Below are 72,089 nucleotides of genomic sequence, written 5' to 3' on the forward strand. Positions count from 1 at the left end.
TGGTTCAGTTTTGCAAAGTCGTACTTTTCTAAGAATTTGTCCATTTCTCCCAAGTTGTCCATTTTATTGGCATATAATTGCTGATAGTAGTCTCTTATGATCCTTTGTATTTCTGTGTTGTCTGTTGTGATCTCTTTGTTTTCATTTCTAATTTTATTGATTTGATTTTTCTCCCTTTGTTTCTTGATGAGTCTGGCCAATGGTTTGTCAATTTTATTTATCCTCTCAAAGAACCAGCTTTTGGCTTTGTTGATTTTTGCTATGGTCTCTTTTGTTTCTTTTGCATTTATTTCTGCCCTAATTTTTAAGATTTCTTTCCTTCTACTAACACTGGGGTTCTTCGTTTCTTCCTTTTCTAGTTGCTTTAGGTGTAGAGTTAGGTTATTTATTTGACTTTTTCTTGTTTCTTGAGGTATGCCTGTATTGCTGTGAACCTTCCCCTTAGCACTGCTTTTACAGTGTCCCACAGGTTTGGGGTTGTTATGTTTTCATTTTCATTCGTTTCTATGCATATTTTGATTTCTTTTTCGATTTCTTCTGTGATTTGTTTGTTATTCAGCAGTGTGTTGTTCAGCCTCCATATGTTGAAATTTTTAATAGTTTTTCTCCTGTGAAGTGAAGTGAATTGAAGTCGCTCAGTCGTGTCCGACTCTTTGTGACCCTATGGACTGTAACCTACAAGGCTCCTCTGTCCATGGGATTTTCCAGGCAATAGTACTGGAGTGGATTGCCATTTCCTTCTCCAGGGCATCTTCCCAACCCAGGGATCAAACCCGCATCTTCTGCATTGTAGACAGAGGCTTTACCATCTGAGCCACCAGGGGAGTCCATCTAATCTTACTGTTTTGTGGTCAGAAAAGATGCTTGGAATGATTTCAATTTTTTGAATTAACCAAGGCTAGATTTATGGCCCAGGATGTGATCTATCCTGGAGAAGGTTCCATGTGCGCTTGAGAAAATGGTGAAATTCATCGTTTTGGGGTGAAATGTCCTATAGATATCAATTAGGTCTAACTGGTCTATTGTATCATTTAAAGTTTGTGTTTCCTTGTTAGTTTTCTGTTTAGTTGATCTGTCCATAGGTGTGAGTGGTGTATTAAAGTCTCCCACTAGTATCGTGTTATTGTTAATTTCCCCTTTCATACTTGTTAGCATTTGTCTTACATATTGTGGTGCTCCTATGTTGGGTGCATATATATTTATAATTGTTATATCTTCTTCTTGGATTGATCCTTTGATCATTATGAAGTGTCTTTGTCTCTTTTCACAGCATTTGTTTTAAAGTCTATTTTATCTGATATGAGTATTGCTACTCCTGCTTTCTTTTGGTCTGTATTTGAATGGAATATCTTTTGCCAGCCCTTCACTTTCAGTCTGCATGTGTCCCTCGTTTTGAGGTGGGTCTCTTGTAGACAACATATATAGGAGTCTTGTTTTTGTATCCATTCAGCCAAACTTTGTCTTTTGGTTGGGGCATTCAACCCATTTACATTTAAGGTAATTATTGATAAGTATGATCTTGTTGCCATTTACTTTATTGTTTTGGGTTTGAGTTTATACACCCTTTCTGTGTTTCCTGTCTAGAGAAGATCCTTTAGCATTTGTGGAGAGCTGATTTGGTGGTGCTGAATTCTCTCAGCTTTTGCTTGTCTGTAAAGCTTTTGATTTCTCCTTCACATTTGAATGAGATCTTTACTGGGTACAGTAATCTGGGCTGTAGGTTATTTTCTTTCATCACTTTAAGTATGTCCTGCCATTCCCTCCTGGCCTGAAGAGTCCCTATTGAAAGATCAGCTGTTATCCTTATGAGAATCCCCTTGTGCGTTATTTGTTGTTTTTCCCTTGCTGTTTTTAATACTTGTTCTTTGTGTTTGATTTTTGTTAATTTGATTAATATGTGTCTTGGGGTGTTTCACCTTGGGTTTATCCTGTTTGGGACTCTCTGGGTTTCTTGGACTTGGGTGATTATTTCCTTCCCCATTTTAGGGAAGTTTTCGACTATTATCTCCTCAAGGATTTTCTCATGATCTTTCTTTTTGTCTTCTTCTTCTGGGACTCCTATGATTCAAATGTTGGAGCATTTCACATTGTCCCAGAGGTCTCTGAGATTGTCCTCATTTCTTTTAATTCTTTTTTCTTTTTTCCTCTCTGTTTCATTTATTTCTACCATTCTATCTTCTACCTCACTTATCCTATCTTCTGCCTCAGTTATTCTACTGCTGTTTCCCTCCAGAGTGTTTTTGATCTCATTTACTGCATTATTCATTATATATTAACTCTCTTTTATTTCTTCTAGGTCCTTGTTAAACCTTTCTTGCATCTTCTCAGTCCTTGTCTCCAGGCTATTTATCTGTGACTCCATTTTAATTTCAAGATTTTGGATCATTTTCACTATGATTATTTGGTATTCTTTCTCAGGTAGATTCCCTATCTCTTCCTCTTTTGTTTGGTTTGGTGGGCATTTATCCTGTTGCTTTACCTGGTGGGTATTCCTTTGCCTCTTCATCTTGTTTATATTGCTGTGTTTGGGGTGGCCTCTCCGTATTCTTGCAGTTTGTGGAGTTCTCTTTATTGTGGAGTTTCCTCACTGTGGGTGGGGTTGGATGGGTGGCTTGTCAAGGTTTCCTGGTTAGGGAAGCTTGTGTCGGTGTTCTGGTGGGTGGAGCTGGATTCTTCTCTCTGGAGTGCAATGAAGTGTCCAGTAATGAGTTATGACATGTCAGTGGGTTTGGAGTGACTTTGGGCAACCTGTATATTGAAGCTAAGGGCTATGTTCCTGTGTTGCTGGAGAATTTGCGTGGTATGTCTTGCTCTGGAACTTGTTGGCCCTTGGGTGGTGCTTGGTTTCAGTGTAGGTATGGAGGCATTTGATGAGCTCTTGTCGATTAATGTTCCCTGGAGTCAGGAGTTCACTGATGTTCTCAGGATTTGGACTTAAGCCTCCTGCCTCTGGTTTTCAGTCTTATTTTTACAGTAACTTCAAGACTTCTCCATCTATACAGCACCATTGATAAAACATATAGGTTAAAGATGAAAAGTTTATCCACAGTGAGGGACATCCAGAGAGGTTCACAGAGTTACATGGAGAAGAGAAGAGGGAGGAGGGAGTTAGAGGTGACCCGACTGAGGTGAGGTGGAATCAAAAGAGGAGAGAGCAAGCTAGCCAGTAATCACTTCCTTATGTGCGCTCCACAGTCTAGACTGTTCAGAGATGTTCATGGAGTTATACAGAGAAGAGAAGAGGGAGGAAGGAGACAGAGGTGGCCAGGAGGATAAAAGAGGGGAATGAAAAGGAAAGAGACAGACCCAGCCAGTAATCAGTTCCCTGAGTGTTCTCCACCGTCTGGAACACACAGAGATTCATAGAGTTGGGTAGAGAAGAGAAGGGGAAGGGAGGAGACAGAGGCAACCTGGTGGAGAAAAAGGAGAGTCCAAAGGGGGAGAGAGCAGTCAAGCCAACAATCTCGTTCCCAAGTAAAAATGGGTACTGAAGATTGGGTTCTTAAAGGTACAGGATTGATAACAAATACCAAAAAGCAAAGATTAAAAATCTAGAGTAGAGGTTGGATTTTCAAAAATACAATATTTTTTTAAAAGTCTCAAAAATTATAAAATATATATATGAAGTTTGCTTTTAAAAATTGGGTCTTTTTTTTTTGTAAAGTAATAGTAGGTTATAAAAATGAAAATTGAAGGAGTAATAGAGGACTTAAAACTAAAAAATTTTTTTTAATTTAAAAAGTGATAATAGTAAAAATATATTTAGGACTTTCTCTGGTGTTGTGGACAGTGTGGGGTCAGTTCATTTTCAGATAGTTCCTTGATCTGGCTTATTCTTCTCAAGATCTATAGGCCGCTTCCTATGTAGTCGGTGCTAAATACAGGGTTTTAATCCATTGCACATGTCGCTTCCAAGGCGGTTCCCTCTGTTTTAGCTGTTTCTGTTTGCCGGTCTCTTCAGTGTCTAATTTCTGCCCTGTTCCATCGCACTGTGGGGGAGAGGGACGCTGCAAACAAATAACACTGGCGTGTGCTCGCAGTGTCTCAGCCACACTGGGCCTGCCCCTGTTCACAGCACGTGTGCCCTCCCTGCCCACACTGCTCAGGCTCTAGGTTGCTCTGGTGGGAACTGTCTGAGGCCAGCCCTGGGTTGTACGCACTTCCCAAGTCTAAGCCGCCCAGGTTCAGGTACTCGGGTAGTCCTCAGAGGCGCAGACTCAGTTGGGCCTGCGTTTTGTGCCCTTCCCAGGTCCAAGCAACTCAGGTGACCAGGTGTTTGGTGAGCATGGTCCCTGCGACTTATCACCTCCCCTGTCCCTGCTGCTCAGTTTTCTGGGTGTGCAACCCGCGCACCTTCTCAGGCAGATGTTGACCATCCAGAATCCCAACAAGGCTTGATTAGCAATGAAGCCTGCTTGCAGTTTGGTAGATAATGCCTCTCTGGGGCTGCAGTTGCCCCCTTCCAGCTCTGGCTGTCCTCGCCTGTCTCTGGAGGGGGATGGGCTGGTCCACAGCCGGTTAGCTCTGCTCAGTCCTTTGTTCTGTGAGCAGGCCTGGTGGTGTCTTAGATTAGGGCTTTCTGTGTAGTTCTAGTCAGTCCTTTAGGACGGGGGAGCCTGGTGGGCTGCCATCTATGGGGTCGCACAGAGTCGGACACAACTGAAGCAACTTAGCAGTAGCAGTCAATCCTTTGTTCTGTGAGTGGGCCTGGTGGTGTCTTAGGTTAGAGCTTTTTGCAGGGTAGCTATCCCACAGTCTGGTTTGCTATCTCAAGTTAGTTCCCTCAGGTTGCCCTCGGGGCATTCAGGCCAGGTCCTTACTCTAAGCAATGCAACCCGCACCTCCCTGCCCAGCCCCCGCTTGCTTGTGGCAGCTGCAGGCGTCTGTGCTGCTTCTCTGCTGGGAGTTACCATTGGGCACGTAATCTGTGGGTTTTAATTATTTATTTATTTTTCCTCCCCGTTATGTTGCCCTCTGTGGTTCCAAGGCTCACCACAGACTCGCCAGTGAGAGTGTTTCCTGGAGTTTGGAAACCTCTCTTTTTTAAGACTCCCTTCCCGGGACAGATCTCCGTCTCTACCTCTTTTGTCTCTCTCTTCATCTTTTATATTTTTTCCTACCTCCTTTCGAAGACAATGGGCTGCTTTTCTGGGTGCCTGATGTCCTCTGCTGGCATTCAAAAGTTGTTTTGTGGAATTTACTCAGCGTTCAAATGTTCTTTTGATGAATTTGTGGGGGAGAAAGTGGTCTCCCTGTCCTATTGCTCTGCCTTTTTATGACTGCCTACAGGCAGATTCTTTATCAACTGAGCTATCACTGAAATTTTTTAAATATGTACATTTTCCTCAGCATCAGTTCGATTCAGTCACTCAGTTGTGTCTAACTCTTTGAGATCCCATGCACTACAGCACACCAGGCTTCCCTGCCCATCAACAATTCCCAGAGCTTGTTCAAACTCATGTTCATAGAGTCGGTGATGCCATCCAACCATTTCATCCATTGTCGTCCCTTCTCCTCCTGCCTTCAATCTTTCCCAGCATCAAGGTCTTTCCCAATGAGTCAGTCCTTCACGTCAGGTGACCAAAGTATTGGAGTTTCAGTTTTAGCATCAGTCCTTCCAATGAATATTCAGAACTGATCTCCTTCAGAATGGACTGGTTGGATCTCCTTGCAGTCCAAGGGACTCTCAAGAGTCTTCTCCAACACCACAGTTCAAAAGCATCAATTCTTCGGCACTCAGCCTTCTTCACAGTCCAACTCTCACATCCATACATGACCACAGGAAAAACCATAGCCTTGACTAGATGGACCTTTGTTGGCAAAGTAATGTCTCTGCTTTTTAATATGCTGTCTAAGTTAGTCATAACTTTTTTCCCAAGGAGCAAGCGTCTTTTAAATTCATGGCTGCAGTCACCATCTGCAGTGTTTTGGAGCCCAAGAAAATAAAGTCTGTCATTGATTCCATTGTTTCTCCATCTGTATGCCATGAAGTGATAGGACCAGGTTCCATGATCTTAGTTTTTTGAATGCTGAGTTTTCTCAGCATACAAATACTTAATATTGAATCAACTTAGTGTTTATATTTTGGGAGAAATTTAGTAATACAGCATGAAATAATCCTGAATTAAGTATATCATCAATAATAACACTTGTATGTGGAATCTAAAGAAAAATGGTACAAATAAACTTATTTATGAAACAGAAATAGAGTTACAGATATAGAAAGCAATCTTATAGTTACCAGGGGCAAGGGGTAGAGGGAAGTATAAATTGGAAGATTGGAATTGACATATACACACTGCTATATATAAAAGAGATCACTAATAAGGACCTACTGTATAGCACAAGGAACTCTGCTCAATACTCTGTAATGACCTATATGGGGAAAGAATCTAAAAAAGAGTGGATATCTGTTTATGTGTGTCTTTCCCAGTGGCTCAGCAGTAAAGAATCCATCGGCAATGCAGTAGGTGCAGATTTGGTCCCTGGGTCTGGAATATGCCCTGGAGGAGGAAATGGCAACCCCCCTCCAGTGTTCTTGCCTGGAAAATCCCATGGACAGAGGAGCCTGGTGGACTACAGTTCATAGGGTTGTGAAGAGTCGAATACCACTGAGTGACTGAACACACACACACACACGTGTATGTATAAATGGTTCACTTTACTGTACGCTGGAAACTAAAACAACATTATCAATCAACCATACTCCAATAAAATTTTTTTAATAAAAATTTAACCAATTTAAAAAGTAGAATAATATCAATGAAATGAGCACAAACCAAAATTCTTTCATATATTTTTAGCAGTAGAACTTTTCTAACCTATTCAGGCAAACAAGAGCAGCAGGTTATCAAAGGTGACATTCCTAACAAAAACTTATCCACTTGGAGAAAGCAATTTGGGTCAGTATGTAGAAAACAAACAGAAGACCAGGCACTGGAGAGTTGTAACAGGCATTATTAAGACTTCATATTGTTGTTGCTGTTGTTGTTCAGTCGCTCAGTCGTGTCTGACTCTTTGTGACTCTGTGGACTGCAGGACACCAGGCCTCCCTGCGCCTCATTATCTCCCGGAGTTTGCCCAAGTTCTGGTCCATCGAATTCACATCTAGCCCTTTAAATAATTAGGAACTATTTAGGAATCCCTCTATCTAGTTCCCCTCCCAAATTGGTATAGGATTTATCCTTCTGTGTATTCACTCATTTGCTCATTCAGGAAGTATTTCCCAATGTTCCAGTTGAGGAGCAGGCTCTGAGAGGGAGAGGAGTGTCCAGGAGGCTTACAGGGAAGTGATCTTGAAAGGACTGGGCAGAGGGAGAAGATGGACTGCTATGCAGTCTCAACAAAGACTTCCGCTTTCCCCACAGGTAGCTCTGAAGCTAGCATGGCCCATTAGTGCTGTCTCTTGTTGAAGAAAGGTGGCAGGGGAGAAATTTTATCCTCTGTGTCCATCCAGTCATTGGACATGGGCTACCCTTTAGAAGAGGTGACCTTGGGTGAAGCAACTCTCTTTTAGCTGAAGCAGCACTTAAGAGGGCTGACAGCTGAGGCTCACCTGCTGACAATACTCCCAGCAATAAGTCCTTCATTCTCAAGATGATCTGCTTGGCCCATCTCAACACCCTCTGAATTACCATGCTGATACACAGAACGGATTGGCCTTCTGACCTTAAACAAAACTGTTAGTTGCTCAGTCCTGTCTGACTCTTTGTGACCCCATGGACTGTAGCCCACCAGGCTCCTCTGTTCATGGAATTCTCCAGGCAAAAATACTGGAGTGGGTAGCCATTTCCTTCTCTGGGGAATCTTTCTGATCCAGGAATCAAACCTGAGTCTCCCGCATTGTAGGCAGATTCTTTACTATCTGAGCCACCAGGGAAGCCCTGATCACCCAAATAAATACTCAGGACTATGAAGGAAGAAGGAACTTTAAGAGAATAATGGGCACAGGTGGAGTAAGGAGAGGAAGGTTATTTTTGGCTCTCTGCCAATTTCTGCATCAGAGTAGAAGAGCAGGAAGGATATAGCGAACTATTACACTTGGACTGGGAAGTGTTCCTTTGGGCAGTTTGAGTCACTGTAAGTCTTTTTAGTTTTATTTTTGGCTGTGCTCTGTCTTCTTTGTTGTGCAGGTGTTCTCTAGTTGCTGCAAGTGGGGATACTCTCTAGGTGCGGTGTGTGGGCTCCTCATATTGATGGCTTCACTTGTTGCAAAGCACAAGCTCCAGGATGCATGGGCTCAGGATGTGTGCAGCCCATGGGCTCAGCAGTTGTGGCAAATGGGCTTAGTTGCCCCTCAGCATGTGGACTCTTCCCTGACTGGAGATAAAACCTGTGTCCCCTGCATTGGCAGGTGGATTCTTAACCACTGGGCCACCAGGGAAGTCCATGGAGTCACTGTAAGTTTTTACAAAGAGAACTGCAAGTGCTAATTAGACAAACAAGTACAATAGATTGACTTGGAAGAACTTTGGGCATTTCCAAGTCAACACAAGGCTTAACTATTTTCTTTTAAAGGTCACCCCCAATTTGATCCTAGATTTCTGGTCTCGTTTCTCACCATTTCCTTCTAGATTCTCTAGGTCATGTACACAGTGGGCCTCTTCTATTCTTTAAATATGTTAATCCTATTTCTCTCATGTTATCCTTTGACATCTAATAAGTTTCCATAGTCTTTAAGGCCCAGGACTAATTGCACCTTCACCTGAAAAGCTTTTCCTACTTCAAGATCTTTAAGGACATCTCTCCACCCTTAGTCTTAGAATAAAAATAGGAATTCCTTAATGTAACTAACAAGACCGTGTATGATTTAGTTCTCTTTATTTACCACTCCAGACTCATCTTTCATCTCATTCCACTGTATCTATCAATCAGCCTAGGTGGTGAACTGGTGTCTTATTTATCTTTTTATCTTCAGGAACTATAGCAATATTTTTAATAGGCTAAATGCTCCATTGTTGAATTGAAGAAAAGTAAATAGTCCTAATGGATTAAGTTACTTTGCTGATAGTTGCTCTCCCTCAAAGAACCGCAGAATCTAATGAAGAGTATTTCTTTTCCAAGTTCATTTTTGTAAAAAGAAACTTAAAAGACTTCTGCACTGCAATTCTGTGTCCAGTCATTCAAGAGCCATAAATACCTACCATCAGTTCAGTTCAGTCGCTCAGTCATGTCCGACTCTTTGCGACCCCATGAATCGCAGCACGCCAGGCCTCCCTGTCCATCACCAACCCTCTGGAGTTCACTCAGATTCACGTCCATCAAGTCAGTGATGCCATCCAGCCATCTCATCCTCTGTCATCCCCTTCTCCTCCTGCCCCTAATCCCTCCCAGCCTCAAAGTCTTTTCCAATGAGTCAACTCTTTGCATGAGGTGACCAAAGTACTTTGGCATATATTTCTTCCATGTAAAACATTTCTTCTCAGTAAAACATCAGTATATTTGCAATTTGAAAAAGCAAGAGAGTTCAGTAAAAACATCTACTTCTGCTTTATTGACTATGCCAAAGCCTTTGACTGTGTGGATCACAATAAACTGTGGAAAATTCTGACAGAGTTGGGAATACCAGACCACCTGACCTGCCTCTTGAGAAACCTGTATGCAGGTCAGGAAGCAACAGTCAGAACTGGACCTGGAACATCAGACTGATTCCAAAGAGGAAAAGGAGTATGTCAAGGCTGTATATTGTCACCTGGTTCATTGAGCTTATATGCAGAGTACATCATGAGAAACGTATGGCTGGATTAAGCACAAGCTGGAATCAAGATTGCCGGGAGAAATATCAATAACCTCAGATATGCAGATGACACCACCCTTATGGCAGAAAGTGAAGAAGGACTAAAGGGCCTCTTGATGAAAGTGAAAGTGGAAAGTGAAAAAGTTGGCTTAAAGCTCAACATTCATAAAACTAAGATCATCTGGTCCCATAACTTCATGGCAAATAGATGGGGAAACAGTGGAAACAGTGGCTGACTTTATTTTCCTGGGCTCCAAAATCACCGCAGATGGTGACTGCAGCCATGAAATTAAAAGACACTTACTCCTTGGAAGAAAAGTTATGACCAACCTAGACAGCATATCAAAGAGCAGAGACATTAATTTTCCAACAAAGGTCCATCTAGTCAAGACTATGATTTTTCCAGTAGTCATGTATGGATGTGAGAGTTGGACAATAAAGAAAGCTGAGTGCAGAAGAATTGATGCTTTTGAATTGTGTTGTTGGAGAAGACTCTTGAGAGTCCCTTGGACTGCAAAGAGATCCAACCAGTCCATTCTGAAGGAGATCAGCCCTTGGATTTCTTTGGAAGGAATGATGCTAAAGCTGAAACTCCAGTACTTTGGCCACCTCATGCGAAGAGCTGACTTATCTGAAAAGACCCTGATTCTGGGAAAGATTGAGGGCAGGAGGAGAAGGGGGCAACAGAGGATGAGATGGTTGGATGGCATCACTGATTCAATGGACATGAGTTTGGGTGGACTCCGGGAGTTGGTGATGGACAGGGAGGCCTGGCTCGTTGCAGTTCATAGGATTGCAGAGTCAGACACAACTGAACTGAACTGAACATTTGCAATTATAGAATGAGAAGGGATCGTAGAGGTAGTCTATTAAATAAGCCTCTCAATTCATAGTCAAACTAACTTGAGAGTGTCAATGATTTTAAAAATGCCACCTAGCTAGTTAGTAACAAAGTTGAATCTAGAATCCAGAAGTCACAATTGCTAAATCATTTCATCACTCACCATATCATCATTATTACCATCAATGTTTAGGGGCCCTACATGAACCAGGTACTTCTGTAAAGATGCTACTAATATACTATCTCATTTAATCTTCACAATGTTATGAGGTGATACTATTCTAATGTGGAAGGTAGGGCACATAGAAATTGACTAAATTGGATAAAATGATCATTTGGGTTTTTCCTAACTTTTTGACCAACCCAATAATTATAATAAAAGCCCTTAAACATATCTCTTTTTCCAGCTTCTTTAATTCCCCAAACCTGAACATATCAGCATAGATAGTGGGCTAAAAATAAAACTTCTTCCATTAGGAAACAGACTCCCTCCTCCTGACTTCTTGATCTGGACTGGGTAGTCAGCAACTTGCCTCATTTTCTCCTGTAGAACTGGGACTGAAGTGATATTGGATGACTTCTAAGGGAGCCCTTGAGAGGTGCTGTGGCTTTCAATTTCACCTTGCTTCTCTGGGATTGCCATGTTAAAAAGCCTAGGTTATTCTCTTTGAAGCTGAAAGATTACAGAAAGAGAAAGACCTAGGCAACAGCCATCATGTGAGTAAAACTAGCTTGGATCATTCAGTCATTCTAGCCACCAGGTGGCTGCAACCATGAGAGTGAGCCCAGGAGAGACAGAAGCACAATCATGCTGCGTTCTGTGTTAGCTGCTGACCCAAAGAACTGTGAGAAATTAAATGGTGGCTGTTTTAAGCAAATACAGTTTGAAGTAGTTCATAATACAGCAATAGACAAGTGGTACAGTATATGATATTATCATTCGATTAGTGTTAGCATGGTGTTTCTTTTCCATCTCATTACTTTCGGTTTTTCTGAGTCATTATATTTTAAGTGGGGGCTTCCCTTGTATCTCAGTTGGTAAAGAATCTGCCTACCGTGCAGGAGTCTGCCTACAATGCAGGAGACCTGGATACAATTCCTGGGTTGGGAAGATCCCCTGGAGAAATGGCAACCCACTCCAGTATTCTTGCCTGGGAAATCCCATGGACAGAGGAGCTTGGAGGGCTATAGTCTATGGGGTCACAAGCGTTGGACGTGGCTTAGCCGCTAAAAACCACATATTTAAACTATGTTTTTGGTAGACCGCATGAAGTTAGGTCTAGTTTTCTTTAATCCAGTCTGAAAGTCTCTGTCTTTTAACTAGCACGTGCGCAGGCATGCTCGATCATGGCTGACTCTTTGCAACCCCATGGACTGTAACCCACCAGGCCTCTTTGTCCATGGGATTCCCAGGCAAGAATACTGAAGTGGGTTGCCATTTTCTCCTCCAGAACTAGTGCGTAGACCACTCATATTTAAAGTGATTATTGCTATAGTTGGATTAAAATATATCATCTTTGTAACTGTTTTCTCTTCATTAGGTTTGTTCATTGTTATCCCACCTATCTTTTTCTGATTTTCATGAGTTTGAGAATTTTGATTGATTCTATTTTATTTCCTCTTGATCTTAATATTTAAAAAGCACATTTTCAGTTGTTGCCCTAGGAGTTATAATGTATATTTTAAAATAAGCTAAGTCCACCTTCAAATAATAGTATACTGCTTCACTTTATAAGAGTATATTCTCAAGTCAGCCTTCCTATCCCTTGTGATAATGCTATCAGTCATTTAATTTATTCATATGTCATAATCACCCCAGAGAGATTAACCAGACAGAAAATCAATAAGGAAAGAGCAGACCTGAATAACACTGTAGACCAAATGGACCTAACACAATACAGAATATTCCACCCAAGACCACCAAAATACACATTCCTCTCAAGCACACATGGAACATTCTCTAGCAAAGATCATATGTTGGGTCACAAAGCAAGCCTTCACAAATTTAAGAATATTGAAATCATGTCAATAATTTGTTCTGTCCACAGTGGTATAAAACTAGAAGTTAATAGCAGGAGGAAAATGGGAAAATTCACACAAATGTGGAAATTAACATCCCCCCGGACATAAAAAATATGTCAAGACAAATGAAAATGGAAACACAACTTACTGAAACTTATGGAACATAGCAAAAGCAGTTCTAAGAGGGAATTTTATAGTGATAAACATATATATTAAGAGAAAGATCTCAAACAACTTAACTTTAAAGAATTAGAAAAAGAACAAACTAAGCCCCAAGTTAACAGAAAGAACGAAATAATAAAGATTAAAACAGAAATAAATGAAACAGAGACTAGAAAGACAGCAGGAAAAATATCAGTGAAACTAAGAGTTGATTTTTTAAAAAAATAAGCTAAACTGGAAAACTTTTGACTAACCAAGAAAAAAAGAGAGGACTCAAATAAAATTATGAATGAAAGAGGAGGCATTACAACTGACACCACAAAAATATGAAGGACTGTAAGAAGCTGCTATGAAAAGTTATAGTCCAATGAATAGAATAGCCTGGAAGTGGATAAATTCCTAGAAACATATATCTTACCAAGACTGGACTCTAAAGCAGCAGCTGGTAAAGAAAGTAGTTTAGCTGCTTCCAGGGAGAAACTGTGAGAAGGGTGTTTTGCCAGCTTCCTCTGCACTGAGTCCTGAGGGAATACAGTTGGCAAGTGCTCACCTGCCCATTAACAATTTCTTCCCTGTTTGCTACAGTCTGGGTCTGAGGTATGCAAGCCTGATTGGCTCTCAGAGTTGGGTGTTTTGGGGGCCCATTTCTTGGGCGGGACTCTTAAAACAGGGGGTGCTAAATGTGAAGTCCAAACCTTTCACTCTTCAGGAAGAAGCTGGTATTTGGGAGTTTCCTCTTGGTTGTTTGGTACTGTGATGGAGGCGGAGTTTATAGGGAGAGTGTGTCTCAGCCTTTCCTACCAGTTTCGGCATGGGTCTTTTCCCACGTGTCTGATGTTCAGGAATCACTCAGCTAGCTTTTGAATTTCTTTTAAAGAAAATTGCTGTGTACCTGCTGTGTCTGTGTGGAATTCAGCAGTATCTTGTGTTACCATATTGGTTGATTCCATACCTTATGTGATGGGCTTCCCTGGTGGCTCAGTGGTAAAGAATCCACCTACGATGCAGGAGACATTGGAGATGCAGGTTTGATTACTGTGTTGGGAAGATCCCCTGGAGGAGGAAGTGACAACCCACTCCACTATTCTTCCTTGGAAAATCCCATAGACAGAAGAACCTGGTGAGGTACAGTCCACGGGGCTGCAAAGAGTTGGACAGGACTAAGCATGCACACGCATATCTATGTAATCCACTTTATAAATGTTAACTTGACAAATTCATAACTCATGTCAACAACCTGTCTGTCAATGATGAATGAAGAAAATGTTGAATACATATGTGTGTGTGTTTGTGTCACTAAGTTGTATCTGATTCTTTTTCTACCCTATGGGCTGTCCATGGGATTTTCCAGGCAAGAATACTGGAGTGGGTTTTAATTCCTTCTCCAAGGGATCTTCCTGACCCAGGAATCAAACCCATGGCTCCTACTGTGTCTCTTACAATGCAGGCAGGTTCTTTACCACTGAGCCCCTGGGGAAGTCTTACATAGATACATACAGTGGAATATTATTCAGCCATAAGTAGGAAGAAGTCCTGCCATTTGCAACCACATGAATGAAACTTAAGGGCATTATGCTAAGTGAAATACACTCAAGAGAAAAAGACAAATACCACATGATTTCACTTCCATGTAGAATCTTAAAATAAAATAAAACCAACAAAAAAGGATTAATAGAGAGTGTATTGATGGTTGCCAGGGGCTAGGGAGTAAGGCAAATAGATGATGTTGGTCAAAGGGTCCAAAATTTCAGTTATAATATGCGTAAGTTTCTGGGAAGTAGTGTATAACATGGTGACTGTAGTTAGCAATACTGTATTGTGTTGAAATTATATTGAAACTTGAAAGTTGCTAAAAGAGTAAGTCTTAAATGTTCTTACCACACACACATTCACACACACACACACACATGGGATGGTAACTGTATAAGGTAATGGATGTGTTGATTAACATTATTGTGATAATCATGCAATATATAAGTATTTCAAATCATCATGTTGAATACCTTAAACATACACAATGTTATATGTCAAGTACAGCTCAGGTCAAAACTATGGTTTTTCTGGTAGTCATGTTCAGATGTGAGAGCTGGAGCATAAAGAAGGCTGAGCACTGAAAAACTGATGCTTTTGAACTGTGGTGTTGGAGAAGACTCTTGAGAGTCCCTTGGACTGCAAGGAGAGCAAACCAGTCTATCCTAAAGGAAATCAGTCCTGAGTATCCATTGGAAGAACTGATGCTGTAACTGAAGCTCCAATAATTTGGTCACCTGATGTGAAGAGCCGACTCATTGGAAAATACCCTGATGCTGGGAAAGATTGAGGCAGGAGGAGAAGGGGATAACAGAGGATGAGATGGTTGGATGGCATCACTGACTCAATGGGCATGAGTTTGAGCAAGCTCTGGGAGATGGTGGACAGGGAAGCCTAGCATGCTGTAGTCCATGGGGTTACAAAGAGTGGGACAGAACTGAGTGACTGAACATCAACAAGGAAATCTCAATAAAGCTCGAAAATCATAAAACATAATAAAATAAACATGTAATTCAGGTGTATAGAGAAAAATAAAATTGGCTTATATTAGAGAGTTCACCCATTCTTTCCTGAACTGTTTCAAGCATACTCACCCACTCTCAAAGACATTCTTCATTTCTGTTACTGTGTCTGATTGCTAGCATTTCTTTCTGATTCCCTTATCGTTTCCGTTTTTCTACTGACATTACCTAGCTAGTCTTTCATGTTGTGTACTTTGCCCATTGTAGCCTTTCATATTAATCATAGCTATTTAAATTGCATGTGTGATAATACTAACATCTGTGTCATATCTGAGTCTGTATCTGATGATTGCTTTGTCTCTTCAGATTCTGCTTTTTCTCATCTTTTGGTACACCTTGTAAAGCTAGATATGTTATTGAGTAATAGGTGCTGATACATACAGGTTTTTAATGTGGAGATTCACATTAATCTTGCTAGGAGTTGGGCTGTTTCTTGTAGCAAGATGTACGAGAGACCTCAAATTTATCCAATGTCCTTGTTTTTAGTTTCGGGACTTCCTTTTGTATTGCTCCTCAGAGGACGTCTGTGTCTTGTACCTTTTAAAGGTATAATCCACTGTTATGCTAGGAATATGTTGGTGTGTGGCATAGGGTATGAAAGACAGAGAACATTCTAAAATCTTCAAAGTCTTAATCTTTTAGTTGGCTCTTGGGAATACTGGCTCTCTCTCTTGGTCTTCTCAAGTGTTTGTCTCTCCTACAAGGTATATAGCTTTCTTCCTCCTGCTTTTCTTTCTGCCTGCGGCATTCACTCTGTTTCCTTGATGTTATCTCCCCTGTTGACTAAGGGAGAGTTTACCCACCTTAGGTGAGACAGAAAAGTTGGAGTGGAGCAGAGTTCCCTTCTCCCTGCTGGGTTGTCATTTAGTATTGCCCTCTGGGGAAGAACCCCTTCCTACTGGAATGGCTCTTTCCTAGGGAGAAAGGGTTTCACAATGGCTATTCTCCTATCAGGGCCACATGGGGATTCTTCCTGAATCCTCAGACCCAGTCTGTGATTTCTGCAGGGAAGGTGTGCCCTACACTTCCACCCATCATGACTACAATCTCCATGACTACTATCTCACTTTGGTTCACACAACCTCCAACAGCTTTCAAATTAGTAGTTAACAGTTCATTTATGGCACCCAGCAGCTTTTGCTCTAGGCAAACCACTATCAGGTGTGTATCTCTTCAGATTCTGGATGTTTGTCCTATCTCAGTTCTCTTGCTACTGCTAAGTCACTTCAGTCGTGTCCAACTCTGTGCGACCCCATAGACGGCAGTTCTCTTGAGAGGCCAAAGAAAGGGCATTGATTTCGTTTGGCCTGTTTGTCTTATAAGGAAAGTCAGTGTTAGTGGATCAGTCGTGTCTGACTCTTTGAGTCCCCATGGGCTATAGCCCACCAGGCTCCTCTGTCCATGGAATTCTCCAGGCAAGAATACTGGAGTGGATAGCCATTTCCTTCTCCAGGGGATCTTCCTGACCCAAGGATTGAACCCAGGTCACCCGCACTGCAGGCAGATTCTTTACCGTCTGAGCCACCAGGGAAGCCCATCTTATAAGGAACGGGTTGGCAACTCCTAAGTTTTTTAACATGTCAGTGCTGAACATATATTTTCTTGACTAAGATTCCCTACTACCGGGCACACAGAAAGCAGGAGTCACAGTGAGGACTGAGGGTCTCCTGGTATTTGGCTTTGGGTAACGGAAGTGAAGGAAGGACTCCAGTGTAATCTACACTCACATATGGTATTTATGGGGGATATTTTGGCAGGAGTTTCTGTAGGAATGAGTAACTCATTTGGTGATTAGAAGGCAGGGTTTGGGAATAGGCTAATAGAGGCATTGCTGGAGAATTACACAGAATAGCTTGACTGGGGTGGAGGGACCCACAAGGATTAGTAGGAACCAAAGCTGGAAATATTACATGTCCAGAGCACATTTGGACCAGGACATGTGTGATCACAATCTGTGGTATCCATTTTGTAAAGGATAACAGCAAATATATAATCACACTAGCAATCGTATTAGATAAACTGAAAGGACATTGGGCTCTAGTGTCAAGCTCAAGATCTAGTGTCTGACTAGAAATGGAGAAACTGAGGAAGGCTGTGATGTCCCAATGATAAAATGAGACCTTTGGGAGATGAGGTACAAGTGTCTGGCCTATAAGAATTTGAAATGCAACCAGAACTCACAACGGACATTAGATTTTAGAGTCATTAGATTTTGGAGTCATCTGCATCGAGTCTATAGCTGAAATTTTGAACAGAGATGTCGTCTTTGGGAAGAACAAGAATAGGGGTGAGAACCTTTGGGAATGTGTAAATTTAAGGGGACTGGAGAAAAGAAGTTGCTGTGGGAAAGCAAGAAAGTTGGGAGTAAAGCCAGGACAAACTTTAAAGGAAATTAATGTAGAAGAGGATCCTTTTTTCTTCCACCTTATGTCTGGCCTATAGGGGCAGCCGTTGAACTGAAGATTCACTCAGGCCTGACAGAAAAACAACTTCCTATATAGCACAGCATGAGTGGCCTGCTTCTTGCTAGAGTTTTACATGAACTCTTTCTATAGTGGAAATAGATGAAAATGTTCCACAGGAATTGGTTAGTGTTTATTAGGTAAGGGTCCACATTTATGAGCTAATGCCCCATTCTTGGAATCTAAGCAGGTAGGAGAGTGATTTGTGGTGGTTGTAAAATTGTAATAATAGCCAAATATAGTATACAAAATCACCATGACCTCACAGGTAATTGCAAGTGACATATTACAAATCAGTATAGAACCTTCACAATACACAAATTTATTCAGATATCTCTATTTGTATTTATGTGCTATATGTATCCCTATATAAAGTATAACAGGATGCTCTACAGCTGGTATTTGGTGGCTTGTTTCTTATGCCGATTGCACTGTCAGTGTTTAAAGGAAATTGGGCAATGTTTGGTAAATCTCTTCTAAAACAACAAGGCAGTTTTCATCAAGTTTGTGAAATGTAATTTTATTAATAGAAGAGCATGTCTTATCAGACAAACTATCCCCAAATAAATAAAGTTTCAGCATCATTAAAAGCACACAAACGCACAACTTTACAGAGTACAATACAAAGTCAATTTTGATGATGTTCTTACTTGCATTGACTAAAAATCTGAGAAAGACTGTAATCAACCTCTAATTAATGATTCCGCATAAAGAGGAAAAGTAGAGCACGGTTATTTCATCGAAAGTTTCAGAGTGAGAGTTTGAGTGCTTTAAAAGATATCAGATAGATCACAAATTAAATCACACTGTTAACATTACAGTATGGAATTGTAGTTAATCAAAAATAAAAGTTAAAACGGTTGACGAAGGCTGCGTATGTTCTTTTCCAACATTAACACTACTTTCTATTTTTGGCATGAATTGATAACCTTTTCCATGAGTAGGAAAATGTGCTCTGCAAACTCTCGGAGGGCACCACGGCCTCCACTGCTTTTGCAAATATATCCAACAGCCTTCTGGGCAGCGGCACAGGCGTCAGCAGGAACGCCGCTGAGGCCCGCTTTCTTCAGGCACTCCTCATCAGACACTTCATTTCCTATCAAGTTGAAGAAACACTAGTTAAACATTTAAAGATGAGGAATATTCTTTCTAAATAATGCAAAGAGCAGTCAATAAACAGTTCTGGCAACTTCAGACACTGCATATAAGAATGCTACAGATTAGATGGAACAAAATGAGTTAAAGTATTTCTATGTATAGTAAATACTTGAGGTCTAGTGTTTTTTCTTAAGCAATTCAAATAAATGCTTATCAATTAGAGGAGAATGGAGTATCCTCTCTGTGTGCCATGCCTATTACAGGTACTAGAAATTCTACATATAAATTATAATTATTTAAACTTTTTTATGAAGGAAAATTTCTAATAAGGAAGAACCCCAAACTTATGTGGAATAATTATTAATGTTTTGCCTTATTTATCAATATTTTTATCCATTCCCTGCCAAGTTTTTTGAAGGAAAGGAAGAAGGAATTCCCAGACAACATACTTAAGCCGTAAACACTTCACCATTTCCCTATAATACATACATTTTTAAGAAAGTGACACAATATCATCCAACTAACAAAATCAACAGTAATTCCTTACTATCATCTAATAACCTGGTACATGCTCAAATATCCTCAGCTGTCTCAAAATTGTCTTTTTATAATTGATTTATTTGAGTCAGAAATCAAAAAAGGTCCACATATTGCATTTTGTTGATATACATCTTAAGTCTCCCTTTAACAGTTCTGATTTGTATGCTGCTTGATAAATAATTATCATCACACTGACCTAACTATACCCCTCTCCCTGCCTTGCTTTTACTCTCTCTCCCTCCCTCTCTTATCTTTCCTTTGATTGGATAAATTTCAGAAACTCCCAGGACCTAACATTCACCATTCTGAATACAACTATTACTATAATATAGACCAAATACTACTAATAAAATGTTGGTAAAGAGTGTTTATTTTAAATTTGTTCTACATGTATCTACTGAAAATTTTAATTATTAAATCTATGGAAATTTGAATTGTTTTCAGTGAAAGATAATAAATATTAAAGTATCTCTGCATAATTCTGGCTTTCCATTATTATGGCTGAAAGGAAGGATACCAACCAAGATACGCCACTTCTTTCCAGCACAGACCCATTTCTTTTCTCCACTCATCTACAACTGCAAGCTTATCCGGCACACTGACTTCCATCTTGCAGTCCAGTTTTAAGGAGGAGAGGGTCTGCTTTGAACAGGCCCTTTCTGAGATTAACCTCACCTAAAAAATAAAAGGGCAAAGTGAGAAAACAGATATCACTCACAATAAAATAATACCTTGTAAATAATACAAATCACAAGTGAGTAGTCCTTTGAAGGACTAATTTAGAAAAATAAACTAACTTATTTTAAAATGACGAAGCTTTAGCAGATTTTATTTCTAATAGTCCAATAAAGGTGAAAGACTATTTTCCACAGTGAAAAGTAATCTATCTACAGGTAAAAAAAGAAAACATACATTGTCTGTTAGCAATCTAAGATTCCCCTATAATTCATTTTATTCAGAGGAGAGTCTATAACTTGTCTTTCGACCTGCTCAGGAACACGTATTTAAGATCTCTAATGAATCATAATAAATCATCTTAAACTTCATTTTTGAAAATATAAATAAGTATTGTTACTTTGAATTAAAATATTCAATCGTAAGAATCAGTTCAGTTCAGTTCAGTCACTCAGTCATGTCTGACTCTTTACGACCCCATGGACTGCAGCACGCCAGGCCTCCCTGTCCATCACCAAATCCCTGAATTTACTCAAGCTCATGTGCACTGAGTCGGTGATGCCATCCAAACATCTCATCCTCTGTCATCCCCTTCTCCTATCAGGGTCTTTTCCAATGAGTCAGCTCTTTGCATCAGGTAGCCAAAGTATTGGAGTTTCAGCTTCAGCATCAGTCCTTCCAATGAACAGTCAGGACTGATTTCCTTTAGGATGGACTGGTTGGATCTCCTTGAAGTCCAAGGGATCGCAAGAATAAGCTACATTCAAAAAAAAATCCATCTGACATTTGCTTTCTTCCAAATGCTAACACCTATTTTCTATGAAATCTTTCTGATTGCAAGATCCTATAGGAAACATCAGGTAGCAACTATTTAAAATAATATATTCACATTCATTAAATAAACCAGAAATCTATTTGTTGATAGATTCCTAATTCTACTCACCTAAAAGTAAAAACAGCATAATTTTCTAGGCATGTCAAGGCTAAATTTGAGACACTTTAATTGATAATACTAAAAATGTAAATCTCTTATTTCAGTCACATGTACCTTGACCCTATATCACAATCTTGAAAAACACCACTATGTTCAGGGGGCACATACCTCAATACCACTTTTCTTTAATAAACTTATCCCAATAGCATCTTTTACATCATAAGATATTATTTCTTTTTGGTCTCCTGATACATAAATGTGGCCATTGGTGAGACATCCGTCAATATTGCAAACAAAAAGTTTTATCTCCTTCAGTTTCTCTTTGCCAAAATAACCGTATCTAAAAGAAACCAAAACAGACCTTTGAATCCAAGTGTGAAACTAATCACTCCTTCTCATCTGGCTAACGCCAATAAACTTGATAATCCATTCCCATCCAATTATTCAAACATTACCTTTTCAAGTTACTTCACACACACTTCAGCTTATAGTGCAAGAACTTTAAGTGTGGTCCAACCAAACTACGTGGTTCTGAAGTTACTGAATAAGCCATCTATAGGCATATTTTATGTATATGTCTTCCTTATGTAAGCAAAATATTACAAAAGATTCTAAGATGTTTGGAGGGTCAGAAATCTGTGTCTAAAAGTGAATTTAAATGGATCTACTAAAGATAATTTGTTATGATCTAGTGCAAAGGCTCTGAGGTCTTGTTTTCACCTTAATACTCTTTGTTCTGCAATAGGCCAATCAATGTCCACATCGATGTCCACACTGTGCTCGGCTCTCATCTCGTAGTATGCCATCTTCCCACCCTAAACATATGACGAGTACCATGAGGACTGTTGTCAACACGCATTCACGCTTATCAACAAATTTATTAAAACACAGAACAATGAATTCACTGCTACAGTACTAAGAAAAATGAACAACCCAGCAAATTCAGACATACAACAAGTAATTTCTTTTGGAGGGGAGAGCTTCATACATTTCAATCATGTAAAACAAGTAAATTAACCCTTTCAAATTCTACCTACACAGTGCAAGCTCCCATTTTTTCAGAATTCTATTTTAACACTGAACAAGAGTAGAAATAATTCATATCTTCCAGGGTTCTGACCACAAGGAATTTTCTGAGAATCCCTAGTTGTATTCCTCCCTTTGTTCTGGTAGTTTCTCCCTTCATCATCCAAAAGCAGTAGTGTAAGTATTTTTGGAACTTCTGTTCCTATTTGCAATAGGGGTCAGACTGGGGAGGAAAAGGAACTGTAATATCTATTGCACAGAACTGATCTCTGAGGTACAGACAGGAGTCAACAATAACTAAATGGATCACATGTGGGCAAAAGTAAGAACAAGGAGCATCATGATCCTGGGGTATGCACAGGGCAAGAGGGCTGAGGCACTTATGATTGTAATCATTGCAAGGTCAAGACAATTACTGGAAATTTACATTTTTCACAGTTGCCAGTCTCTTTACAAATCTTGTTACAATGAGGAACTTCTATTTTTCTCCACACTTAGGAAAGGGTCAAATTACAGTCCCCCTTAGCAAAGAGCATAGGGAAAGCTGTACCTATAGACGTCACATCTAATTTTCCTGAATACTCAAACTTAACTGAACAGCTAGCCTACAGTATGCCTACTGACCAGAAGACTGGAAAATTTCTTCCCCTTAGAGAATGAGTCATATGAGAATTCTTACTAAAAACAGTAGAGTTTTGGAGTTTTAAAATGCTATTTTTTGAGTAACATAAGGATCTGAATTAAAATCCTAACAATGCCATTTACAGCTTGTTTTTGCTTTGAGCCAATGACTTCATTTTTCAGAGCTACCATGTCCTCCTCTGAAACAAAACTAGGAACATCCACTTTATTTCATTATATGACATAACCTATGTAGTATTTCATAAATCAACAGTAGGCATTGAATCAACAATAACTATAACTAAAATGAACAGATAGTATATGATATAACCATGTAAGCTCTAAAGCTGAGAGAGACATCCAACCCACTTACTGTAAAAGGAGAGCACCAAGATGCAGAACAGATAAAATGATATATTCAAGGTTAAACAGTTACAGATAGAGATATTACTAGAATCTGGTTTTCCTGATGCTTAGCTTGGTTGCTCTTTTACCTCTACTATACTGCTGCATTTTTTTTTTTTTTGGTCTCTTTTAAAAGCAGTAAAGATTATTCAACTGTACAACCACAACTTGACAATAATACAACCATGGATTAGGGTTTTGAATGAAATAATATGAATACCACAACATATGTAGAATACTCAATAGTTGATTTCTTATCTTAATGTTAGAATTGTAGCAGAGTCCTCACATATTCACTGAATGTATCCCAAATCAGTTCGGGTTTAAGTGTGCCAGATAAATACACTGGATGATAAATCTTGTCAGTTAATCCTTTTCCTCTAGGGGTTGACACTTTCCTTTATGAACTGTGCCGTACTTTTTTCTTAGAACAAAGTACATAAACAAAAGGGTTTAAAAGACTTTTTGCAAAACAAGGGCACAAACCTGTAAGTAACCCATCTCTATCAAATGTCTTTTAGCAAAATAAAACGAGCCATTTTCATATAATTCTCCATCCCAGTCTTGTCTGCGAGGTCGTTTAGCTGGATTCAAATTCAGAGGCTCAGTCATTTCACGAACTAAAGGCAAAAAGCTACAATAAGTCCCAGGTGCTCTGAACACCAAAATAGTTCATTCAGTAATTTTTTTAAAAAAGCAAACAAAAATAAACTCAGAATATAGAATATTTCTTTTTTTAAATAAGCAATTTACAAGATTTTTTTAAAGGAACAAAACCTCTGATAACAACTCTCAGATGATGTATCTGATAATAATTCTGATAAATAATTTTGATGATTTATCTTTGCTCTTCAGTAATAATAATAAGAGGAAAATAAAGTATCTTATGGAGAAATTCTGAATAATTAAGGTTTTAAGGGATTCCTACAAATATAATGCTTTGGGAGGACATAAAAGCAACCTTAGCTGCCAAAGAACTGAACTTGTCATAAAATACTATATTCAATATTTGAGCCCTTTAAATCTACTGCACACTATGTGCTTCTATAGAAATACAATGTGTGTGTTATTTATCTAATGTGGTTGAGAAACTACGTTTATGGAATTACTGAAAAATGACTATTTCCTCATTAAATTATTCAACCTTACATATTGATGGGAAATGTTTATATAATGTATGATACATTCTTACCAGTAATTTTAAAAATACTAATATAAAATATACTTAGGAATAAATTATGTTTATTATCATTAGTAATAATGAAGGCCGAACAATAGCAACATTAATTACACCATGATATAATAAATGAAGCCTTTCTATTAAAGGTCCTATAGTATTTTTCTCCACTGAATCTTCACATGTGATTCAAAGGCTGTTCCTGAAGTCCCCAGATCACACGCTCCCATAGTATCCTTATACTTTTCTTTTTAGGCCTGAACTGTCCTAGTAAATATGTATCTCATACATGGTTTATAGTTATTATGTGTTTAATAACATTTCATTACTGATATTTAAAATCCTGACATCATTAGACCACACACTCTGGAAGAAATAAGTCCCAGCAGCCAGATTCAAGCATGCATAGAGGAAGACACTTGACAAATACATTAACACTTGCTTAATTCTAAAGTGAAAAACTTGTGATATCTGACTATGTCTGAGAGTATATATTACAGTACTATTCTCAATGGTTGTAAAATATTTGATTTTATGGATAATCTAGTTTTGCAAGGTATTTAAGTGGATTTTTTCTCTCCATTATTGGTATATTTCTCTATAATTTCTTTCCTATAAATGCAAACTGGTGGGGGTGGTGGGGTCAAACCTATGTACATTAATAGCATAGTATAGTACATACCAGAATTCCCTTGCCTTTGCACTAAACTTTTTGCAAATTTGTATTTGTCGATATGTATAGATATTTTCTTTCTAACTTTAATCATATAAAACTTTTATCATATAAAGCTCAACATTCAGTTTAACAATGGGTTTCCTTAACTTATTCAAAAGTGTGCTTTTCAAGCTTTAATTCTTCCTATATTTTATTTTTGATATTTAGTGGTGGTGGTTTAGTCGCTAAGTCGTGTCTGACTCTTGTGACCCCATGGACTGCAGCCTGCCAGGCTCCTCTGTCCATGGGATTCTCCAGGCAAGAATACTGGAGTGGGTTGCCATTTTCCTTCTCCAGGGGATCTTCCTAACGCAGGAATTGAACCTGGGTGTCCTGCATTGCAGGCAGATTCTTTACTGACTGAGCTACAAGGGAAGCCCCTTGATATTAGTGAATAAGTTCAAAATATTATATATATAAAACAAATTTGCAGAGAAGATACTCAATAATTGTTTATTGAATGAAATCAATAAACTAGTCATTGATACATTTTATGACATTCACATTTAGAGACTAAAAATCATTTTCTGCCTATAACTTTATCTTCTTATCTTAATCGCTCTTTTGTGGACCTTCTCCATTTTTACTGCATCTTCCTTACTATCTCCTCTAAAGCAAACATAGGTTAGAGACAATTGGCCCAGTTTTCCTACACTCAACAAATGTCAGGACTGAACAGAAATCATACTGCCTTTCTTCATGTATGTTTCATTTACCTATTTGTTGGTAATTCTATTCTTTGTGATATATTTTAGTAGTTTGTCTGGAGAGAAATAAGGCTCCAACTAAATGTTATGGTACTCTTTTGGTATAAGAAGTTGCAAACTTTGAGAAGCAATTCTACAGATTCATTCTTGAGTTTCTCCAGAACTTTTTGGTGGAAGACTTCTTTTCCCACCATTCTATATGACTCATAGGTAGAACAACGCAAAAAAGTATCTGCTCTGGAAAAATGGCATATTTGCCTCAAAATACAAATAGAGGGTTAAAACAATCCTTTGTAAAAAGAAAGATAAAGAATGAATTTAGTTTCCATTGTTTTATCTCAACAATCACAAGATTTAGAACTGATTATAAATGTTATTATCTACTATAGTGATATAAATCCCACATTCTATTTTACTGCTCCCTTTTTAACTCTCCCACTCCTAAAGAATATTTACATAAGAAAAATTCTCCATAAGATGAGCTAAAATAAAAATCAATACAACAGATTACCTCCTTTCTGAATTTCACCCCATCGAAACTGATGCCGTCTCACAACAGAGAAAACAGAATCGTATCCTTCTTCTCGAATCATTTCTGCAACTTTTTGAAGATCAGTAGGATGTAAACATGGAGAAGTAGCTTGAATATTTCCTACAATGTCAACCTCTTAAAAAGACAAGACAAATGAAAAGAACATCAAAATGAAGTTCTTTGCAAGCAAGTAATACTAAGATCTAAATTCAAATGTTAAACAAGTCTTGTGAAATGAGTAACAAGTTGGAAATTACATAACATTTTGAACAAACTATTAGTCAAATTCATACCATTGTGGTAATTAAGAAATTCTATGATGGCATCTAGTGAGGTAGAACTGTCTTTTGAAGCTTCAGAACTTCTTCGATGAACTTGTGCACCAAACTGTTTGGCCACATTCTCAATTTCATCATGGTCTGTTGAAACCCATACACTGTACAGATATTAAAAAAAAATTTTTTTAATAAAAAGGAGCTCTGCAACCCCCAAAATACAGCTTACATAATGTTAGAATAGTTTTTGTCCCATCAAAATAATGTTACAGATTCAAAGCAATATAAAACTTAAATAAAAATAAAGAATTTTCTATGGAAACCACATTTTAAAATGCTTGAATTATAAATGTGGTCCCAGATATAATATTTATATTATATATAACATTTATATACATATTGTTTACACAGCCCTAGATATCAGTTTATAAAATTAGAAAAAATTGATATTTTTAAGGTTAATGGTTTATTAAAAATACTAGCAAACCTGGAAGTTCAAATCTAAAGGAAATAAAGAAGATACTATTTCTTTTTTCCCATCAAAATCCAAAGCATTGTATAGTTACTACGCCTACTGAGAAACAAAATGGATGTGGCTTAGCCGAATCACAAGGCTGAGTTTCAAGCTTAGTAAAGACTTATATGCCCAAAACAGTCAGACAAGCCAACTCTTTTTTGGGTGGGATGGGGGCAACTAACAATGGGTACATAAATATCTGAACACAGAATCAACAGGGTGAAGCCACCAATAACAATCAAAGTCGTGGAGAACATGACTTGACTGGCTCAGGAGAGCTTAGTGTAACAGCTCTATTAACCACACCTTACAAAGCTGACCTTTTGCACTTTGTAAGATGATGACTCACAGTAAAATACAAAACATTATTTGGGGGAAGCATACTAGTCTCTACTGAAGTTTTCTTAACCTTTATAAATTTCCATTGCTAGAAACAGACTGTTTTACTCTAGCCACAATGCTTTTAGACTGACATTCCACAAAGACATCTGAATGACTTCTTTGGTATACGTGCATACAGTTGATCCTTAACCAACACAGGTCTGAACTGTGTTAATTTGTTTCAATAAATGTATGGGAAAAATTTAAGATCTGCAACAGTATGAACAAAACTGCAAACTGTGCGGCCTAGTACTATCAGAAAAAATAAAGTTAGGTATGCCATGAATACATAAAACATACGTAGATAGTGGGTTTCCCTGGTGGCTCAGATAGTAAAGAAATGTGCCCACAACGCAGGAGACCTGGGTTTGATCCCTGGGTCAGGAAGATCCCCTGAAGTAGGAAATGGCAACCCACTCTAGTATGCTTGACTGGACAATTCTGTGGACAGAGGAGCCTGGCAGGCTACAGTCCATGGGGTCACAAACAGTAGACATGACTGAGTCTTTCACTTTACTTTACTTTCATGTAGATAATACATGATAATACAACACTTTCACTTTACTTTCATGTAGATAATAATCTACCCTCATGTAGTATAAGATGAATGATAGTTAATATAAAGTTAATAATGTTGCACTTTTGGCTTTTAAAAAATAGAACGTTTCTGACACTGTATTATGAATATGACTGTAATACTATATACCATAAAATTTTTATGATTCATTCATTAGTGTGTGTGGGCCAGGCTACCATGAAGCAATCATACTGATTAAAATAGACCACCATTTTTGTTGTTTAGTTGCTTAGTCCTGTCCAACTCTTTGTGACCCCATGGACTGTCGCCTGCCAGACAATTCTGTCCATGGGATTTCCCAGGCAAGAATATTGGAGTGGGTTGCCATTTCCTTCTCCAAGGGATCTTTCAGACCCAGGGACCAAACCCTAGTCTCCAGCATTAGCAGCTGGGTTCTTTGCCACTGAGCCACCAGGGAAGCCCTAGACTACCACAAAACAATCATATAACTGCTTCTTTGTTATCAATGCCTGAATCATTATACTTGTAGATAAATATGAATTTTTTTACAATATCTTTTCATTTTTGATGTTCAGTGTTAGTAATATATATAATATCTAGTGTTTTGTATAAGACAATATTGATGTAGGTACTGATAGATGATCCATCTTGTAAACAAAGTACAATTATGATATCATTATAGCTGAGTACTGTAAATGTATTTTGTCTTTCTTATGATTTCCTTGCTAACATTTTCTTTTCTCTAGCTTACTTTACTGTAAATACTATATAATAAATATATAAAATGTGTTAATAAATAATGAAAATAAATAAAACTAAATAAAGCATAATGTGTCTCAGATATAGAGAACTAGTGGTCACCAGTAGGGAGAGGGAAAGGGGGAGGAAGGCCAATACAGGGGCAGGGAGAAAAAATGAGATTACATGAAATCATGTGTGTAAAACTTTTGAAAACTGTAAAGCACTACAGAATTTAAAGAATTTTTCCTTTAATTAAAAATTAATTAATTAATTTAAAAAGTCAGATGCTCAGTTGTGTCTCTTTACAACCCCATGAACTATAGCCCGCCAGGCTCCTCTATCCGTGGAATTCTCCAGCAAGAATACTGGAGTGGGTAGCCATTCCCTTCTCCAGGGGATATTCCTTTCTCCAGGGGATCTTCCCAACCCTGGGAAGACCCAGGGATCTTCCCAGGTCTCCTGCATTGCTGGCAGATTCTTTATCATCTGAGCCACCAGGAAAGCCCTAAATTTAAAAAAAAAAAAAAAAGTGTTTATGATATTAGGAAGGCTTTGGTCAACAGTAGGCAACTAGTAGTTAAGTTATGGGAGATCAAAAGCTGATCTGGGACTTCTGACTGCCCTGGCTGAGGGGAGTTGGTATCTCAATCCTCATATTGTTCAAGAGTCAACAGTATTTCTTAACCCCTTTCATTCAACATCTACTGAAAGAAAGAGAAACTGCATGTTTCATACATCTATGCTCAACTGTCAAGAGTGAAAAGAAAGAAACTAAAGAAAAATTTCTAACAGCTCTAGATTTAAGAAATTCCCTTTACTACTGGCAGAAGGAAGATTTAAATCTAGAGATAAAGTCAATAAACCACTACCTTGCCCGTTAATTTTTTTCAGAGGAAGCAAGATGAGCCCCTTAATTTTCTTCAGAGGAAGCAAGATGAGCCCCTTAATTTTTTTCAGAGGAAGCAAGATGAGCCCCTTAATTTTTTTCAGAGGAAGCAAGATGAGCCCCTTAATTTTTTTCAGAGGAAGCAAGATAAGCCACTGGCTAGAGGTCAAGTTTGTCATATCTACTCGTGTCATTTTGCAAAAGGCAGAACACAGAAGCCCTCATTTCCCTCCACTGCAAAATATGAAATAGTTTTGGTATAAGTTTTTACTGGAAAATGTCACAAAGGTATACAACAAACTGAAGTACCAATGAAAACTCAGTAAATTTTTTAAAGAGAGGATAAAAGAAGGGTGGTGATGGTATAAAGTAAAAAGTAAACAGTAAAAGAGACCAGTCTTTTGACATCTAGTTAACTCACTAACTGAAATAAATTACTGAAGCCATTTACTTTAATATCCTGATCTTTACTATGATAAACATTCAACACCTCAAGATTCAGTGATCTTTTGGAAATGCTTAAATGGTAAATAAAAACAGAAGTTTGCCTATGTTTCTTCTTTCATTCCTTTTTTCATGAAATGGAAATGACTCTTGACTCTGTAGTCTGTTTCAGGCCCTTCTCTGGACACCAGGGATATAAAATTCATTGACATGAGAAATTCTTAACCTATTAGTAGAAATATAGAATGGCCAGGAAGCAGTAACTGACCTTTCTATAATGCTTTACTTTTTACAAAGTATTTTTATAGTGCCTGCAACATAACAGGTGCTCAATATACACTTGCTGAATGAATGAAACAGTAAATGGTTAAGAGCATGGACTCTGAAGGAAGGGCCTCAAGTCTTGGTTCTACCACAAGCTAGTTATATGACCCAAGGCCAAATCTCCCTAAGCCTAAATTTTCACTAAAACAGAGGTGACAATGACAGCCATTATCAAATATGGTTGTTACGACAAATCAATATAAACCACAATATAGAATAAATGTTTAGTAAGTAATAGCTATTGAAAATAATAGCAATGGTGATAAAGGAACAGCTGACAGTCTCATTTAATCCTCACACTAGCTCTGTTTGAAGGAAAACTGAAGTTTTGCTTTCACACCTTCAAAGGTCCAAACGTTTAATTTATTTGTACTATGTAAGGCAATGGCACTATGAATATGAAAACAGCATCCTACATGTACACTTAAAATACAGTGATTATCATTTATTACATCATCATAAGGAAGTCAATCATTTCCACTTAGCTAAGGGGCACCATTACATTAGCAAATGCAAGAGAAAAGGATGAGCAAATGAACAAACAGGCTTTTTTAATAAAATTTAAAATCAAGCATAAAGTAAACATCAAAGTGGAATGATGATGGCTTTAGCCTCAAGTGAAGTCATACTCCATCTAAGAGGAGGAACAGGAGCATCAACCATGGTCCTGTAACAGAAACTTCAAATCATAAACTGCCATTTCAAGGACAACACAGCCCAAGCCTTTCATTAATCATAAATCCACACCCTAAAAGTGAAACCAACACTTATGTTTATTTTTCACAAATATATTAGGCAACATGTAAAAAAATCGATGCACTCTAAGATTTACTTACACAGCATTCAACCACTGTTGAAAACCAAGCTCTTACAAACTCAGCTCTCACAATGACTTTTTACTAAATGAAAATATCAGCTTTTTTTCTTGACTGTTAACTATGTAAGTTAATGGGCAAAGTTAACAACCTTGAAAGTATTGTTAGCTTTGATTCTAAGCAGGCTAGAAACTCAATTAAGTCAAAATGATTTTGGACAAAGTAATCTCCAGGCCTGAAAAACAAACAGGGTGAGCTACAGTTTTCTCCAATTCCTTCACAGGGTAGATTTTTTTTTTGAAGAAAGTAGAAGGTGAGAAGCAGGAAGGCTGCTCCAAACTGACTGCAGCTTCAGAATAAGTCAATTAAATTCAAACTTACCCCTTTGGGGTGGTAGATTAGACCTCAAAGGGAAGAGAATGAATGGATAATTACAAGTTTCCTAAATTAACTGCTGAAGGAGGGTGTATAGCCACTATCTGCCAGAAAGAAGGTAAATCCTCCTGGCAGCATTGAGAACTCCTTTTATGGGGCTGGAATCATCCTAAGAACAAAGGCTTTAAGCCGTTAGAAACCATGATGGAGTTTGGTTGACCACAGAGGCTTGGATAGAGTTGTTATGTGTATAAAGTTTTGCAGTTTTCAGCAAAACCACCCCCATACCATAAAAGGGAGAGCCTTAGAGGAACCAAGAAACAGGATTATGGTGATCACATGCACCATCCCCTTACTTTCTTTTTTTTAAAAAAATATGAATTACTACCTGATACAGTACACTATATATTAACTATCTTCTCCCTGTTATAATGCCAGCTCCATCTATGGATGGACCCTACTGCTAAACTCCTGGTTAAGGACACATAACAGTGCCTGTCACATAGTAGGTAGTCAATAAATATTTGCAGAATGAATGAATCATTTTTGCTCTTGAATTTGTATCGCAAAGACGTCCTACCTTCTTTTAGGTTAAGCCAGTTTGAAAAGGGTTTCCTGACATATGCAGTAGGAGTTGTAAAGGAGTTCTGTTCTCAGTCTATTAAGAACGTGATTTTGATCTCTGGTTTATGTCACAGAAATAGGGTTTTACTACATCACTACTAACTTGGATACATCTTCTCTCGGTCCTTTTTTGTTTTCCAGTATGTACCTTTTGTGAGGAGGTAAAAATGTCCCAAAGTCTGTAAGTCATGTCACATTCATCTTGTAATCCCCTTGGATGTGTATGGCAGAAACTCAGACTCAGTGTTTACCGTACTGAACCAAATCCCCAAGTCTTTCCCTATCTTTCCTCTGCACACTTCCTGTTACATTACTGTTATTAATATCTTCTGTGTGCAGGCTTCTATTCGCCCAGCACCACCCAAGACTTCCTTTGGATAAAAACATCAAGAAAATTAGTAAATTTATACTATTTTGGTATCTCCTTTGTAAACACGTTCGGTTAAATGAAAATCATTTATTCACATATTAATGTATGTAATTAATATGCTCCAGAGACAGCCATCTCTTTAAAAACAAAACTCGACAATCAAAAGGTGAAGATGATTTACTTTTCACGGGGAACAAATTCAAGCACTATTAGGCTGAAATTACCATGTGTAAATTCATTCTTGGCACAGAATGCCTCCTCCCTTTTATGAATGACATAACTCCTGACTAACATGGCAAATGGCCATGTCTCTTAAATGATGCACAATTAAAACCGTCCTTAGGGCAAACGAGGTTCCAAAGGTATGATCAAATCATTTAGAAGCATTTCATCAAACAGCCCCACGGTACGCTGTTCCACTGTCTCGCACCCAGGTACAAATGTGGGCAGCTTTCTAGATTGTGCTGACTCACAACGGGCAGATAGCTTAGAGTGTTTTCCAAAGGTCAGGAAAGGATCTCCAAGCTGAGCTGGAAATGAGAAAAGCCTTGACACCCCACTCCATTCATGAACCTGACGCCTCCTTAATCGATCAGCACCAGGTGGGTAGCAGACGCTGAGCAACAGGGGAAAGCTAGTGGCCTTCGTCTAAAGGAGGTATTATCGCAGATGTTTCACAAGGGTGGCCTCCTTGCCTTTACCCTGTGAGGTCAACCTGGGCAGCGCAGACTTTTGAAAAGAGGAAATCTCCCCTTTTACGGGTGTCATTCTCAAGGGCTGGGGCAGGAACAGTCCCAAGTTCATGGCTATTAGCAGTTACGGAACAAGGAAGAAACTGGAGCCCTGCCTCCCCCGCGGGCGGCCGGGGCCCAGGCACCCCGGATCTTGTGCACCCCTTCCGGGGGCCGCTACCCCGGGGCCCTGGCCCCTCCGGCGGCCCGGCTCCCCCTCTCGACCCCCGCCCAGGCCGCGCCGCCCACTCTCGCACATGCGCACCTCTGGAAGACCCCCGAGTCCAGGGCCGCACGCAGGACCCAGCCAATGAGCGGGACCCCCGCCAGGTGCTTAATGTTCTTCAGGGGGATGCCCTTGCTGCCGCCCCGGGCCAGGATGAGGGCCGCCATGTGCGGGGGCTTCTCCACCCCTCGGCCCTGGCCGCCGCGGGAGTTGCGCTGTAGCTTCGGCGGCCGGCCCCGCGAGGGTCGCCCCCGCGGGTTGGAGACGGAGGTGGCGGCCCCCTTCTCCACCGAGTCCATCTTCCTCCCACGCCTTCTCCCCAGCTTCTCCACATCCGGGAGCTCTTGTCTCGCCACCTCAGCTCGGCGCCGCCCGATCTCCCCGCCCGACTGCCCACGGGGGTGGCTGTTCCCGGCCCCGCCCACCTCCGATCCCGCACCCTCGCGGGGCACGCCGGGAGTTGTAGTCCGCGGGTTGCTCGCAGGGCCAGTAGGCTCCGACTGCGCGACCCCCAAGCCAAAGTCGGGCACCCGTCCTGACTGGAAGGAAGTGCAGATTCTGCGGAGCTTGATACTGAATGGAGATTAATAAATAAGAAACACGGGCAACAAGTAGTGTTTTGCTGAAGAATTTCCCCATTAGAAACTGTAGCGGCTTTCCCACATCACACCCTGATGCATCCTAACTCGAAACAATTTTCATTTAAAAATTTAAGTGTCCGTTTTTCTGCTACGCTATCTACTTCTTGTTTCTAAGAGATGACCTCATTCGAATGTCCTCCAGGCCCTTTAAATTCAACATTTTAAAAACAGCTCTCCCTATGGGCTCAAATTACTTCTATCTTTGCATTTTCTTTTTCTTTTTTTTTTTTTTAAATTGAGATATAATTGACATGTAACGTGTTCGTTTCAGGTGTCCAATGTAGTGATTCTGTGTTTGTGTATAGTGAGATATGATCACTACAATGTGAATATGTCTGTCTGCATATTCTACCAACATCGCCATCCACCTAGGTGGAAAAACTTGGAAGTCAACCTTGCTTAGTCCCTTCTCAGTGCAACAGACATCTGTTTGGTTTTGTTTGTTTGTTTTTGGACTACTGAAATCTTTTCCTTTTGGGAATTGTTAGCTCTCTTACATGGTGGGCATTTCACACAAATCTTCAGCAGTGTTGCAGTGAATGTATGACCCAGGCTGATCAAAGTACCTCATCTTCCTGAGAACATTTGTGGCCAGGAGACAGGAATATGATCAAGCGGATCCCCCTCGAGTCCTTTCCAGAGACTCTGGGAAAGAAAGGATCTTTTCCTTGCTGAATATTTGGGTGCTAAGGACCCTCTAAAACCTGAATCCTCAGGGCAGGATGAGGGAAAGGGGATGAGGAGAGTTTCTGTTCTGAAATTGACTGGGAGGCTTGTGTTCACATGGAAGAAAGGAGGGTTAAGCCGCACAGGGAGAAGGGAAAAGCTCTTGATCCAGCCAAAAGATTCAAAGGTGCATACACACACACACACACACACACACACACTCATGTACACACACACATATATCTTTTTTGTGTGATTTTTTAGAAAGAAATCTCCTACCTAACATACACTTTGCATTTTACCACTTTTGCAAGCCTGTATCTGGAAGTTGAGAGTCTGCTTGTCTGTCCTAGGTGGAGGCTAGTCCACCCAAAATGAATGAAAGGTGGTAGTATTGCCTTTCCTTCTCCAGGAGTGACAGAAGGTCTCTGTGGTTCCCAGGTCTTGGCCCTTTCTGAAGGAGACAGAGTAAGCCTGTAGTGTTTTGAGTCCCAGTCACTGGAAACTTCACATCTCATGGTTTTCCCTGTGAAAGCCCTTCTAGGGTCTGGTTCTGGGAGAAGGTGCTGGATATGGGGAAGGATGACTACAAACAGATATCAATGCAGGGCCTGGAGAAGGGGCCAGGCCCCAGGAACCATCCTAGCACTACAGGCCACATGGTCATTTTTCCCTGAATGCACTGGCTCTTTGAATGGGACCTTCCCAGTTATTATGCTGAGAAACAGCAACACTGATTATTTTTCGTAACCATGTGAAATTACCATGTGAGGTTACTACTGCTTCTGACACACAAAACCTCTTTTTCCTTCTCCACTCCAATAATTACCTTAGTTCCCACTGATAAGAAAGTTGCCATGCTCCATGATCATTCCCTAGAGGCCTGCAAACCCTAGTGGACCACCAACATCTGAGTAGTTTAACTCCTCTGGCACACTGGTGTCCTCCACACAGTGGCACCATTGTTTCTTATCAAAGGAGATTGCAGCAATTTGCGTTAAAGCTATGAGACTGTGGACTCCTCCAGGAAAGGGACCGTTCCTTCTTTGTAATTGCATCCGGAACAGCATGTGGGTTGCAGTATCTGCTTGGTAATAGGCAGAACTCTGTCTCATGTTACTTTTCCAGTCTTTGCCCACACATACTTTTGTATCCCATTGAATTCTTATGATAATAAAGCACCTTGTATTCTTTTCATTTTTACAGGGCAGTTTTGGTTAGACCTGACAGCTGGTTGAGTCCCAATCTTGAGAAAGAAAGAGAGAAATGCGGGAGGGAATAGTCAAAGTGGAAAGTGATTATCTAGTTCAATATATGACAGTTTGATAATATTTTTTCAAGAAAATTAAGACTATACTCATTTAATATATTTTTCCTATGTATGGTCAATGGGCATAAAGTTTCAGGATCCCCTGGAGAAGGAAATGGCAACTCTCTCCAGTATTCTTGCCTGGAAAATTCCATGGTTGGAGGAGCCTGGTGGGCTACAGTTTGTGGTATCACAGAGTCAGTTAAGACTGAGAACGCACACAAACAAGATTGGTAAATTCTAGCAATCTGCTGTACAATGTTGAATAACCTGTAGTCAAAAATTATGTATTGCACACTTAAAATTTAAGATGGCAGATGTATTCATAACACAATAAATGGAATTTTGAGAAAAGAGAAAGATAATGATTGTGCCAAGAAGAGGAAATGTTAGGTTGTCTTTGGGTTACTCTGAAGGAGTTAAAAATAAACTGCTCTCAAAGCAAATATTCAGACTCATCCTTCCTTTAAAGATGAGTGTGAAGTATATTGCTGCCAAAGAATAATTCATTTGTGTTTATAGTGAAAGAATATATCTTTGTAGTGCCTCTTGTTTTGTGATTCTCTGTGTGAGCAAACTCAACACACAGAGAAGTCCTTTAATTCATTGATTTGCTGGCATTTATTGCATTCCACAAGCCAGGCCTCGTGCGACACTTCAGGAATGCCAAAGCAAGATGGCCAAGACACAGAACTTAGCGTTCTGATGGGGAGATAGGCAGACCTCAGTAGAGTGCAGTTTGTGCTTTGATAGAAATACATGTGCTGGGGTAAGCAAAGAACAAGGGAGAAGTATTTAGACTAGAGGGAGTTTTTGTTGGCTAAGATGACTTGTGCAATACTGTTAAAGTGTAAGAATCTCTTCTAGGCTGAGGGAATAGTACTGGAGAGGTCACAGAAGAATGAAACAGCTTCCCAATGAGAAACTGGGAAACTAGAAGTAGTTCACTATAATTTGAGCATATGACATGGGTGGGTTTGTAATAAAACATGATAAGAGAGGGGATCATATGGGCCAGATAACAGCACATAAAGCTGTTAGGGGCCAGACCTTGTGGACATTATGAAGAGCATAAGACTCACTCCATTCTTTCAACAAATCATTGCTGCATAACTACTGGGTCCCAGGTACTTCACCAGGCCCTGGAAACAGATGGAAGGTGCTGGAAAGTGCTCAATGTCCAAGTATAGTGAATAGGATATGCTGACAGGTCAAATGAGGGGTGTGAGAGAAGAAGGAAGACAAAAGTGGTAGCAGGGTCTTTGGCCTCTGACCATTAGCATTCGTTAATGTTGGTGAATCTCACCGTCACATGGGTAGGAATGAACTCACACCAGCGTCTGAATCTAGAGGTCAGTCAGTCTCTGGTGATGGAAGAGTCCCAACTCTGCAGAAAGTGCCCTGCCCTTAGTATTTCTGGGAGTCCTCATGAGTGTCTTACATGTGCCCATGGAAGTGAAAGTCGTGGCTGTGACTTACAGTGAATGCCGTTGCTGGAGACCCACAGACTTACTTCTCTCTGGAGCTACAGCTAAGATTTTCTTACTGTTTTTTTAACACATGGATTTTTTTTTTTTTTGAGTTGTAAGTGCTATATGTCTTTGTGTATGTGTATGTTGTTTAGTTGCTCAGTCCAACTCTTGGTGACCCTAGGTACCGAAGCCTGCTGGGCTCCTCTGTCCACGGGATTATGCAGACAAGAGTACTGGAGTGGGCTGCCATTTCCTGCTCTAGGGCATCTTCCCAACCCAGGGATTGAACCTGCCTTTTCTGCACTGGCAGGCAGATTCCTTACTGCTGGGCTACCAGGGAAGCTGGGACATAAATATAACAATATAAAATTGTATTGTATATAAAATTTTATATTCTTTTGTTTCTATCTTTATAGTATAAAGTCCTTAAACTTTCTGTTAGAAGTTATTTAAAATTACTTTCAAGGGACAGACCATACCTTATTTAGCAATTCCTTATTGCTGGACACTTTTATGTAAGGTAATAATCCCCAATAACATTGTGTATAAATTTGTAATGATGTAGGCAATAGTTTCTGGAATAGATTTCTATAAATGAAATTACCCAATTAAAATGCATCTTCGTTTGGATCCAAATTAAGATTCAGTGCTTTATCTGGGTAGGTTGGCCACATTACCATTCATGTATAAGTTATCTCTTGCCACACAATAAATTACCTTAAAATTTAGCAGCTTAAATGAACAGACATTTCAATTTCACAGTTTCTGAGGCTCAGAGAGGGATTTAAATGTGTAGTTCTAGCTACAGGTTTTTCATGAGGTTTCAATCAAGTTCTCAACTGGGACCACGATTATCTCAGGGCCTGACCGAGCTAGAGAATCCACTTGTAATGTGGCTCATCCACCTGGCTGTTGGCAGGCCTCTGTTCCTTGCTGGCTGGTTGTGTGTCCAAAGGCCTCACTCAGCTCCTAGCCACACGGGCCCCTCTACAGGGCAGCTCACAGTATAGCAGCTGCATTCCCAGAGCAAGTGTTTCAAGACAGAGTGAAAAACAGTACAATCAAGGGCATCCCAGGTGACACCAGGGGTAAAGAACCCACCTGCCAATGCGGGAGACTTAAGGGAGACATAAGAGAGGCTGGTTCAATTCCTGGGTTGGGACCCTATGGACTGTGTCCCAGCAAGCTCCTCTGTCCATGGGATTCTCCAGGCAAGAATATTGGAGTCAGTTGCCATTCCCTCCTCTGGGGATCTTCCCACCCAGGGACCACACCCGCATCCCTTATGTCTCCTGCATTGGCAGGCAGGTTCTTTACCATTAGCGCCACCTAGGAAGCCCGAATGCTCTGTCCATGGGATTCTCCAGGCAAGAATACTGGGGTGGGTTGCCATTTCCTTCTCCAGAGGATCTTCCCGACTCAGGGATCGAACCCAGGTCTCTTGCATTGCAGGCAGCTTCTTTACCAATTGAGATCCCAGGGAAGCCCAAACACTAGATTGATAACCCCAAATAGACAATAGATCTGGTAGAATTTTTTTTACAGCCCATGAGAGAGTCCTACATGGTCACCAAATCATAGGTTTTCCAGGGAGATGTGACGACAGTACCTGTGGGGGAGAAATTTCAACTTGGCCAGACTCTTTGCTGGGATGTAACCCAAGATGCTGAAGGACTGATGTTGAAGCTGAAGCTCCAATACTTTGGCCACCTGATGCAAAGAGCTGACTCATTGGAAAAGCCCCTGATGCTGGGAAAGATTGAGGGCAGGAGGAGAAGAGAGCGACAGAGGATGAAATTGTTGGATGGCAAAACTGACTCAATGGACATGAGTTTGAGCAAGCTCCAGGAGATGGTAAAGGACAGGGAAGCCTGGCGGGCTGCACTCCATGGGGTCACAAAGGGTCGGACACGACTGAGCGACTGAACAACAACCCAAGATACACATCTGTCAAGCAGAAGTAGTAAGTAATAAACAGAGTTTAAAATCCTGACCAACAAGACTTCCACTGCCACAAAATTGCTCATGGTTTGGTGTTTGAGACCTTATATTTCTTTAGATTTGAACTGGCATGTAACACGTGGAATGAACAGATGAATTTTTCAATCTATATCAAGACAAATGTTTTTTAAAAACATGCATATATTAATGCTAAGGAAACGATCTCAAAAAGCAGGTTGGAAAGAAGCTGTAGAAAATAAACTTGAAAACGTTCATGAAACAAGTAAAAGAAGCGTTCATCTGTAAAGAAATGTTACTGTGGAAGCTCAGATTATTTAATGGACTTGAAGGACTTCCTGGATCCTTATCTGTTAAGAATTTTAGGAGAAGGAAAAACAGGTGCCTTAGAACACCTGATCTCAGAACCAGTCAGGCCTCCAGCTATTAGAGACTTTGAACTCTATGGGAGGAAGAAGTCGATAAGAGTGAGGCCAGAGGGTGGGGGAGTTGCCTGTGGTATTGAAAACATCTGATCAGAACTGTCTGCTAGACAATGTATCAGCTTTTTACAGGCAAACAAAACCATGGTTCTGTGACTTGTTTGGAGGGAAACAGGTAAATTGTAACTGCCAAGGGAGCCATCTACTGTTACTGAGGATGCCAAGGCAGGGGCACGAGAAGGGTCGGAAAGACACCAAGATTTTACATTCCATTAAGCTATGGACCCAACCCCTCAAAGACTAGATTTAAGGCAAGAACGACAACAGCAACCAGAGAAAATCCTGAACAGATAATGTTTCTGGAACAATACTGTGCAATGTGGTGAATGAAAAATTCCCACCACTTTTTTGATGTTAATAGAGAATGACTGCTTTTTAGGACAGTGGTAAAGAACCAGCTTGCCAGTGCAGGAAACATAAGAGATGTGGGTTCAATCCCTGGGTTGGGAAGATCCCCTGAAGGAGGGCGTGACAACTCACTCCAGTATTCCTGCATGGAGAATTCCGTGGACAGAGGAGCCTGGTGGGTAGAGTCCATGGAGTCACAAAGAATCAGACACAGCTGAGGTGACTTAGCACAGCACAGAAGGATGCATTTATAAGTGTAGTTATTAATAAGTATAGTTATTTTCGGAGAACTTGGTGCCAGGCAGACTGCTGAGTCTACATGTGTTATCTCATTTCAGGTTCTTGACAGCCCTTCAGTTCAGTTCAGTCACTCAGTCATGTCCGACTCTTTGAGACCCCATGCACTGCAGCACGCCAGGCTTCCCTGTCCATCACCAACTCCCAAAACCTGCTCAAACTCATGTCCATTGAGTCAGTGATGCCATCCAACCATCTCATCCTCTGTTATCCCCTTCTCCTCCTGCCTTCAATCTTTCCCAGCATCAGGGTCTTTTATAGTGAGTCAGTTCTTCCCATCAGGTGGCCAAAGTATTGGAGTTTCAGCTTCAGCATCAGTCCTTCCAACGAATATTCAGGACTGATCTCCTTTAGGATGGACTGGTTGGATCTCTTTGCAGTCCAAGGGACTCTCAAGAGTCTTCTCCAACACCACAGTTCAAAAGCATCAATTCTTAGGTGCTCAGCTTTCTTTATAGTCCAACTCTCACATCCATACATAAGTACTGGAAAAACCATAGCTTTGACTAGAGGGAATTTTGTCAGCAAAGTAATGTCTCTGCTTTTTAATATGCTGTCTAAGTTGGTCATAGCTTTCCTTCCAAGGAGCAAGTGTCTTTTAATTTCATGGCTGTGGTCACCATCTGCAGTGATTTTGGAGCCCAAGAAAATAGTCTGTCACTGTTTCCATTGTTTCCCCATCTATTAGCCATGAAGTGGTGGGACCAAATGCTATGATCTTAGTTTTGTGAATGTTGAGTTTTAAGCCAGCTTTTTCACTCTCTTCTTTCACTTTCATCCAGAGGCTCTTCAGTTTCTCTTCACTTTCTGCCAGAAGGGTGGTGTCATCTGTATCTCTGAGGTTATTGATATTTCTCCTGGCAATCTTGATTCCAGCTTGTGCTTCATCCAACCCGACATTTCACATGATGTACTCTGCATATAAGTTAAATAAGTGGGGTGACTATATACAGCCTTGATGTACTACTTTCTCAATTTGGAATCAGTCTGTTGTTCCATGTCTGGTTCTAACGTTGCTTCTTGACCTGCATACAGATTTCTCAGGAGGCAGATCAGGTGGTCTGGTATGGTCATGACAACCCTAAAGTGTGAAGGTGAAGTCGCTCAGTCGTGTCCGACTCTTTGCGACCCCGTGGACTGTAGCCTATCAGGCTTCTCCATCCATGGGATTCTCCAGGCAGGAATACTGGAGTGGGTTGCCATTTCCTTCTCCAGGGGAATCTTCCTGACCCAGGGATCGAACCCAGGTCTCCCGCATTGGAGGCAGACGCTTTAACCTCTGAGCCACTAGGGAAGATCTTTGACAACCCTAACCCTTTTATTTATTATTATTATTATTTTTTTTTAACCTGGACCCTCAACTCTTAACATCGTCTCCAATGGTAGATAAGAAAGCTGAGCCCTGTTTGGCTTTTTAAGGAACTTTAAGGGCTCTTCAAAACCCCAGTACCAGCAAGTGCTCAGGATGAGATTTGAATGCAGAATCTTTTTTTTTTCTTCTTTCCTTTTTACTTTTTAAATTATGAAAGTATGATAACACATTTACAAAAGACTTGGAAAATAAGGAACAAAGTTACATATAGTTTCACTGTATATTAAAATTATTTTTTAAGTAGATAAATTAAGATTTTTAGTTGGAGTTTCAATGTCAAACTCTCAATAATTAATGGACGGAATAGATGGGAGAATAGAAGGATATAGTAGACCTGAAAAGCACTATGAACCATTCCAACATAATTAAAATTTATATAATTTTCACACACCAGCAGGAGACAAATTCTATTCAAGTTCCTATAGACTATAAACCAGGAGACACTGGAGTGTATCCAAGGATATAAAGCAAGGATCAAAAATTTCATGGTCTAAAGGTTGAATGTATAATCTTGAACTCTAGAATCTGGGTTCTGAACCCTTATGTGATGAGAACCCATTTTGAATGACTTAGTAGTTATAGTTTGACTTGATGGGGAGAGGGAAGCACAGAGATGGCATCCAGGTCCAGAATAAATAGCATCTGGTGAGAGATGTTTTTGCAGTGTGCCTAGTCTTTCACACAAATGGAATTCTTGGCTAAGATTGTGCAAAACCTATGGAAACCATGAGATCTTAGGAGTGAGCAGTGCTGGTATCATCAGGTGCCCTCATAAACTACTTCCTGAAAGGGAGCTGGTAGAAAATTCCACTGTTCCCTTGGTACAGGGGCCCTACAGCTGGAAAAGGGTGGGAAGAAGACATCTTACAAGGAGCCACATAGTGAGTAGAAACACAGAGTGGTCCCTTGATCAGAGGATAAAAAAGGGGAATCATCTGATCACCTGGATGATCAGATGATCTGATCATTTTTGTCCCTGGATGTTGCCTTGAGCAGAAGACAGCTCCTAGTCCCAGGTTACAGGGAGTAGGAGAAACAGGGCCCAACTTGGAGGTCCAGCCCCATTCCTGAAGGATTCTGTGGTGGGAAAAAAAGAGGCTGTAGAATGAGATGAGTCACCTACAGAGAATGTCACAGAGTTGACCAGTGTCCTGATCACATGCACTGCTCCTGCCCAGTGTGGGCATGGGTCTGGCCAGCACAGCTCTTTTTAAGCATTTGGGAGTCCGTGACCCTGGAGGAAGCCAGAAGTATCAGAGTAGCCTAGTTAACATTCTGCCCATTTCTCCAAATGCCGCAAAGTGATACAAAGATTTTTGCACTGAGTTGAAAGAAGACACAGTGTCTCCTATGCATGCCTTGTGCTCAATAGTCTCTGTGTTCAGATTTTCCCTTTATCACTCTTTAGTTGATTGACTTTGACTAATAGCTTAGCCTCTGTGAGTCTGAATTTTCTCATCTATCTCATAATGGCCACATCACCAGATCGTTTTGAAAATTAAGGAACAATGCATAAAAAGCATTTAGCGCAATGAATAACACATCATATAAGGGACCAATGAGTGGAATTAATGAAATAGTTACGTATTAGAGAAAAAAAATGTTAGTTTATGAGTTGGTACAATATTTCGTATTTCATCAGAGGACAACTGAACTTTTTATTTTGTAATGCCTTGAGAAGCTCTTTGGGTTTAAAAGGTGAGATTTGGGGTGGAAAAGTGAAGCACATGGCATGGATGTGCTGGGATTAGAGCAATTTTAAGATGTTTGCTATGCTGTGGGCTTCCCTGGTAGCTTACATGGTAAAGAATCTGCAATGTGGGCAACCCAGCTTCTATCCCTGGGTTGAAAAAATCCTCTGGAGAAGGGAATGACAACCCACTCCAGTATTCTTGCCTGGAAAATTCCATGGACCGAAGAGCCTGTAGTCCATGGGGTCACAAAGTCGGACGTGACTGAGTGACTGAATACACACACAACTGAGTCACCATGCTATACACCTAAAACTAATGCAACACTGCAAACCAACTGTACTTCAGGGAAAACAATGAAGTAGAGACGAGTAGAAGTGGAAGAATCCCAGAAGTCTGCCGAGAAATACACAGGGATAATGGATATCCAGCTATACACAGTATGGGAGTATGAGAAAATTTTATTCAAATCTTGAAGTACAAGGACTTTGAGGATCTATAAACAAGTGTTTCTTCATTTGATCTTACCAAAAGGCCAGGAAGCAACAAGTGATACTTATATTACAATTATTACTAGTTTGATTCCAAACTTAGTCATCTTGGTGAATGGCTGGCAAAAATAATGATGAGTCATGAAGGGCTCAGTTATCTTTGTTCTCATTAAAGCACATGTGTTTCAGTAAAGGAAGACAAAGGAGGCTGAATAGCAGCTTCCCAAAGATGTCCAAATCCTATCCCCCAGGACCTGTGAATGAGATACACGGTAAAAGGGGACTTGCATGTGAAATTCAGTTAAGGATTTGAGATGAGAAGGCTATCCTCAACAACTTAGGAGAGTTCTTACAAGAAGAAGACAGGCGTGTCAGAGTCAGAGTGAGAAGATGTGAGAACAGAAGCAGAAGCCAGAGAGGAGAGAAGATCCTGCACTGGTGTCTTGGAAGACAGAGGAAGGGACCAGGAGCCGAGCAAAGCAAGCAGCCTCTAAAACCTGGAAGAGGCAAGAGTTCTTCCATAGAAGCTTCAGAAGGACTGAAGACTTGTAGATGTCCTGACTTTAGCCCAGGGAAACGGATTTTGGACTTTTGACCTCTAGAACAGTAAGCCAATAAATTTTAGCGGTTTGAAGGCACTAAATTTAAAGTAATTTGTTACAGTGTGTGTGTGTGTGTGTTGGTCCCTCAGTTGTGACTATGACCCCACGAACTGTAGCCCACCAGGCTCCTCTGTCCATGGGATTGTTCAGGCAAGAATACTGGAGTGGGTTGACATTCCCGTCTCCAGGGGATCTTCCCAACCCAGGGATCAAATCTGGGTCGCCTGTATTACAGGCAGATGTTTTTACCATCTGAGCCACCAGGGAAGCCAAATTTGTTTCAGTACCCATAGGAGACTAATACAGAGTATTAGGCAACAGTGGAAAAGCAGAGGACAGTGTGGCGTCTGTCCTGTGCCAAGTCCTCTGGGTCAGCCTCTGGGAAAGAGTTGTGGGTAGAAGATGAAGGAGCTGTCCTCATGAAGAGAATTTGACGGATGAGGGCAAAAGCAGTCATGCTTAGGGCTCTGGCTGAGACAGCATGACACAGAGCAGGGCAAGTGAGGGCTAGCACTGCTCTTAGGCTAAGAGGGTGCTACTGGCAGACAGAGAGAAGCCTCGGAGTCCATGACTGGGGGGGCGGGGAGTAAGGGCTGGAGGAGACCGTGCCAGGAGAACCAGCAGTGTCACTGACAGGGTACAACTTGTTTGAAGAAATTATAGACATCCCTGAACACTCCTTGAAAGACTTGATGGACACTGATGGAAGGATGAGCTCTTAAAGGTGCAGGGAAAGCCAGACAGTTTGAATTATTACCATTTCTGTTACTTCATCTATATGGCCTGGAGAAACTCGGACAACATCAGTTTTAGGACTCCTGATGCTGCTGCTACTGCTGCTAAGTCGCTTCAGTCGTGTCCGACTCTGTGCGACCCCATAGACAGAAGCCTACCAGGCTCCTTCGTCCATGGGATTTTCCAGGCAAGAGTACTGGAGTGGGTTGCCATTGCCTTCTTCGAGGACTACTGATACATATAGTCCAACTAATTTCCAAGACTTATCTGTAGGGTTTCCAGGGATGAATGCAGGATTCTTGTAGCAGGCATTTTAAAGGTGGAATGCATTCAAAAACCACGAAAATTAAAGTTCTTGACCACTAGGTGGCCCCATCCCCATGGGCTGGAGAATTTGTTTCGTGACCTCTAAAAACACAAGGGCTTGAAACACATCACAACGATTTGCCTTTTCAGTAACCTGAGCCAGGAAGATCCTCTGGAGAAGGAAATGGAAACTCACTCCAATATTGTTGCCTGGAGAATCCCTTGGACAGAGGAGCCTGGCGGGCTACAGTCCACTGGGTCGCAAAGAGTCGGACACGACTTAAGACAGAGCACAAGCATGAACCTGGTTACTATAGACTCTGGCTACTTTTTCTTTCTTGTTTACAGAGTTATATAAATACAGGAGCTCCTTTCTTCACTCTCCTTTTTACTTACAAATGTCACCTGTACCATGAACTCGACTTTCTTGTCTATGAGATCAAATAGCTCTGTGTTACCCAATAAGGTTGAGATGTGGACAAGAAAAGGGGAATGATATTGAAATTCATTTTTTGAAGATTTAACTGTCTCCTTTAGATGGGAGAACAGAATATACAAGGACTTAACTCAGTTTCTCACTATATGTGTTGTTTGTGGCACCATATTCATGAACCATTCATCTCTGCACCCAACAAATATTTGCTGAGGGTGTGTTCTGAGCAGAAACAATTTCCTAATCATTGCAGTGGGTTATATAACTTTTAAAAAGCCCACAGAGCTCCAACAGAAGAAAACCTTAACATTCTATGGAGGAGAATGGAGAGGTAAATTATTAAATATGACCTATGGGGAATAAAGTGTAGAATAGGAAATTCATCTAGCTTCATGTATTTAGTCATCATGTCCATGCATTTATTTTCACATGCAGTGCCCTGCTGCTTCCTTTCCTTGCATTTATAATATTATTATACTAAGAAACTGTGTTTGAGGTCTAACAACGGAAAAAATGAAATATTGAAGCAGTCATTTTAAATTCAACCTTGGCATCTTCAAACATAAAGATGAATGACAAGTATCTATATAAGATTGATCTGAAATACATTTGAAAGTCCAGGAAATGGGCGAAATGGGGAAATTTACACTGTCCTCCTAAAGCCCAGATAAAAATATGTGTAAATAAATATTTGTAGCAGGATACTATTTTTAATAGTATCCCTGGTGGCTCAGAGGTTAAAGCATCTGCCTGCAATGCGGGAGACCTGGGTTCGATCCCTGGGTTGGGAAGATCCCCTGGAGAAGGAAATGGCAACCCACTCCAGTATTCTTGCCTGGAAAATCCCATGGACAGAGGAGCCTGGTGGACTATACTCCACGGGGTAGCAAAGAGTCGGACAAGACTGAGTGACTTCACTTCACTATTTTTAATATATTGTTCGTACTTGAAAAATACTGATGTGTGATGTTGGGAAAGATTGAAGGCAGGAGGAGAAGGGGACAACAGAGGATGAGATGGTTAGATGGCATCACTGGCTCAATGGGTAAACTCATGTCCGGGAGTTGGTGATGGACAGGGAGGCCTGGTGTGCTGCGGTTCATGGGGTCGCAAAGAGTCGGACACGACTGAGCGACTGAACTGAACTGAACTGAACTGAACTGAACTGAACTGTTCCCTGTATAAGTTGATTGTCCTTACAGTCTTTGGGCAGAAGGTGTTTTGTTTCCTAAATTTATGTGCTGATATTTGAGATTACAATCTTCATTATTTTCTATTACTGTCCATGTATGAGAGGCCTGTCTTCTACTTTGTCTCCTTTTATTCCTGATCTCCGTCTACTCTTTCCTTTACCGTTACACTTATTCTAATGTTTCATCTGTGTCCTCAGCTACGTATGCATGTGTGAATGTAGCTTTGCTTTGTGTATCTATTTTAAATGTCCTATGTGAAAGAATTTTTTATTTCTTCACCTAGACAATTTTGTTCAGAATGGCTCTACCGGTAGAGAGAGGGAAGAAAAATCACCAGATAAACTTGAAGACTCTAAAAAGCAGAAAGATTGGATGGGGAATCGGGGAGATGTTATGTATTTGTACAAATTTGCAAGTAGAAAATGAATAGGTTCTAGAGATCTAATGCACTGCCCACAGATTATATTCAAAAATACTAGATCTTAAATATCCTCATCATAAAAAAGAAATGATTGAGACTTCCTGATGGTCCAGTGGTTAAGAATCTGCCTTCCAGTGTAGGGGACTCTAGTTCAATCCCTGGTCAGGGAACTGAGATCCCATATGCTGCCAGGCAACTAAGCCCATGTGTTACAACTAGAAAGTCAACACACTGCAGTGAAGATCCCACATGTCACAACTATGATGTGATGCAACCAAATTCATTAATTAAAAATTAATATATTAAAAGAGGAAGTGTTACTATTTTACTTAAAAAATGAAATGATAATCATGTGACATGATAGAGGCGCTGACTAAGCTATGATGATATACAAAAATGTATCAAGTCAACAAGCGTATGCCTTAAGCCTACACAGTGTTTTCTGTCCATTATATCTCAATTAAAAATAAATAAATAAAATAAAACAGAAAGGATCAGTGCCCTCTTCCTTTATCAGAGACTGGTAAAAATATAAGACCCTCAGCTGGGCCCTGCTGTTGCATGGTGTAGGAGGGGCAGACAGCCTCTACAGAAGGCACATGTAGACACAGCACCCTGAGACACCAGCATATTTCACTCCTAGCATAACACGGGGTACAGCCATTGGTTTTCAGTGTACTGGTCAGTTACCTGGAGAGGAAGGGCTTTGATCTCACCAAGTCTTTTGTGTCTCCAGAGAAGAACAGAAATAGCAAAGAGAGATTATATGTATCAGATCTAGCCAGGCTTCTAACCCATCGCTCATATAGTCATGAAAAAGAGAGTACAGTGGTGACCTGCATAGACCCACCACCTGATTAAAATGCAGACCTTGACAGCAGCTGCTAAAATAGACGGACAATAATGACCAAGACCAGATGTTTCACCCTTATTTTTTGACATTACATAAACACCCTAGAATGTTGGCATTTACGTCACAAGTGGAGGAGGCCACACAATGGACTGAGGTTTTCTGCTTTAGATTTTGTAACTGTAGGAGATGGTCTGTGAGCAGCTGTGAAATCATGTGTGATAGAACAAGTAGAAGAAAATTTCCTTGAATTGCATCTGAGCTCACTCTTTTAAAGAAGAGCATAGGGTTATAGCACCTGAAAGAAGAAATTATATGTAAACTTCAGAGTAAAGAAAGTGAAAGAAAGAAGTCGCTCAGTCCTGCCCGACTCTTTGCTGAGTAAAGTCAAAATCTTAATCCTCAAGCAACTTTATTGAACTTATTAACCATAATAGTTTTTAATGGATTCTTTTGGATTTTCTAAAATACACGATTTTGTCATCTGCTAATAGTTTTACTATTTCTTTTTTCCAGTACGGTGACTTTTCTTTCCTTTACCTGACTAACTGCCCTGGCTAGAACCTTCAGATTGAATAGAAGTGGTAAGAGTGAACATTCTTGTGTCATCTTAGAGGGAAAGATATTACTCTTTCACCATCAACTATGGTATTACTTGTGTCTTTTTCATAGATGTCCATTTGATTCCTTCCTTCCCTCAGGTTAGGGAAGTCTACTCCTATTCCTAATATCTTGTGTGTTTTTATCATGAAAAGGTGCTGGATTTTCCTCAAATACCATTTCTGCATCAATTAATACAGTGTATTACATCAATTGATTTTAGGAGGGAATGTTGAATCACCTTGCATTTTAAGATAGCTCTCACTAGTGTTGGTATATAATCCTTTTTTATATTGCTAGACTTGAGGTCTTACTTGTGGTAGGCTATATATAATGGCTTTCCAAAAGATACACAGCGTGCTGCAGTCCATGGGGTCACAAAGAGTCCCACGACTGAGTGACTGAACTGAACTGAACTGAATTGAAAACATACACATATCATAATTCCTGGGTGGAATCTGTGACTGTTACCTTACATGGCAAAGATTTTGAAAATGTGATTAAATTAAGAGGAGATTATCCTGGACTATCTAGACAGGCCCTATATGCAACCACAGGTGTCCTTTAAGGTGGTTGTTGTCGTTTAGTTGATAAGCCATGTCCAACTCTTTACAACTCCGTGGACTGTAGCCCACCAGGCTCCTCTCTCCATGGGATTTCCCAGGCAAGAATACTGGAGTGGGGTGCCATTTCCTCCTCCAGGAGATCTTCCTGACTGAGGGATCAAACCTGCATCTCCTGCTTGGTAGGCAGCTTCTTTACCCCTGAGCCACCTTGGGAAGCCCCTTTAAGAGGGTGGCAGAAGGAAATTAAGGATAGAATAAGAGAAGGCAATGTGACCGTGGATAAAGAGATTGGAGTGACGATGGCCACATTCCTTGGCTTTCAGCACTCCAAAAGAATAAATTTCTTTTGTTTTAAAGCCCCAAATGTGGGTAATTTGTTACAGTAGCAAGAGAAAACCAACATACCAGTATTCTGTTGAAGACTGTTGCCTGACTATTCATGAGGAATACTGATCTCTAGTTTCCTTGTGATATCTTTGGCTTTGGTATCAGAGTGAAACTGGCAGCATAGAATAAGTTGGGAAATGGTCCCTCCTTTGCTACTTTTTTGAAACATTTTTGCAGGAATAGTTTTAATTCTGTTTTTACATATATCTGCATTCCTAAAGCTTATTTGAAATCCAGAAACTTTATCTGTCTGTTTCATGATGTTGACTGCTCTGGATCAAATTTTCCTGAAAAGATGCGTGTCTATTATTTTAGGACAGCTTTCTTGAATAACATAGCTTCAAATACATATTGTGTTCTTGAAGTTTTATTTTAGATGGGAATTTCAATGATATGTGTGTTGCCTGACTATTGTCCTTTTTCTTTATTTTTCTCTCATCATTTTAACTCTTCATTTTATTTCATTTTGTGGGCTCACCTTATTTTTTATCTTCTGGGCTTCCTAGGTAGAAGAATCTGCCTGCCACTGCAGGAGGCAGCAGTTCATTGTATCATTGGGAAGATCCCCTGGAGAAGGAAATGGCAACTCACTCCGTTATTCTTGCCTGGAGAATCCCAAGGACTGAGAAGACTGGTGGGCTACCGTCCATGGGGTAGCAAAGAGTCAGACAACTGAGCGGCTGAGCACACACACACGCTCCTTACTTTCAGCAGTACCTATTCTCCTTTGTGCTTCTTCCAACTCACTTTTTTTTTTTTTCGTCCACACTGTGAGGCATATGGGATCTTAGTTCCCTGACCAGAGATCGAACCTACACCCCCCTGCAGTGGCAGAGTGGAGTCTTAACCACTGCACCTCCAGGGAAGGTCCGCTTCCAACTCACTTTTGTTCTGTGAATGATTTAATATTTTCTCTTCTTATTTCTCCCTGCTTATATTTTATTTCTAGCTCCTCACAAAATCTTTGTTGAACTGCTTGATCTGTGCTCCTTATTCTTAATCCATAGAGGCAACCACTAACTTAGACTTTTCTTATTTATATTATCTGGTGATAATTTAGATTTCTTCCTCGGTGACATAATTTTAGTGAACGTCCCTAACTTGTCAGTTGATTTTTTTCCCCTGTTTTTTTCTTCTTCTCTTTCCCCTCCTTCTCCTTCTAATATCTTTATGTGGATCCTGAACAGATTTCCTTTTTAAAATGTATCAAGCATGTCATTTATGAACAGGTCATTTCCTCTAGCTATTTGCAGGAATTTGGGAGAGCGCAGAAGAACCTACACTTTGTGGAAGAACCTAGGCTTTGCAGAAGGACCTAGGCTTTGTGGCAGAATAGCTGGATAGACCACCACAAAGTTCAACTGTTTAGCAAGGGAAAATCTCTTCCACGATCATGGAGACAAACTGCTTCATCAAGAACCAAACTAAGTTCCTACAGTTGATGCATTGCTCCCCCAGGTGGCACTAGTGGTAAAGAGCCTACCTGCCAGTGCAGGAGATGTAAGAGACACTGGTTCGATCCCTGCATTGGGAGGATACCTTGGAGGGGGAAATGGCAACCCACTCCAGTATTCTTGCCTGGGAAATCCTGTAGACAAAAAAGCCTGACGATCTACAATCCATGGGGTCGCAAAGAGTTGGACACGGCCAAGCACACACACACACAACCTTCCTCCTACTGTTGTAGACCGGGATGTAAGATTTTGTCCTTAGTGTGCACACTTCTGCTTTGGCATATGTACTTTTACTCTGGATCTTTCAAGTTATACAGTTGCAGCAGCCGCCCCAACCCGCACTTTTTTGTGGGCATTTTTCTGCTTGACCGTTATTGCTTTTGAAAGCCCTTTCACCTATTTTCTGGTTTGGAGTTTCAACTCTCTTCTAATTTTGCCAAAAGCAACTTCAGTGTTTATATTTCTTTTTCCTTACTGCTCTTGGATGATTTCCATAAAGAGAAGGCAGAAATGCCAGCTTTGGAAACAAGAGAGGTCTAGCTTATATTTGAAAACTTTTTTATCCCCTTTTTTTTTACTCTTGTCTTCTCTTTACATTGTTCTTTTTTTAACTTCTTATTTTATACTGGAGTGTAGCCAATTAACAATGTTGTGATAGTTTCAGGTGGACAGTAAAGGGACTCAGCCATTGATATACACATATCCATTCCCCCCAAATTCTCCTCTCATCCAGGCTATCGCATAACATTAAATAGAGTTCCCTGTGCTATACAGTAGTCCTTGTTAGATACCCATTTAAAATAAAGCAGTATGTATGTCGATCTCAAACTCCCTAAATATCCTTTCCTCCCGTCTTTCCCCCATGCTAACTGTAGATTTGTTCTCTAAGTCTGTGGGTCTGTTTTGTAAACAAGCTCATTTATTTCATTTCTTTATAGGTTTCACATATAAGGGATTTCATATGATATTTCTCTTTCTCTGTCTGGCCTACTTCACCCTGTGTGACAATCTCTAGGTCCATTCACATTGCTACAAATGGCCTTATTTCATTCTTTTTAATGGCTGAGTAATGTTCTCTTGTATATATGTTACATTCTTCTTTTGTAGTTTATCTGTGCACAGTTTCATCTGAATGAATTACAACTAAATTTTCATCTCTACCCTGGTTTCTGTCCTCCTGATTATCATCTCCTTTGCCTGTGGTTAACCTCACATGGGTATTCCTCAGGAACTCCTATTATCATTGTCCTTCTCTGTACTTGGATGGGGCTTCCCTGGTGGCTCAGCTGGTAAAGAATCTTCCTGCAATGCGGGGGACCTGAGTTCAATCCCTGGGTTGGGAAGATCCCCTGGAGAAGGGAAAGGCTACCCACTCCAGTACTCTGGCCTGGAGAATTCCATGGACTCCATGGGGTCCCAAAGAGTCAGACACGACTGAGCAACTTTCACTTTCACTTTCTTCCACCTTCATACTTTGATGTTCTTGATCTTGGTCAATGGCATCAGAGTTCTTTCTCTCAAGTAATTTAGCTGAAAATTTTAGAATCATATTTGTACTTTATTTTGTCCATCCTGTGGTCAAAGTATCTCCAATCTAACCTTCTTTTTACTTCTGCTGATATCACTTTGCTTTGGACCCTGCACCTGGATTCTGCAGACTGTTATTCTTGGCTGTCTTGGGTGCACGTTTAGTCGCTTCTGTCATGTCCAACTCTGCGACCCATGAACTGTAGATTGCCAGGCACCTCTGTCCATAGAATTGTCCAGAAGAATACTGGAGTGTGTTTCCATGCTCTGCTCTAAGGAAAATCTTTCTGACCCAGGGATCAAACCCATGTCTCTTACATCTACCTGAGGTGGGTTCTTTGCCACTAGCACCACCTGGGAAGCCCCTTGGTTGTCTTATCCATTGTCAGTTCAGCTACTTACTGTGTCAGAGTTAACATCCTTAAGTACATCCTGTTATGTTATTCCTTTCCTCAAAACTCTCCATGGTTCACCAATATAAATGGAATAATCTCTTTAACCTTCTGTAAATTGACATCTGAACTCTCTACCAACATAAAATTAGTTGTTGTTTTTTAAGACCATTCTTCATTATTATCATAACTGTTTATCTTTGTTCCTTTACCTGGTAAGTATACTTTTTTATCTTAATTTGCTAATGTTTTGGCTGTTTTCCAAGACATTATGCTTAATAAATCCCTTTCAAAATATCCATTTGCAAATAATCTCTCCTTTCCCACACTCTTGTAAAATTTTTTAACCTATTTGTTACACACGTCATTTTTTTTCTTTTTTTTTTTGAAATTTTTTTTTTTTTAATTTTAAAATCTTTAATTCTTACATGCGTTCCCAAACATGACCCCCCCTCCCACCTCCCTCCCCACAACATCTCTCTGGGTCATCCCCATGCACCAGCCCCAAGCATGCTGCACCCTACGTCAGACATGGACTGGCGATTCAATTCTTACATGATAGTATACATGTTAGAATTCCCATTCTCCCAAATCATCCCACCCTCTCCCTCTCCGTCTGAGTCCAAAAGTCCATTATACACATCTGTGTCTTTTTTCCTGTCTTACATACAGGGTCGTCATTGCCATCTTCCTAAATTCCATATATATGTGTTAGTATACTGTATTGGTGTTTTTCTTCCTGGCTTACTTCACTCTGTATAATTGGCTCCAGTTTCATCCATCTCATCAGAACTGATTCAAATGAATTCTTTTTAACGGCTGAGTAATACTCCATTGTGTATATGTACCACAGCTTTCTTATCCATTCATCTGCTAAAGGACATCTAGGTTGTTTCCATGTCCTGGCTATTATAAACAGTGCTGCGATGAACATTGGGGTACATGTGTCTCTTTCCATTCTGGTTTCCTCGGTGTGTATGCCCAGCAGTGGGATTGCTGGGTCAGAAGGTAGTTCTATTTGCAATTTTTAAAGGAATCTCCACACTGTTCTCCATAGTGGCTGTACTAGTTTGCATTCCCACCAACAGTGTAGGAGGGTTCCCTTTTCTCCACACCCTCTCCAGCATTTATTGCTTGCAGATTTTTGGATCGCAGACATTCTGACTGGTGTGAAGTGGTACCTCATTGTGGTTTTGATTTGCATTTCTCTAATAATGAGTGATGTTGAGCATCTTTTCATGTGTTTGTTAGCCATCCGTATGTCTTCTTTGGAGAAATGTCTATTTAGTTCTTTGGCCCATTTTTTGATTGGGTCGTTTATTTTTCTGGAGTTGAGCTGCATAAGTTGCTTGTATATTTTTGAGATTAGTTGTTTGTCAGTTGCTTCATTTGCTATTATTTTCTCCCATTCAGAAGGCTGTCTTTTCACCTTGCTTATATTTTCCTTTGTTGTGCAGAAGCTTTTAATTTTAATTAGATCCCATTTGTTTATTTTTGCTTTTATTTCCAGAATTCTGGGAGGTGGATCATAGAGGATCCTGCTGTGATTTATTTCTGAGAGTGTTTTGCCTATATTCTCCTCTAGGAGTTTTATAGTTTCTGATCTTACATTTAGATCTTTAATCCATTTTGAGTTTATTTTTGTGTACGTACACACGTCATTTTATGCTATGCCTGTATTTGCCTTTTGCATTACTCTGAGCTCCCGAAGTACAGGAGCCATGCCTTCTCAGCTTATATTATTCACATATAACATAGGTGATGCCTAGTGGACATTGTTCCTTGATATGAATTTAAGCAATGTATGTTAATGGGCTTCCCACGTGGTGCTAGTGGTAAAGAACCCACCCGCCAATGCAAGACACATAAGAGACGCAGGTTCAATCCCTGGGTTGGGAAGATCCCCTGGAGAAGGGCATGACAACCTACTCCAATATTCTTGCATGAAAAATCTCATGGACAGAGGAACCTGGAGGGCTACAGTCTATAAGGTCGCAAAGAGTTAGACACAACTGAAGTTACTGAGCACATGCACATATGCACACAAGATATGCTAACAGACATGTGCCTAATGGATGGAGATCTCTCTCTCTCTCTCTCTCTCACGCACGCACACACACACACACACACACACACACACACACACACACACACGGCTTCCATCAGGCTTGCACTGAGCCAAAAAGCTGCAAAGTCCCTTCCTGAAAGGAGGACAATTGACAACACCAATCCAAGTTTGGTGGTCCGAGGTGATAGCTGGAATTATGTGAAACTGGTAAAAATCTAGGGAGAAAATATTTCAACTTCAGCCCATCCCCAGGTCTCCTCTGAACTGGTCTTAGTAGTAGAAAATCTCCATTTCCACAGGGGTGAACTGTGGCTTCTGGGCTGCTGACAGGGAGAGGTTTCTTATGGCTGAGAAGACAATGGTGGGGAAAGGGGAACAGAGCAGGGGAGCTAAGTCTTTAATTTTCTTTCTGCCTTAAAAGTTTGATGAGGTAAACTCACCTTTATGATCACACCAACATTTTGCAGTATTTTCTCTAAATCAAAGTCCAGGTTTTTGTTGCTTATTTTGTTTTGTGACGAATTCTGCCTTCTTTGGAGGTTCATCAGCTCAAATTGTAGCAATTAATTATTAAATGACATGTTTTGTTCTATTATAATTTTTAGATTTTTAATTTCTCTTGAGTTTTCCAAGATGTTAATGAGAGGCATAATATCTATATATTTGGGGCCTTATAGTTTACTTCATCACCTTAATGTCAATTCAATACATTGTTCTTGCTCTTAACTCAGTGTTGATGACTTGATCAAGTCTCTTAATCTATTTGAAGGAAAGTTGCCTCATGTGTTTAGGTAGATACAAAACTACTTGTTTCAAGTTTTAAGACTCTTTAAAGCTTGTGGAGATCCTGATGCTGGGAAATATTGAGGGTAGGAAGAAAAGGGGGCAATGGAGGATGAGATGGTTAGATGGCATCGTGGTCTCAGTGGACATGGGTTTGAGCAAACTCCAGGAGATAGTGAAGGACAGGGAAGCCTGGCTTGCTGCAGTCCGGTGGTCGCGAAGAGTTGGACATGACTGAGCAACTGAACAACAAAAAACCCGGTGGGTCATAAAAAAGCACTGAATTACTTGGAAAAAGTTTATTCTCTCTGGTCTATTTAATCTTGACTTACTTAGATCCATGATAATAAAATATCTTCTTTAATTGAATATGCAAGTAACTAGTGAATAATGCTAATAACTTTAATAATTGCTCATCACTATGCCAGAAAGTTGCATCAAAACCAATCTTTACTGTCAAATTTTTGAAGTTAAAATATTTTAGTATCAAAGTAGTATTTTCAGAAAGTATTTTGTGTTGTTGTATATGCATGTGTTGGCTTTATAAAATACTATGATAAATGTCAAGACGCCAAAGATTTGGGTTTAATGACCATATCTATATACTTTTTTTTTTACACATAATCTCAAAGTCTTGAATATCATAAATTTCTCATGTCATTGACAATAACAATTTTATGGGATACAAAATTAAAAGCAAGTTGACCAAATTCCCTATATTATTCATGGAATAACATAAACTTGGAGAAATATAGAATTTAATCCCATAGCCAGATCATACTTTACTTAAAACCCCTAGGAAAAATATGTGTGAATTATCTGATTATCAGCTATAAGAAAGGGTAACAAATTTAGAGTCTCATTTGCTTAAATTTTAAATAGAAATCAATTTAATTCAGTGGGTACCTGCTGAGAATATATACAGGCTATCTAAGCAGTATAAAGATGAGAAAGTACTCAGAGCCTGATTAACATGCTGATACAAAATATTTTAATTCACATGTTACCTAAATCAAATTACAAAGCTACTTATATCTATAAAGTATATGTAAATATACTTGTGTATAAAAGCTATGTTTTATTATATCATGTCCTACCTCCATCATGGAAGGTAATTTACTATCGACTTATTTTTACTTGCTACTAGAGAGCTGGATTAACACTGAAAAATTCAAATGATACAAAGATAACTAAGGATTTGACATTTAAAAGCTGTTCAGTAGATTGCCTTGAATTCCTAAGAAACAATAATAGCATGCATTCTTTCATAAAGAAATAAAAATTGAGTGAAATGAGAGAAAAAACTCAGTTAGTTTACCTAAGAATAATGTCCTGAAAATCTTAACCCAGGACTTTTCTTTCCACCAGACTCAAAATACTAAAAATCTCATCTCGGACACTCGGATGTCTTTATGATTCCTTTTCTCTGAATGAAATAAACTTCTGTTTTGCCTTAACTTATTCCCTAAATCCTAACCTACTGTTATAAGTTCTTTGTGGCAATCTATTATTAATGAAAATGAAAAATCCTAACCAGAAGTTGTGCTTGACTAGATGTTTACTGCCTTGCTAAAGATATGTGTCAAAGGAGTATCATTATAGGGAACATTTATTTGGGACCTGTTTCACATGGCCAGGATCTGAGTCACCGTAGTTGCAATCTAAACCCATTTTGAACCCTTTGGGTTCTAGTACTAAATACTTTTATGGTGTTTCTCATAGTTTGCACTGTTTCTTTGACAGTCTACATTGCAACCTGCCACTTTCTTTTGAGTTTTGCTAACCTTAATTCACAGACCTTGTTGGCAGAAAAGTTACTAAGAAGCCTTCCTCAGAGATGATTACAAAATGTGACTATGGTGTATATTTAGCTTCTGGATGGTTCAACAGATTTTCTAATATTGTTCAGTTTTCACTTCAGTGAAAACTGATATTTTCTAATATTGTTCAGTTTTCACTCAGTGAACTAAGTTGTGCAAATCTTATATCTTTTTGTCTGCTTTTGATTTGATATTTCAAATACAGGTACTATTTTGTATGCCTCATACTCTTTGGGGAGGTGGAGGGTAGTTATCTCCTACTAGATTTCAAATTGCCAAATAATTTTTAATCACAACTTTTATTTTTCTCATAAAAGGTTATGAATTGAAGATGAAAGCCAGCTTAGTAACCTGGAAAAGGATTTTATTTCATTCAATGGGATCTGTTTGAGAGCACTCATGAAGTGACTTTTTATATTTGAAATGATGCCTTGGGTACTGTGATAGAGTGGTTTATAGACTAGAACATTTCATCATATGAAATATATACACTTGTATAAAATATAAATGATCACCTTTTGTGTATGTGTATACACGCACACAGAATTTTGAATTGAGTGCACTTCTTTTAAAGGACAATAGATGCTAAACAAGTCAGTTTGATTTGTGTTACATTTGCTTGTAGGCAGATTAATTATGATTTTAAAGATTCAATCTTTAAAAAAAGAATGTATATATATGTATTAATATAACTGAATTACTTTGCTGTTCAGCAGAAATTAACACATTGTAAATCAACTATACTTCAATCAAAAAGAAAATAAATAAAAAAACTTTTAAGACTAGAGTTAAAAAAAAGATTCAAGCAATCAACATTTATTGATTTTATTATGTAGAAGATACTAGAATGAGTAAGAGACAGTTTTTATCTTCAAGGAGTTATTGAAGGGCATTGTGTAAGTAGAGTTAACAGAAGGTGGGTGGAGAAACGTGAGTACCAAAGAATAAATAATAGAGCTTAGTATTTAAAGGGGAAAGGAAGGGGAAATCGTTCAGTCTTTTCCAAGTCTTTGCGACCCCATGGGCTATAGCCTATCAGGTTCCTCCATCCCTGGAATTTTCCAGGCAAGAGTACTGGAGTGGGTTGCCATTTCCTTCTCCAGGGGATCTTCCTGTCCCAGGGATTGAACCCAGGTCTCCCACATGGGAGACCTCCCATCTGAACCACCAGGGAAGCCCAAAGGGAAAACTCCCTCCAGTTAGAGCACCGGGAGACTTCCAGGAGGACATGGCCTTTTGGAACGAGCCCTACAGAGGACGGGAGGGGACAGATGCGATATAGCACGTGTTCTTATTTCACTGTCACGACTACACTTCTTTTCCCCTGGTCTTCCTCCCAGGCTTCTTTGTCTTTACCTACTAAGAGGACACAGGTGAGTTTGAGACCTCTTGTTTCTTGAACACAATAGAGTATTAAGGTGGGCTGAAGATGAGCTGGTTGGAGTAGAAATAAAAATGACCAGGATCTTCAACTTGTAATTCTGTCTCTGTCTTCTCTTTGCTGTTCCTGTTCCTGTGATTCATTCTTAGTTCCATTCGCCATAGTTTGCTCACCACTGTAAACCCAGAGCCTGCATGTAGCAGGAATACAGTAAATATTTGCTGAGTGACTGAACAAATAGAAAGATGGAGGAAAGGAAGGGAGGAAGCACTGTAATTTCTTCATTTGACTTTGCTAAAGTTTGACTTACCTTTAAAGTTTACTATTTACCGTTCTGCAAATGATTTGTAAAATAATTAAAGTGTTGGCAAGTGAAGATGGGAACATGATTTCCTTGTAGATGAGGGGTGCATAAAGCACAGAGAAATCAGTAAACAATGATCTTCTACTATCATAAAAACACAATGACCTATATTCTAGGGGAGTCTACAAATTGATCTTATCAAATGAATAAAATATTTTTCTGTTGATTCCAGAGGGAGAAAAAATAAGGAAAGAATATGGAGAGAAGATGTTGAGTATAAAATACACTCAAAACAGATTAAAAACTTAAATGTAAGGCCAGAAACTACAAAACTCTTAGAGAAAAACAGAGGCAGTACGCTCTGACATAAATCACAGCAAGATCCTCTTTGATCCACCTCCTAGAGTAACAGAAATAAAAACAAAAATAAACAAGCGGGACCTAATGAAATTTAAAAGTTTTTGCACAGCAAAGGAAACAATAAACACAATTAAAAGACTATCTTCAGAATGAGAGAAAATAATTGCAAACAGAACAACCGACAAAGGATTAGTCTCCAAAACTTATAAGCAGCTCATACAGCCCAATATCAGAAAAACAGCCTCCCCCCAAAGTGGGAAGAAGATGTAAATGGATATTTCTGCAATGAAGACACACAGATGGCCAATAAACACATGAAAAGATGCTCAGCATTACCAATTCTTAGAGAAACGCAAATCAAAACTACAGTGAGGTGTCACCTCAAACCAGTCAGAATGGCCATCATCAAAAAGTCTACAAACAATAAATGCTAGAGAGGATGTGAAGAAAAGGGAACCTTTCTACACTGTTGGTGGGAATGTAAACTGATGCACCCACAATGGAAAACAGTATGGAGATTCTTTAAAATACTAGAAATAAGTCTACCATATGACCCAGCAATCCCACTACTGCACATATACCCTGAGAAAACAATTCTAAAAGACACACGTACCCCAGTGTTTATGGCAACACTACAATAGCCAGGACATGGATGCAACATAGGTGTCCATCTACAGATAAACAGACAAAGAAGATGGGGTACATGTATGCAATGGACTATTACTCAACACAAAAAAGAACATATTTGAGTCAGTTCTAGTGAGGTGGAAGAACCTAGAGCCTGCTATATAGAGTGAAGTAAGTCAGAAAGAGAAAAGCAAATATTGTATATTAATGCATACATGCTGCTGCAGCTGCTAAGTCGCTTCAGTCGTGTCCGACTCTGTGTGACCCCATAGACAGCAGCCCACCAGGCTCCCCCGTCCCTGGGATTCTCCAGGCAAGAACACTGGAGTGGGTTGCCATTTCCTTCTCCAATGCAGGAAAGTGAAAAGTGAAAGTGAAGTCGCTCAGTCGTGTCCGACTCTTAGCGACCCCATGCACTGCAGTCCACCAGGCTCCTCCATCCATGGGATTTTCCAGGCAAGAGTACTGGAGTGGGGTGCCATTGCCTTCTCCGAATGCATACATATGGAATTTGAAAAAACAGTATTGATGAACTATTTTCAGGGAAGGAATGGAGAGGCAGATGTAGAGAACAGACTTGCGGACTCAGTGGGGAAAAGAGAGTGGGACGAATGGAGAGAGGAGCATCGACATCTGCACACGATCCCCCGGAAGATACGGCTGCTGGGAAGTTGCTACATGCAGCAGGCAACCCAACCCGATGCCTGTGACGACCTAGAGGGGTTGGATGGGCGAGGGGGAGAGAGGCTCAAGAGGGAGGGTATATGTGTATTGCTATACTCAAGGGCTTCTCTGGTGGTGCTGAGATTAAAAGCGTCTGCCTGCAATGTGGGAGACCTGGGTTCTATCCCTGGGTCGGGAAGATCCCCTGGAGGAAGAAATGGCAACCCACTCCAGTATTCTTGCCTGGAGAATCCCATGGATGGAGGAGCTTGGTGGGCTATAGTCCACGGGTCGCAAAGAGTCAGACACGACGGAGCGACTTCACTTTTTTTTTTTTTTAATGACTGATTTGTGTTGAATAGCAGAAACCAACACAAAATTTTAAAGCCGTTTTCCTCCAATTAAAACACAAATTTAAAAATTAGAGTTTGCTAAGTTCCATAGATATTTGAAATTAAACGATAATACTAGAACTCAGGTCATTGTCTATTAAAGATGAGAAGAGTGTGTGCCACACACATTAACAACAGAAATGTGTTCCTTAGTCTTCTCAATGTGTCAACATTTACAGATAGACCCCCTCAAAATCCTCCCCTTTTAAACATTTTCCAGTGAAAAATGACTTTGGCTTTTTATACTTCAGCTCCATAGAAAGTATTTATCTCTCCTTAGAATGTGTTCATAAGAATATTTTTAATTTATACTACTAAAACTCAACATAATTTTCACTCCATTCACCTTATTTATTGGAATTCCTTTTCATAGATAATAGTGTGTATAGTTACGTTGGTGAATCTGCTAAACAAAGTATATTTAATGAAGCTTTGCTTCTATTCCTGTTTCCTCTGCTCTAATCTCTTCTTCCTTCCACAGGATACTGCATTTAAATCTTTAAAAATAGTCTATGTGCTTGTTTTTAAAATAGTACATACATATGTGTTTATAATACACATTATAAATGTATAGGATATGTTTACAATACATATTATAAACATAACAATACATAATGTCTTATCCCCATTCTTAGATAAGTTATAGCTTCCACACAATTTTCTCTACTTTTTCATTTAATGTTGCACTCTAGTGTAATTCTATAGTAAATATAGCACATTAAACAAATGATTAGAGGAAAGGCCAATCAAAGAAAATTGGAATTACTTGTAGACTTTTGAAAAGTATGGCAACTAATGTTACTGGATAAAAAGCAGTTGTTTATTAAATAACCAAATCACTTGTTTGGTAATCAGAAAGTAATGTTTTAAGCATTAATATCCTAACATAGTTTGTTTCATACATGGGTATGCATTCATACATACACACATTTGCTTTGGTGAGCTTTTGTTACATTTTATAAAATTGGTAAGAATTTTGCCTTGATGTGTAATGCATTAGTTGTAATTTTTCCTCAGACATATTTTTCAGATTACTATTATCACACAGAATGTCTGATTTTCAGAAAGGGATTACTCATACCTGTATTTTATTTCTTTATCTTAATTCACTAGTATGTTATGATCTTACTACCAAACAGTAGATGGCACTCTAAGAATGCACTTGTGCGTGTGTGCTAAGTCACTTTCAGTTCAGTTCAGTCTCTCAGTCGTGTCCGACTCTTTGCAGCCCCATGAATCGCAGCACTCTAGGCCTCCCTGTCCAACACCAACTCCCGGAGTTCACTCACACTCACGTCCATCGAGTCAGTGATCCCATCCAGCCATCTCATCCTCTGTCGTTCCCTTCTCCTCCTGCCCCCAATCCCTCCCAGCATCAGAGTCTTTTCCAATGAGTCAACTCTTTGCATGAGGTGGCCAAAGTATTGGAGTTTCAGCTTTAGCATCACTCCTTCCAAAGAACACCCAGGGCTGATCTCCTTTAGAATGGACTGGTTGGATCTCCTTGCAGTCCAAGGGACTCTCAAGAGTCTTCTCCAACACCACAGTTCAAAAGCATCAATTCTTCGGTGCTCAGCTTTCTTCACAGTCTAACTCTCTCATCCATACATGACCACAGGAAAAACCATAGCCTTGACTATAGGGACCTTTGTTGGCAAAGTAATGTCTCTGCTTTTTAATATGCTATCTAGGTTGGTCATAACTTTTCTTCCAAGGAGTAAGTGTCTTTTAATTTCATGGCTGCAGTCACCATCTGCAGTGATTTTGGAGCCCCCCAAAATAAAGTCTGACACTGTTTCCTTAATCAAGTCCAACTCTGCCACCCTATGGACCATACATAGCCTGCCAGGCTCCTCTGTCCATGGGATTCTCCAGACAAGAATATTGGAGTGGGTTGCCATTCCCTTCTCCAGGGGCTCTTCCCCACCTAGGGATCAAACCTGGTCTGCTGCATTGCCAGGTGGGTTCTTTAGCACTGGCACCAACCCGGGAACCCCATAAGTATGTACTCATTATAAACCAAATCAATTTCTGCTAATTTACAATTTATATTGTAATATTTGAGGTTGTTTACCTAATGTTCAAAAAGGAATGGACTGTTGCCTGAGGTCTAGAAATATATTTCTCATATATTCAGAATTTTTACTAAAAACTTATCTGAAATACTATCAGATGTAACTACTAAGGGCTTTTGTGTAGATAAAGTTGATGTAGATAAGACTACACTCACATCCTTATTTTGTGTAGATAAAGCTGACATAGGGACCTTTGTTGGCACAATAATATGTCTGCTTTTCAATACACTGTCTAGCTTTCTCACTGCTTTCCTGCCAATAAGCAACTGTCTTCTGCTTTCACAACTGCAGTCACCATCCACCATTCACCAAGAAGAGGAAATTTGTCACTATCTCTACCTTTTCCCCTTCTATTTACCATCCAGTAATGGGACTGGATGCCATGATCTTAGTTTTGTTTTGTTTTGTTTTTAATATTTAGTCTTAAGCTGGCTCTTTAACTCTCTTCCTTCACACTCATCAAGAGGCTCTTTAGTTCCTCTTTGTTTTCAGCCATTAGAGTGATGTCATCTATATGGTGAAGGCTATGGTCTTCCCAGTGGTCACCACATATGATTGTGAGAGCTGGACCATACAGAAGGCAGAGTGCCAAAGAATTGATGCTGAAAGTCCTGAAAGTCTCTTAGACAGCAAGGAGATCAAACCAGTCCACCTTAAAAGAGACCAACCCTGAATATTCACTGGAAAGACTGATGCTGAAGCTGAAGCTCCAGTATTTTGGTCATCTGATGAGAACAGCCAACTCAATGGAAACGTCCCTGATGCTGGGAAAGATCGAGGGCAGAAGAAGAGGGTGTCAGAGAATGAGATGGCTGGACGGCATCACTGATGCAATGGACATAAACTTGGGTAAACTCTGGGAGGTGGTGAAGGACAGGGAGCCCTGTGCACTGCAGTCCACGAGGTCACAAAGAGTCGGACAGAACTAGGCAACTGAACAACAGCAAAGTTGATATAGATAAGATTATACCCACTTCCTTATCTACACTCACTTCCTCGCTGATGTCATGTAGGTTTACAGTTTTAAATACAAGAAAAATGTCCACATTTTAAATGGAGTTCAAAAGATTCCATTGTGTAAAAAATATTGCGTCATCAGTTTAAGGCTAACTGAATCAACCAAGTGGGTGGCGCTAGTGGTAATTAATCCTCCTGCAATGCAGGAGATGCAAGAGATGCGAGTTTGGTCCCTACATTGGGAAGATCCCCTAGAGGAGGACATGGCAACCCACTCCAGTATTCTTGCCTGAAAAATTCCATGAACAAAGGAGCCTGGCAGGTTGCAGTTGGTGGGGTTGCAAAGAGTCGAACGTGCCTGAACCTGCCCGGGGGCAAGTAGGTAACAGAGAAGTGGCTGTTAATCAAGTTATAATTAAATTCCAAAAAATCATGGAATGTGTTGTTGTGGGTCATCCAAATTTGGTGACCATCTCTTTGGTGACAATGTTCAAATTAACATTTCCAGCCTGGACCTCCTCTCTGAATTCTATATTCAACTGTCCATCTGGAAATTCTACTTTGATGTCAAATAAAAATCTCAAATGTGCCCAATTTTTTCCCCATCTCCAAATCTCCTCCACCATACTCTGATTTATCTGTTGATGGCAGCTCCATACCCTTTCAGTTGATCAGGCTAAAACATTGAAAATAATTCTTGTCAATTCCAACCTGTCAGGAAGTCCTGTTGACTCCTCTAACTTCAACATATGCCCAGAAACTGACCTTCTCTCACCCATTTCTGCTGTTACTGAATTGGTTTGATCCATTCTCATCTCTCACAATAGCCTTCCAACCCATCTCTTAGCCTCCACTCTCATTGCATTATTTTTTAAAAACTGTTGCATGTTCTGGGCAAAAGCATTTGAAGGCACAATTGCCAAATTGCTTTATATTTATTTATTTGGCTGTGCTGGGTCTTAGTTGCCTCATGTGGGATCTTTAGCTGTGGCATGTGGGATCTATTTTCCTGACCAGGGATCGAACTCAGGCCTCCTACACTGGGAGCATGGAGTCAGCCACTGGACCACCAGGGAAGTCCCTTTGACTACTTCACAACCTATTTTCAGCACAGCAGCTGGTGTGGTCCTGCTTATGTGACTTTTCTGCTCAAAACCCTGCAAAGTTTCCACATTTCACTCACAGCAAAATGCAAATCCCTACATTGAACTACAAGGTCAAGTGCAATCTGGCCCTCATTCACATCTTTGTGTTCGTCTCTTACTACTCCTTCTCTCCCTTGCTCCACTCCAGCCAAGCTGACCCCCTTTTTTTCCTCAAGCACAGCAGATCCACCCCTACCTCAGAGCCTTTGCACTAGTTACTCCCTTTGCCTGAAAGTCTCTCCCCTCTGTGTTTACATGGCTTGTTTTCTTTGCTTTTCACATTGATAAGCATATGGAGGGTCCTCTTTACAATGCTGAACCTTATCCCTTGCCCCAGCATCCCATCTCTCTTAGCTTAGTCTCTGTTTTTCTCCAAAGAACATAGCACTTTTGATACAGTATTTATTATATTATTTCCTAGGCTATTATATAAACTTTATATGGGCAGAGGTTATTTTCTTTGGGGATCGCTTTTCTGTCAGTGCCCAGAACAGTGCTTGACATATTGTAGGTAATCAATAAGTATGTGTTAAATGGCAAATGACCAAACAAATGCATGATAAGGAGAATAAGGCACCATAATCTTTGCAATATTTAGGGTCTTGTCTTCCCAGGTGGCTCAGTGGCAAAGAATCTGCCTGCCAAAGCAGGAGACACTGGTTATACGAGTTCTATCATGGATGGGGACGATCCTATGGAGGAGGATATGGCAACCCACGCCAGCATTCTTGCCTGGGAAATCGCATAGACAGAGGAGCCTGCCAGGCTACAGTCCAGGGGGTTGACAAAAGAGTTGGACACGACTGAGCAACTAAACAACAAACAACAAATATCACTTGCTTTTCACTTAGAAAGTATCACTTATTTCAAAGGCAAGCTTCTGCGAGAATAGGCTTTTTTCTGGGCTTCTCTGGTGGCTCAGCTGGTAAAGAACCCGCCTGCAATGTGTGAGACATGGGTTTGATTTCCTGGAGAAGGGAAAGGCTATCCACTCCAGTATTCTGGCCTGGAGAATTCCATGGATTGTGTAGTCCATGGGGTCGCAAAGAGTCGGACAAGACTGAGCAACTTTCTCCTCATTTTTGAATCTGAGTGAAGCAATAGTGGACTCACTAAAATGAAATTCCAAAATATTAGACAGCTGGCCTAGGGAAAAATGTAATTCACACAATTTAAGGTATATTAAGTAGGTATTACTTAATGTTTATATTAAGTAAATATTCTCAGGAATATTTACTATCGTAAAAATCTAGATGTCCTAGTAAGGAAAGAAATTGACATTAATTGGACTGCTGATATATATACATATAATATATAACAATATATATGACATAATAGGCTTTTCACATATACATTGTCATTTATTCTTTGCAAATCAGTGAGGGAGGTATGGGCATAATTCTGCTGACTTGGAGGTTTTGACTGAGGTCTAGAGTGGGTGGGAAAGAATAAAATTACTTGACAAACATCACATATGGTAGCTAGTAGCAGAGCTGGGATTCAAACCCAGTTTTGATTCCTAAGCTCACAATCTTTTCATGACATTGACTACCATACCTCCCTTAATTTTTTAAGGGGAAATATATTCACATTGTATTATACCAGGGCTCCCAGGTGGCACTAGTGGTAAAGAATCTGCCTGCCAATGCAGGAGGTCTAAGAGATGCAGCTTCAGTCCCTGGGTCGGGAAGACTCCCTGTAGAAGGAAATGGCAACCAATTCCAGTAATCTTGCCTGAAGAATCCTGTGGACAGAGGGGCCTGGTGGGCTATAGTCCATGGGGTTGCAGAGCTGGACACGAATGTAGCTACTGAGCACGCACGAGTGTATTATAACAAGACATGGTATAAATCAAATAATATAAAATCAGGCATGTTAAAAATCAAATAGTATAATGATTCTTGACAATTTATACCTCAGAGATGCCTCAGCTTCTGGACTCACCTCTAATTCCAACCTGGTCCAGAGGAGCTTGATTTTCTGTTATTGTTGTTCACTCGGTCATGTCCGACTGTTTGTGACTCCATGGACAAGCATGCCAGGCTTCCATCCTTCACAGTCTCCCAGAGTTTGCTCACACTCATGTCTACTGAGTCACTGATGCCATCCAAGCATCTCATCCTCTGTTGTCCCGTTCTACTCCTGCCTTCAATCTTTCCCAGCATCAGGGTCTTTTCTAGTGAGTCAGTTCTTCCCATCAGGTGGCCAAAGTATTGGAGTTTCAGCTTCAGCATCAGTCCTTCCAATGAATATTTGGGATTGATTTCCTTTAGGATTGACTGGTTGGATTTCCTTGCAGTCCAAGGGACTCTCAAGAGTCTTCTCCAACACCACAGTTCAAAAGCATCAATTCTTTGGTGCTCAGCCTTCTTTATGGTCCAACACTCACATCCATACATAACTACTGGAAAGACCATCACTTTGACTAGACAGACATTTGTCAGCAAAGTAATGTCTCTGCTTTTCCATATGTTGTCTAGGTTTGGCACAGCTTTTCTTCCAAGGAGCAAGTGTCTTTTAATTTTATGGCTGCAGTCACCATCCGCAGTGATTTTGGAGCCTAAGAAAATAAAATCTGTCACTGTTTCCATTGTTTCCCCTTCTATTTGCTATGAAGTGATGGTACTGGATGCTGAGATCCTAGTTTTTTGAATGTTGAGTCTGAAGTCAGCTTTTTCACTCTGCTCTTTCACCTTCATCAGGAGGCTCTTTAGTTCCTCTTCAATTTCTATCTTAAGGGTGGTGTCACCTGCATATCTGAGGTTATTGATATTTCTCCCAGCAGTCTTGACTCCAGCTGTGCTTCATCCAGCCTGGCATTTTGCTTCATGTAATCTGCATATAAATTAAATAAGCAGGCTGACAATATATAACCTTGATATACTCCTTTCCCAATTTTGAACCAGTCCATTGGTTCATGTCCTGTTCTAATTGTTGCTTCTTGATCTGCATACAGGTTTCACAGGAGGCAGGCCAGGTGGTCTGGTATTCCCATCTTTTTAAGAACTTTCCAGTTTGTTTTTTTTTTGTGATCCACACAGTCAAAGGCTTTGGCATAGTCAATAAAGCATAAGTAGATTTTTTCTGGAACTCTTTTGCTTTTTCTATGATCCAATGGATGTTGACAATTTGATCTCTGGTTCCTCTGCCTTTTCTAAATCCAGTTTGTACATCTGAAAGTTCTTATTTCACATACTGTTGAAGCCTGGCTTGAAGGGTTTTGAGCATTACCTTGCTAGCATTTGAAATAAGTGCAATGGTCCAGTAGTCTGAACATCCTTTGGCATTGCCTTTCTTTGGGATTGGAATGAAAATTGACCTTTTCCAGGCCTGTGGCCACTGCTGAGTTTTCCAAATTTGCTGCCATATTGAGTGCAGCACTTTCACAGCATCATCTTTTAGGATTTGAAATAGCTCAACTGGAATTCCATCACCCCCACTAACTTTGTTCATAGTGACGCTTCCTAAGGTCACTTGACTTTACACTCCAGGATATCTGGCTCTAGCTGACTGATCCCATCATTGTGGTTATCCGGGTCATTAAGATCTTTTTTGTATCTGACTTTCTGTGACCTCATGGACTGTAGCCTGCTTGGTTCCTCTGTCCATGGGATTCTCCAGGCAAGAAAACTGGAGTGGATTGCCATTGTTTTCTCTAGGAGTTCTTCCTGACACAGGGATTGAACCCAGGTGTCTTGCATTGCAGGTAGACTCTTTACTGTCTGAGTCACTGGGGAAGCCCAACTTGATTTTATTTTAATTTAGATATAGATTTTAAAAGTACATAGATGTGTATACAAACACACATATATATACATAAATATGTATTCCAGATTTGGACAAATGGAGGTAGAATATTTCAAATCATGTTGCTCATTGAATACTTCGGTGTTTTCCTAAAAAATGAAGCAGTCCACACAGTAAAATGATCCTGACAAGGATACAGTTCCCCTGGTTACTCTGACCATTCTAACAAGCAATCTAGATTTGTTTTGATTCCCATAAAACATTAACCTAGGTCTTGACCTAAATTTGGGTGGGAAAATAATAATAGAACCAAATAGTTTTGTCTGAAGTAGATTCTCCTTCCGGTCCCAGACTCTGGATGATAATGAGTCAAAGGGCAAAGCACAGACAAAGTGCATGCAAAGATCACAAGCTGTTTAGAAGTGCAGCAAGGTCGTCCAACACTCCCAGCTGCTCCCCACACCTGGGTCTCGGGAGACTGCTGATGGTCAGGCAGAGCCCACGTTCTCTCCATTTCGCATCAATAGCACCAGGGAAAGTGTTCTTCCCCTGACACGTAAGCTAAAGTTGGGAGTCACAGAGAGCTCTCCTCTCTCATGCCCCGGTGTTAGTAGTGACTCTTAGGCCTGAGGATGTTTCACGTCACTTTTATTTTGGGATCCCATGTCTGGAGACAGCTGGTGAGTGTTAATGACCGGGCCACAGTGCTCAGGTCTGCACGTCCACGCTCCTCATTTCAGAACAAGGGAAACATCCTGAGATGTGGTTCTCACAACACAAAGGAGACACAAGAGCCTCAGATGGTCCTCAGTGGGAGAGAAGCTATTTTTCAACTTGGCTTGGGACCAAGAACTGAAAAACGTGAGACCATTGTTACATATTATTCCTTTTGGCCAAAAAAATAGAAATTATACAAACATGGAAGAAAATCGTATTTTATTTTTCCCACATTTTTTCTTTTCCCCAGATATATTGTTTAAATGTGAACAGTCGTACAAACATCCCAGGGGAGTGATACTTTCCACAAGGACAGCTTCCTTGCTTGTAAGAGATTCAGTTCAATTCTCTGGTGGATGAGGGGCCAATTTAGGGTTTTATTTTAACTGTAGACATCCTTATGTGCCATTAGGTGGGGGAAGGGAAGGGAAGAATGATAAATGCCAAATCTCTGTAAGCTGATTAAAAATCATCCTCCATGATATTGAATTTAGTTGTCTTCATGTTATGCTTGACTGCACCAACACATAAGCCTGGTGACATAAGATAAAAGATAAAGAGGACTCAGACATGCTGTAATTCAGTTCAGATAAAAAACCCCACACATCTAGATCCATATTCTAGGAATTAATCTATTTGCTGAAGAGTCAAAGATGAATTACATTCAGTCCTTGCCATGAGCTTTACCTTCCAAATGCAAAGAATGAAAGGAAGCTCAGTCATGTCCGACTCTGCGACCCCATGGACTATAGCCCGCCAGGCTCCTCTGTCCATGGAATTTCTCAGGCAAGAATACTGGAGTGGGTTGACATTTCCTCCTGCAGCACATACATGGAAAGAATGGGCTAGAATTTAAACATGGTATCTCACAAACCACAAGAAAGGATCATACCTAGAGCAGGTAGATATGATTCATTACCTTACAATTCCTTTTGACCCAATGATAGTACCCTTGTGGCTGCTGTCCATCAGAAGGATGAAAACAATTAACAGTTTCAGCTAATGAGCTAACTAGATGAATGAACCATCCAAGGTACATTGAAAATGAGAAATTGGACTTCCCTGGTGGCTCAGTGGTAAAGAATCCACCTGCGCTGTAGGAGACACAGGGTTGATCCCTAATCCAGGAAGGTCCCACATGCCTCGGAGGAAATAAACACGTGGGCCACACTACTGAGCCAGTGCTCGCCCAGGAGCTGTAACTATGAAGCTCATATACTGCAACTACTGAAGCTGCATTTTTATTTTGGGATCCTGTGCTCCGCAACAAGAGAAGCCACCGCAATGAGAAGCTCTCACACTGCAATTAGAGAGTAGCCCTCACTTGTAGCAACTAGAGAAAGACCCAGCACAGTCATAAATAAATAAAATCATATATATGTATTATGAGAAGCAAGCTATGTA

The 72,089-nt window shown here is 40.1% G+C and overlaps 1 protein-coding gene and 1 long non-coding RNA gene across 2 annotated transcripts; one reads left to right on the plus strand and one right to left on the minus strand.

The window, feature by feature from the left end:
- Positions 1-18,268: 18,268 nt before the first annotated feature.
- Positions 18,269-33,883, minus strand: CMAS (cytidine monophosphate N-acetylneuraminic acid synthetase). Its single transcript, XM_069585582.1, has 8 exons — positions 33,492-33,883; positions 26,499-26,641; positions 26,185-26,340; positions 23,561-23,694; positions 21,743-21,837; positions 21,191-21,362; positions 19,935-20,088; positions 18,269-18,871 (listed from the first exon to the last, which is right to left on the minus strand). Exons 1-8 carry the CDS (start codon positions 33,749-33,751, stop codon positions 18,681-18,683), a joined length of 1,305 nt encoding a protein of 434 aa, XP_069441683.1. The 5' UTR covers positions 33,752-33,883; the 3' UTR covers positions 18,269-18,680.
- On the plus strand, positions 32,962-52,546 carry LOC138437743 (uncharacterized). The gene is made up of 2 exons (XR_011256129.1): positions 32,962-33,097; positions 50,780-52,546. It is a non-coding gene; the product is annotated as an uncharacterized lncRNA (long non-coding RNA).
- The last annotated feature ends 19,543 nt before the right edge of the window (positions 52,547-72,089 follow it).

Source organism: Ovis canadensis, chromosome 3 (genome assembly GCF_042477335.2).
Source record: "Ovis canadensis isolate MfBH-ARS-UI-01 breed Bighorn chromosome 3, ARS-UI_OviCan_v2, whole genome shotgun sequence".
NCBI lineage: Eukaryota > Metazoa > Chordata > Mammalia > Artiodactyla > Bovidae > Ovis > Ovis canadensis.

What these genes read in the sequence shown, in the direction of transcription:
- CMAS (XM_069585582.1), bottom strand. Translation starts at nt 33,751, where the DNA reads ATGGACTCGGTGGAGAAGGGGGCCGCCACCTCCGTCTCCAACCCGCGG. An exon ending in GACTCGGGGGTCTTCCAGAG is followed by an intron (nt 26,642 to 33,491) that starts GTGCGCATGTGC and finishes ATATCTGTACAG; the next exon opens with TGTATGGGTTTCAACAGACC. An exon ending in ATTTCTTAATTACCACAATG is followed by an intron (nt 26,341 to 26,498) that starts GTATGAATTTGA and finishes TGTCTTTTTAAG; the next exon opens with AGGTTGACATTGTAGGAAAT.